Source organism: Nyctibius grandis, chromosome 24 (assembly GCF_013368605.1).
Source record: "Nyctibius grandis isolate bNycGra1 chromosome 24, bNycGra1.pri, whole genome shotgun sequence".
Lineage (NCBI taxonomy): Eukaryota > Metazoa > Chordata > Aves > Nyctibiiformes > Nyctibiidae > Nyctibius > Nyctibius grandis.
In genome coordinates, this window is record NC_090681.1 from 2,278 (window position 1) to 73,697 (window position 71,420).

At 42.2% G+C, this 71,420-nt stretch overlaps 3 protein-coding genes and 1 long non-coding RNA gene across 4 annotated transcripts; 3 read left to right on the top strand and 1 right to left on the bottom strand.

The window, feature by feature from the left end:
- The first annotated feature begins 20,203 nt into the window (after window positions 1-20,203).
- Window positions 20,204-21,766, top strand: GJA9 (gap junction protein alpha 9). The gene has a single exon (XM_068417778.1). The coding sequence runs from the start codon at window positions 20,204-20,206 to the stop codon at window positions 21,764-21,766; it is 1,563 nt and encodes a 520-aa protein (XP_068273879.1).
- A 2,877-nt stretch (window positions 21,767-24,643) lies between these two features.
- On the top strand, window positions 24,644-30,271 carry MYCBP (MYC binding protein). Its single transcript, XM_068417779.1, has 5 exons — window positions 24,644-24,743; window positions 24,960-25,032; window positions 26,819-26,867; window positions 27,624-27,753; window positions 30,178-30,271. Exons 1-5 carry the CDS (start codon window positions 24,729-24,731, stop codon window positions 30,220-30,222), a joined length of 312 nt encoding a protein of 103 aa, XP_068273880.1. The 5' UTR covers window positions 24,644-24,728; the 3' UTR covers window positions 30,223-30,271.
- Window positions 30,272-32,309: 2,038 nt separating this feature from the next.
- RRAGC (Ras related GTP binding C) lies at window positions 32,310-46,346 on the top strand. Its single transcript, XM_068417840.1, has 7 exons — window positions 32,310-32,606; window positions 38,148-38,351; window positions 39,068-39,267; window positions 40,207-40,321; window positions 41,871-42,013; window positions 43,189-43,337; window positions 44,354-46,346. Exons 1-7 carry the CDS (start codon window positions 32,340-32,342, stop codon window positions 44,503-44,505), a joined length of 1,230 nt encoding a protein of 409 aa, XP_068273941.1. The 5' UTR covers window positions 32,310-32,339; the 3' UTR covers window positions 44,506-46,346.
- A 4,441-nt stretch (window positions 46,347-50,787) lies between these two features.
- Window positions 50,788-54,804, bottom strand: LOC137673316 (uncharacterized). The gene is made up of 2 exons (XR_011049716.1): window positions 54,731-54,804; window positions 50,788-54,511 (listed from the first exon to the last, which is right to left on the bottom strand). It is a non-coding gene; the product is annotated as an uncharacterized lncRNA (long non-coding RNA).
- Between the last annotated feature and the right edge of the window lie 16,616 nt (window positions 54,805-71,420).

Below are 71,420 nucleotides of genomic sequence, written 5' to 3' on the forward strand. Positions count from 1 at the left end.
CACCTGCAAAAACAGAAGGCAAATGCTTAACCATGGGGCCATTTAATACCTTGGTATTAGGCACCAACATGGCCCACAACCGCCTCACCTTCTCAGACTGCTCCTTGGCATGTGGCATCGGCTCCCTGGAGCCTGTGGGCAGCACCTGCAAAAACCCAAACAAAAAGGCACGAGCTGAGATACCGGCCAAAACCACGGCCTGCCCGCACCCATCCCTATCTCCTGCTCCTTTACCTTGACCGCTCGCCTATCCTGCCGCTGGAGCTTACGGGGTGCGACGCCCATCCTTACGTGCCACCTGCAAAGCATAACAGACAAGGGAGGCGGGTAAGTTCAGCGACAATACCGCACCTGCGCAAAACAACCGCCGCTTCGGCCCGGCGGCTGCTGCTCACCTGACTCGAGTCACAGCCTCTGGTGCAGATATCCTGCTTCCCTCGTTGCTTCCCACCTTCAACATAAAAAAAATAAACCAAGCCTTATAAGCTAGTCAAATAGCCACCGGACACATCATCCCACCGACACATCGTGCCGACCCACCTTCTTCCGTGGCTCCGTTCGCCTCTCCTCCGTCGCCTTTTGGTGCGCGGCTCGTCCCTCTGCATCTGCAAAAGCCATATCGAACAAGTCGCTCGGTGATCAAGCGATAGCTGAGAAACTCCACACCTCTTCTTTCCGTTTAGGATTACTATCTGCAGAACAACTATCTCCTGCCGTGAAAGCATTACAAACACAGCAAATTTAGGCCCCACACATACAAGCCTTAACACCTTTGAGACTCAAGCTGGTTCGCTACTGCTGAACAGCCCCTCCCACACGGCTCCTATCATCTCCATAAGACACTATGGAAATGGCCATCCACATACCCTGCCGATGGCTGCTCGACCCGAGATGACTGTACAATCTTTATCCCAAAGTTCTAGGCAGACCAACATATTAACCTGAGACTTTTATTGCTATTCCACCTACTCCTGACACTACACCCCCAGGCAGGGCAGCTCCGAGCCACACACACACACACGCAGACTGACGCTACGTGGAACACTACAAAAGACACACCTGAAAGATGAGAGAAAACTCTCGGTGAGAAACATGATGCCCTGAGAGAAGATGCTGAGGGGTAAGAGCACCTGAGGCACTGTGATGAGGATGTGAGGAAGCTCTATGGCAACCCCAAAAAGAGACCAGAAAGTCATGGCCTGTGACAAGAAGTGACTCTCAGAACAGAGAGGATGTATGCGCAAGAAGCCTGGCTTCAAGACCTCACCACATAAGGATGCCGGGAAGAAAGCCCGGTCCGTCCAAACGGACGCCCGGAAAGAGGAGCCGCTCGTGCGGCACGGAATGACGCCACGGAAGAGGACCGTCCGGAAACTTGCAAGATGGAAGACCGAACCGCGCTTTAAGCTTGTTACACAACAAAAGAAGCGCCTGATGGCCACTGTACTCATGAGTACAGGTGTTCAAGACTCTAGGGATGGCAGCGGAGGCTGCCTCCTCGATGGTGTCCTCCTTGAGTACAAACAAGACCTCTAGACACAAACGTCTAAGACACACAAGACACGCCACACAAACTACACACCAAATAGACACAGGCTGGAACTGCCCTGCCTGGCACACGCTATCATTGTGCTGAAAAGTAACCCACTCCCTCAGATAGTCCAAAGGGTACTGTTCCTGGGCAGCCTGCTCTCCTACTCTAACTTTACAACCCCTCCTGGGAATTCCCAACTTGTTCCCCTCCTCCCAGCCCCTCCTTAGCCCTGGTCCCTCAACTTCGCTTTCAGAGGGCTGGGGGTCTCAATCCATCCTCAGCAAACCCTCATTGGCTATCCGGGTCGTTTCAGCAGTCACCACATTCCTCAACGCTATCTGCAAAAAAAAAAAAACCACAAAACAAAACCAACAGTGCCAGCTGGAAGCTTCACACTGGCTAATACTAAACACTTTTGCTGCGATCCCCTCCTCAGAAGCGCCGTGGTCTTCCGCTCATCTGCTCGTCCCAGAGTCGGACGCTGCGGCCGTTGTTGCTTGAAATACCTGAGATACCAAGAGACACAAAATTACTATTATCCTTGTGATACATCACCACCCCCCTGATCCTCCTCATTACCATCGCTTGTGACTTTGTCATACCTCCCATCATCTGCAGAGAGACTAGAACGAAACAGAGTTCATTGACACCGAATCCAAGGGCAAAACCAATCTGAGAATTGCTGATAAACCTGTCTCACTTTCCCAACCATCTCCCAGCACCAAAACTTTAGAAGCCTGTTTTCTTCTCCTAAACTGTTAGGAAGGAAACCTTAACTCCTCCTGATAGCTCCAGCCCTATATTCAAGCCCCTGAACGCCCCCGAGTCGGCCGCTCCTCGGGAGCTGATTTTCCGACCGGTGTTCTGTGAGCTCCTCCTATCTTCTGTTTCCTTACAGACTCGATGCTCTCCTACAGGCCTGCAGAATAAGTAGATTGTCAATGGTTATAATCTACTAAATTATTGACCTGAAAAAAAACAAAAACACAAAAAAACCCCAAACTACAATCAAGCACCCTTTCTACTATATATGCTGTTTAACCTTACCTGGTCCTGAACCTCTTACCTCAAACAGACACTGCTGCTTCTTTCAGTGTCAAAATACACCTGCCCAAATAGCTTAACTATCTCAAAGGCTACAACTGAGCGAAGAAGCAGCTGAGCACTAACACTAGTAAAAGCCAAGAGCAGAATGAGCTCCCTGATGAGAGGCTGTGGCTCATATACCCGGGGCACCGCCCACCACCCTTCCCACAATCCCCTGCAAAGGGGAGGGGGCGAACCCAGAGAAGGTATGAAAGCGGCCGGAGGAGTGATGGCCAGTGTTTGCCTCTGCCTTAAGTTTATGGTGCGCGAGCTTGGAATGGATGAAGCGAGCCTTGCTGGAAATCATGATACCTGTTCTTTCACCACAACTACGTCTATCGTATCGGCGATGCGACCGGGTAGGTAGTTAAGCTCAGATTTTCTGGAGCGTAGGTAGAAAAAGATTGATGATGTACTAAGCTATGTAAGAAAGTAGCTCGTTAGATGCAATAACAATATGAGCATAAAAAATTACATAGTTTATCTTTCTCTGTGTCATCATTTAGACCACACCTGGGACTAAAAAATAAGCGGTTCTTCTATCACCCGATGGCCCTTCCCGGACCGACAAAGGGATTTGGGAAAAGGAGGGAGACTCGTAGGTTACAATTTAAAAACAATATCGATGCTAAGACAAAACACACAAAACTATACTTAGCCCACAGAATGAGGGCAAGTTCCTCTGGAGATAGCCATTGTTAAGAAGAAGGAGAAAAAGGGAGGGGAGCAGAGCAAAAAGAGCCCCACCCCTCCCCAAGGTTCCCCATTTATAGTGAACCTGAGGTTAATGTTATAGAATACACCAGTGCGCCAGCCTGGGGCAGCTGTCCTGAATTTAACTGTTAATGGCCTTGATCCCTGTCCCACAGCTGGCCATAAACTGAAACAAAATGGAACAGAAAAGTAATTCTATAAATTTTATCCGCACAAAACCGGGACGCTCTGAAAAACCTAAAATGCTGTGGGTTTAGACTGCATTTCTAGCGTGCTACCCGACTTCTACCGGAACTACGTTCTGCGTAGGATTGAGTGATAAAGCAGAATTAGATCCCATAAGAACCTCTTCTCAAAAGTATCTCTTGTTGTCAAGTAGATTATTTATTCTAAATCACCCACCGTTCAGTGTCCTCTCCGACCGATTGCCTTGACAAAAGTCGATGAGTTCCAAGGGACAGAAAGCACCAAAAAAAACACAGAAATATAAGAAATGTACCCGAGGCTGTATGAAGGAGTCTAATTAACACTGAAGTAGCTAGAACAAAAATACATTACAAAAACACGACAAAAACCACCGCAGGAGATGTATCGCTAAAAATAGGTAAAGGCTGCTGCCTTCTCTGGAAAACTCAAGAGGCGATCCGAGCCGATGATAGACATCTTCAGGCTACCGGATGCCAAATAGAAATATACTGTAATAGAAACAACAGACAGACTGCTGTGGAGCACAAGGATGGAAAAGGCTCAGACAGAATGAGAGGCATTGTCACAGGGATAAGAGAGGTTCCGAAGGGGCCGGAGAGACCAAAGAGGTCTCGGGGGTGCAATGAGTTCAAAAGGGAATTGAACAAAGAACAGATATCCTCAGGGGACCGGGGACCGAATGGAAGTGCATCGACCGGGTGAGAGGACAGAAAGACCGACCCGAGTAACAGATGCGAGCTCAGAAAGGGTTCTGAGGGGGAAAAAAAGAGTGCAAAGTGCCCTCCCGAGCAAAACTGGGGCTTTGGGGCACGGGGGATTTCTTGTGAGAGCTCGGCAAAGCGGGCGGGCTGTTAGACAAAAAGAGGCGTGATGACCCGAGCAGAGTACAGAGGGTCTGGGGCAGGAGGGGATTGAACGCAGAAATCCGAGATAGCGTAGAGGAACAAACGATTGCTCTGCAACTCAAAATGCTACAAGATGGATGTGGAGCTCAAGGAAGGTCTCGGGAGGCGTCGTGATTGGGAGAGGATGTGTCCCGAGAAAGCCAGAGAGTCAGAAAAAGTACTAGGGACGTGACTATTAAATCCAGAAAGGATCTGAACCGAGTAAACACGGCATCAGAGGGTGAGGGAACAAATAGAGACACGGCTAGAGGAAAGAGATGACGGAATGACTGGGCCGTGTTACAGATGGGGACTCGGGAAATCTTCTGAGGGAATAAGAGGGGTGCGAGGTCTGCTACAAAATGAAAACCGTGCCAAGGACGACGATGATGCTGTGACGGCATCGGGAGGCGTTGTGCGCCGTTAGAGGGTTCCGGATTGGGCCGCAGAGACGGCAGAAGGCTCGGGGGCACGAGGAGGAAGTCTGGAGGGGATTTGAACCGACCACAGGTGTCCTCGGGAGGCCGGGGACCCGACGGCGGCACTCTAGATGGCAGAGAGGACGATGAGAGCGCTCTGAGGCACAAACGAACCCGAGGATGGGTTTCTGAGGGAAGGAGAGAGGTCCGAGTCCGCTATGGAGCTAGAACAGGGCGGTGGTACGCAAAGAAGGTCTCGGGAGGCACGGTCGCTGGGATCGGAGGGGTCGTGAAAGGCTCGGAGGGATAAAAGACACCAAAAGGGAGGTCAAGGACTACCAAAATGCTGTGGAGCACACGGAAAGTCTCAGCAGACATCCTAGATGGCATAGAGAGGACAAAGAACGCTCCTTTTTGGGAACGGGGATCTTGGGAGAGGTGTGATTGCAACAAAATTACTCCAAAGGGGGCTTTCGAAGCTAAAAGCGTGCTGCGGTGAAGATCTAACACCTCGGGAGGCGTCCTGACGGTAGCAGAGGGTTTCTGAGAGGGATGGACGAGAGCAGGCTCGAGGACGTGATGAAAAAGTCCGGACGGGATGTGGACATACTACAAAGGTCCTCAGGGGACCGGGGACAGAACAGAGGTATCCTGGCTAGCATAGAGGACGACATAAGCGTTCCGGAGATGAAAGATGGCATCAGAAAACATTCTGGGCGTTCTAGCGTGAAGCGCGACACGGAGCCGAAAGAGGGTCGTGGGACGCGAGGACGGCCTCGGGAAGCGCGATGACGGGAGAAGGGTGCCGAGAACGACGGACCGAAGAAGGCTCTGGGACGCGACGCGAAACTCGACGAGACGTCCCGGCGACATACGGATGTCCTCGGGGGATGAGCGACTGAATGGAGACGTCTGAGATGACGGTGAATAAGGTCAGACAGCTCTGGGGCACGGAGGAAGCCTGAGGAAGGGTTGCGGACGAATAAGAGGGATACAAAGAGGGCTGCAGCGTTCAAAGGGTGCCGTGGGGCACGAGGATGTCTCTGCGAGAAAGAGAGGGCTCTGGGGGGGCAGAGGGAAGGCTGACGTAGAGACAAAGGAAGGATTGCTGACGTGAAGTACTCGGGAGGGGATCTAAATAGAGTACAGGTGTCCTGGGGAGATACGGATGGACGGGAGGTGAGCGAGGCAGAGGAGAGGATGCGCAGACCGCTTTGACGAAGAGGGATGACCCCGGGAGACGTTCTGACGAACCGAGAGGGGTACCGATTACGCTCCGGAGATATGAGTGTGCCGAGACCTTCTAAAGCCTAGGGATGGACTAAGAGAAGAGGAAAAAAAAAAGGCATAAAGAACACTTACAAAGTGACAGGGTGAGTGACAGACAAGAAAGAATTAAAAAAACAGAGTTAGAAAACTTGATAAAAGCAAACAGGAAATTTAAATAGCAAAAGGGTACGACACAGAGAAGAAAAATATTAAAAAATACCGACAGAAAACTAGATAAAAACAGACATAGAAAAAAATGAAAACATTAAACTAAATAAATGGAGACATAGAAAATTGAAAAATTGAGAGAGGACCCAATAGACAAGCAAGAACTAAAAAATAGGGACAGGACAAAAGCAGACGCAGAAAAAAAAATTAAAACCCATTGTTACAGTTTAAGGCTGGGCCGGCTATTAAACCTGTGGCGAAAGCTCTCTGTTAACCCTCCTCGTCCCCCGGAAGGTGAAGGGAAAAGGGAGAGAGACTTATGGCTTAGAAATTAAAAACGGTTCTCATGAACTATAATAATAAAAGAGAGTATAATAAAAATAATGGAAATAATTAAATAGCTACAAATATATACAAAACCAAGATTGACCTCCCCCAATGCCTGTTACGTCACCGCCAGCGCTTCGGGGCGGGTTCCGGGAAGGCCCGGACTGCACTGGGCGATGGACGGGAACTGGATTCGGGGATGCGTGGATCGGGATCGGGGGTGGCGAGGAAACGGACGGTCCTCTTTGGACACTGGCTGTAAAAGAAGGGGCGAGACCCTCGAGATCCCGCTGGCTTGATATCGAGAATGACGTGTATGGGATGGAATAGGTCGTTGGTCGATTTAGGATAGCCTCTCCTGTCCGCTCCTCCCTGGACAAATGACCCTTTGCTGGCTCTTCGCTTGTAATCGGTGACGAATTTAGCGGTGGCCTTGGTTTCTCTAAGACTAAGTACAGCGAGAGCCTTTCTGTGTAACATCCTCACCGGTGCCTCAGCGATAACTACGTACTTAGAGCGTTATCGCTCCTAGAAGCGGACGCTGCCCGCAAAATGTGCGGTTACTTTTCTGAAAGTGCGGTTGCTTAGAATAAACAGCTGAAAGTAAAAATCGCTGAAAGGAAAATTAATCTGGTTTAGGCCGAACCGGGACACCCGTCAAGATCGAGGAAAAAATTAAAAATCGGGAATGGCAAACTAAACGAACAAAGACGTAGAAATGAAATTTTAAAAGCGACAGGGCACGGCACAGATGAGAATGAAATAAAAAAAAATGAACACTGTGACCTGGATAAAAGTAGATATAGGAAAACATCTAAAAGCGTGTCACGTGGGAAAGACGAGAAATAATAAAAAATAGGGTTAAATATCTTGATATAAGTAAACATACAAAGAAGACTTTAAAAGTGATAATGTAGAGGACAGATAGGAAAAAAGTAAATGACAGAGACAGATCCATACATAATAGTGAACAAAGAAAAAAATATTAAAAAGTTTAAACATTGACAAGAAAAATTTGAAAATAACAAAAACCCTAAATATAGACATAGAAAGAAAATTTTAAAATCAATGGTGCTAAGAAAAAAAAAAGAACAAAAAAAAAAAAGACCCTCACGGCCCAAAAGGGGGCGTAAAAGGAACGTTTTAAAATCGAGGGGGAACAGGGAAATAAAGAAAAAAATTAGAAAATAAGGACTGCGAGCTAAAACAGAAGATGAAAGAAAATTTTTAAAGTGACACCACTAAGGAAAGACAAGAAATAATTAAAATAAGGGTATGGAAATAAAGACAGCAAATGGGATAAAATGAGAAAGAAAATTTTTAAAGCAATAGTGATTAAGGAAATAAGGAAAAAAAATAAAAAATAGCACTGTGAAATAAAATGTAGATGCAGAAAGAAAATCTACAAAGGTATGTTGTAACGGTTCAAGGCTAGTCACGCTATTAAACCGAGGGCGGACGCTAGTAAGCCCTTTCCTGCCCCACCAGGAGGGGAAGAAAAAGATAAAAAGCAGAGACACTTCAAGGTTGGAAAGCTGAAAAAGTTTTAATGAACTATAACAATGAAAAAGAGTATAACAATAATAATGGAAATCATTACATATATACAAATATATGCAAAACCAAGATCAGACTACCCTGACGACGGTTACGTTGCCGCTCTCGCTGCAGGGCAAGTGAAGCGAGTGAAGACTTCTTCAAAGCAATGTGTATTAGGAAATTAAAGGAAATAATTATGAAATAGGGACAGCAAACTAAGATATAGAAAGAAAACTGACAAAGCAAGGGGGCTTAGGAAACCGCGCCGCTGGCTCTGATGTGACACGGCCCTTGCCACCCGCCTCCTGGCAGCCCTCGCTCCTGGCTCTGACACGGCACGGAGCCCCTGCTGCTACCTGCCTCTGACGTGAGCCCCACCTGCCCCGCTGTGCCCCCACGAGCCCCCCTCCTGAGGGCTTTCCCCAGTACCGATGGCCGGTCGATGGCGCGGCCTCGCTCGCCTTCTCCCTTGGTGCGGCCGCAGCCCTGTGACGCTTCGTGACGGCTCCGCTTCTCTCCTAGCTTCTACTGGTCCCTCCAAGGCCACCTGATGCAGGCAGTACAGGCCCCTTCACAGGCACCCACCTCTTTATAGAGGCCAGCAGCCTCAGGTGCCTCGTGTGTGGGCCATCAGCCTCACTGCCTGCACCTGGAGCTCCTCCAGGCCTGGCCCACAGCCAGAGCCCAGCATTAATGCCGTGGCCTGACCTCCAAGGTTCATCAACTCTGCCCCTGGGCTCTGTCATGGCCCCTCATGGACTACAAAGCAAGAACAAGTGCAGCCAGGAGGGTTAAGGTGACAGCTGTGTTTATTCAGTCATGCACATAACGAGTCCAGGCAGCGAGTCTGCTCCGCGGCTCGAGCCCCTGACCCTCCTACGGGATGCCTTGGCAGTCGGTCACAGAGTCGTGCTTGTCGGTTGGACGTGGAACGCGCGGTCGTCGGCTCCTGGAGCGACGGCTTGAGGGGCAGAGATAGAGCCCGCCAAAAACGATGAGCACGGTTCAGGATGCTAGAAGAGAAGAAAAAAATGGCAGCTGGCTGAACAGAACGCTGATAGTGAGAAAGCATGAAGCGGGGAAGAGTACTGCAAAAGACACAGGGAGCCGCACAGAGGTGCGAAAAAAGCGGCGGGGAGAGGAATAGAGGCGGCAGAAAGAGGGAGAGAGAGCTGGACGTAGACCGACCGAGAAGGACGGGGAGCAGGATGGAGATGCAGAAAAAACCTAGGAGGGGTGGCACAACATAGAGAGAAGAAAAAAGAACAGTGGCAGGAAGCCAGACCAAGAGATGGAGGAAGACCAAAAAAGCTACAAAGACCAGGGAAGAAAGACAGAAATGAAACTGCAGGGACAGGGAGCCAGGACCCAGAATGATGGATGGCAAGGGGGGTAAAATGACACAAAACAAACCACAAAGCTACACACTAGGGGGAGAGAGGGAAGAATTAAGAAACAGGGAAATGGACACAGAAAAAGGAGAGCTAGAGAACAAAAAAAATAACAATGCATATAGAAAAAACAGAAAGAGAATTCTAAAATAGGATCAACAGGGAGCCAGAGATGGTAACATGGAGAAAGGACAAAAGTAACGGGCTGCAGGGCAGATGGGAAGGAATTAATGAATAAGGACACAGCTGGCCTGAGACAAAGAAAGGCAAAGGATCCCACGAGCAACAGAGAGATTCAAAAACCAGGGACTGGGAACCAGACAGAGAGAGAAGCAGAAATGAAATGGGAAAAAGCAATGTGCCACAGGGCAGAGAGTGAAAAACTGATAAATAAGAACATGTACCAAGATGGAGTGCAATGAAGAACAGAAAAAAAAAATAGCCCTGAGCTACAGGAAAGAAAGAGAAATTAAAGAACCAGGACTGGCAGCCCGACAAGACAAACAGGGAGGAAATAAAAAATAGTGGCATGGAGCCAGACAGAGAGAGGTGGACAAAGACAAACAAATACCGTGGGGCTACAGGACAGAGAATAGAAAGAGGGAGCTGGACAGACACGGAGACCCAGGGAAAAATCCAGAGGGTCTACAAGGGACATGTGTAGGCATTAAAACCGGGGACAGGGAGATGGACAGACGGGGACCGCGGCGAATACCGCTGGGTGCGGGAAGTGCGGCGACTGAGCTGCGGTACCTGCTTTAGGCCGCCGGCCTTCCCTGAGCATTTAGTAGGCTGAGAAATGACTATGCCCTTCTCCCACATGCAACCCAGGCAGTAATATTCATTGCCTCAGTACCAAAAATCATCTGAGTGTCTTAAGCGTTTCAGTCCTTGTAGTTAACTGCTTTAAAAATCTGTTAGTGGTTTTTGTCTGTGTTCCCCACCTGTGACCTACGGAGGAGAAGCAGGAACATGTTTTCTTTCACGCAGACTAAGCCCCGGGGATCGGCGTATGGGTCTGCACGTGGCGTCGGGGGTGAGAGCGACGGCAGCTGGTCATCAACTGCTGGTGAGAGATTTTAAAAAAAAAAAAAAAAAAAAAAAGAAGAGATAGATGAGATCATGAAGGCAGGAGAGAACAGAGAGAAAGATACTGTGCGTGAGACGGGTAGCTCTGTTTAGTAGGAAACGGGACAGCCAAGCGGACCAAATGCGAGCGGCTGATGTCCGAAGGAGTCGTACGCTGGTGATCCTTGGGCGTTGTTGGCTGCTTTGTGCCTTTCCTCTCCTCTGTGCTATTGGTACTCTGCTCTCCTGCTTCTGCATACCCCCAAGGCTACCTGTGCCAGGCTTGTCTGCCAGCATGCTAACTGACTGGATGTGAACTGGGAAAATCAAATGGGCCCGTTGGTATATTACATGCCTTTCGTGGGTGACCATAGAACCCTGGAAGTTCCATATTTGCTCTGCGCGGGAGCGTAGCTCTGCGCTCGTCGCCGCTCCCGTCGCCGAGCGGCGCGGTTGCCTGTCGGGTCTGTAGCGCGCGATACGCGATAGGCCGAACTGGCGGGCCGATATGCTGGGCGAGTGGCTCGGTTCCTTCGGCTGCCTAATTTGCCTCGTTAAAACCATTGCTTCATTGCTCCCTTTCTTTATTTCAGACCCATCTAACAATCTCCTGGGTGCAAGTCAATTTCAGCTAGCAACACAGCTGAAATACAGTGCTGTTAGAAATCCAGCTGTTGAGCTGCTTAGATGGCAAAAGACTTTTGTAACTTGAACCCCAAAATGTTTTGGCATCGAGGCTGCAAGGAGAGAAACGTGCCTCGAACTGCTGTGCGCGGTGATACGTGGCTGCCTCTGACCGACGCCTTTTTCTGCTGAAGCCGGAGAATGGCTCCTTCGTGAAGAGCCGCTATCGCTGCATGATGTATGTCAGCTTTCCCTGTACCGTGAGGCCAGAGAACAGCATAGTCTGACTGGAGAGTGTTGCAGCCTCTTGTCCCGGCCCCTTGAGAAAATGACTCCCCGTAACAGGAATAAACCGGCTACTGTCCACAGGACAAAGGAAATACTTGGCGTTAACATGTCATAAAGGCACCTACGATGAAACGGTTCCCTCCTTTGTCGCGTGCTGACTGACCTTCTTATGGCGCTCCGCTCGGCCTCTCCTTTGGTATCCGGCTCCCTCCTGTGCATCTACAGCAACAAAATAGAACCAAAGTAACCCAGCTACTGAAAAATACCCTAACAAACAGTTAACGGTCCCTGTTATGACAACTTTGCTCAATCGCTTTGTTGATATGTGCTTTGCGTGCCAATCTGCCGTGCTTGGTCAGCGACATTGGTGAGTACAAGAAATATAAAAAGATGCTTTATTAGCTTACATCCCTCCCTTTTCTTTCCCCCATCCCAATAGACACATCCCGGACTTGCCCTTCCCTCAGCAGGCAAATGTGGGTTTGCCTACCAGACTCTAAAACCCAGGCAGGGCAGCTCCGAGCCACACACACACACAAAGTACAATGCTACACAGAACATGACAAATCATATGCCTCAAAGATGAGAGAAAACTCTCAACAAGAAGCATGACAGCCCGAGAGAAGACGCTGTCAGGCAAGACCCCCTGCAGGACCGTAACGAGGACGTGAGGAGAATCTATGGCGACCCCAGAAAGAGAGTAGAACCTCATGGCCAGTGAAAACAAGTGACTCTCAAAACCGAGAGGATGTATGCACAAGAAGCCTGTCTTCAAGACCTCACCACCTAACGATGCACAGAAGAAAACCCAGTCCGTCCAAATGGACGCCTGGAAAGAGAAGCCGCTCGTGCAGCATGGAATGCCGCCACAAAAGAGGACCGTCCGGAAACTGGCACGATGGAAGACTGAACCACGATTTAAGCTCATTACGCAAGAAAATAAGTGCTTGATTGGCACTACACTGATGAGTACAGGTGTTCAAGACTCCAGGTATGGCAGCTAAGGTGCGTGGCGTGCTCCTTGAGCACAAAAGAAGACATCGAGACCTGAGGAAGTGCTAAGATGCACGAAACACGCCGCACGAACTACACAAACACACGTAGGCTGGAACTGCCCTGGCCTGCGACACGCTATCATTGTGCTGAAAAGGAACCCGCTCCCTGAGCCTGCCTAAAGTGGACTGTTCCTGCACAGCCCTCTCCCCTACACTAACTTTATAACTTGAAAACTGCTTCCTGAAAGTGCCAACCTTGTCTGCTCCTTCCCACCACCGCTCTCCACCACCAGTGCCTCAACTTAGCTTTCAGATGGCCAGGACTCCAATTCCATCTTCAAAAAGAAAAAATACAATCAGCCCACTGCATGAATCCTGCAGTCACACCAGGTTCCTCTTCATCACCTGCAAGAAAAAAAAAAAAATAATTACAATGCACACACAACAAGGCCGTCAGTCAGCATCACATCTGGCACAGACCGTTCCCACAACGTCCCCCATCTCGGACGCACCGTGCCATTCCGTGCCGATTCCAAATTCGGACGCTGCGGCTGTCGTCGCTCGTGGGGCCTAAGATACCAAATGACACAAAATTACTGTGCCACTGGCAAGAAATCACCAGCTCCCTGCTCCTACTCTCTACTACCCAGCTCACCTCAAATGCTCATCCCATTCCAAAGGCTGCGCTGCACAGAACCTGCAAAACCAAGGAGAAACGCTCCACTGAGTGACCACTTAATACTTTGCTATTATACACTGACGCAGCCCACGACTGCCTCACCTTCTCGGACCACTCCTCGACAGGTGGCATCGCTCCCGGGAGCCTGTGGGCAGCACCTGCAAAAACACACACAAAAAGGCACGTGCTGCGTCCCGTTTAAGCACCGCACCCTCAGCAAAAACAGCGGCGAACTAAAACGCAGCCGCGGAGGGAGACTTTTAAAAGCCCAATCAGGGACCCGGCTCCGCCCACACCCGTCCTCACCGCGCCCCACTGGAACCCGGCCCCCACCCCGCCTCTTTTCGGGCTCAGCCCCGCCCTCTCCGGGCCACTCCGCGCCCCCTCCCGGCTTCGGCCCCGCCCCCTCAGGGACACGGCCCCACCTCCTCAGAGACTCAGCTCCGCCCCGGCCTTTCAGGGCCCCGGCCCTGCGCGCTCCCGGCCCCGCCCCGCCCTCTCTGGGACCCGGGCCCGCCCCCTAAGGGGAACCTCCCCGTCCTCCCACCACCGGGGAGCCCAGCGGGCAGGAGACACCCCTGCACCCGCCAAAGGGGCTCGGTCGCCTCACGGGTGCTCCTGGCGCTCACCCGCCGCCAGGAATTGGCCCCAGCACCCCGCCGTGCTGCAGCAGCAGCAGCCCCTCTGCGCACCCGTGCGGTGCCGGCGCTGCAGTACCAGGTTTTGGCCACGAGGCGGCAGCAGCAGAGCGCACACGGCTCCCAGCTGCAGTACTGCACTCCGCCCGCCGGGCGGCAGCACCGCCCCAGGCCTCTTCCCCGGGCTCGGGAAGGTGAGAAACGACCCATCGCTCAGCCCACTTCATACTATCCCCACACGGTAACTACCTACCGGGGAGAAGGCTGGGAGTTCTCTGCCCTTTTCCCACTCGCAGCCCCGGCAGTAATAGCCATTGCCTCTGGACCAAAAAAGCATCCAAGAGATTAGCACGGGGAGGGGGGTGTTGAGTTTTAAATCCTTTCTATAAATAGTGGTTCTCTGCATTTTAAAACCATTATATAGGCATTTACACTTACATATCTATTTACACATACATATATTTACAATGTGTGTGTGTGTATATATATATATATAATGTTTTTTATATGTATTACCTCTTTACACTTACATACCTATTTACACTTACTATATAGGACATGTATTTGGACCAGCTACCTGTTCAGACTTATGTATTTTGACACGTAAACATCTTTTTAGCCTTCTCTATTTAGACTTAAATATCTACTCACAATTATATCTATTTAAACTTTGTCATCTACTTACACTTATAATCTCTTCAGATTACTTAGACTTACTATGTAACACAGTAAGTGTACATAGCTCTATGTATTCACTTTTTTCTATATTAAATTCCTTCATATATATCTTTTTTTTTTGCATTTTAAAGTCCTTTATTTTTTAATTTATATCCACACAAGTTTTTTTTGTGTTTTAAAACCCTATATATCTCTATTTAGAATCCTCTTCTGTTCTAAAATCCTTTATATAATATAGCAGATAGAGGTTTTTATTTTTATATCCTTTTATATATAAATTCTACATATTGAAAATTAATATCCAAACATATTTTTCTCTATTTCAACACCTCACACCCATATTTACAGTTTGTAATATTTTTCAAACACCCCCTCCCATGAATCTTCAGGCATTTTTTAGGCTGTGACACCCTTTTTTTGGGGGACACGCCTGTCCCCCACCCACCTGTTCCTGAGAACGGTCCTGCTGCGGTCACTGACAGTGCCTCAAAACCTGTTTCCTCAGGTCAGTAAATCTCACCCTAAAGACTAACTGGAAAATTCCTCACAGAGTGTCCAGAACAACGGTAAAACATTACAGCTGAGGAAATAGTTTTTATGATTTTTAGCCTATTACCCACATGATTTACCTGTGCAGTCCAAGCTACCTAACCAACTGACATATCGCTCAAATTCCCTGCAAGGAAAAGCGATTACCTTTTCTTTAAAGATGATGAGGCCCAATTGGATGTTTCTCGGTTGTAAGGATGCGATTTAAATGTTTTTGCCTCAGATCTACAAAATTTCTACACAATCATTTTCTAAATAGCAGGCAACTGGTTTTTGAGTGTTCTGTAAATGTCTTGTGATGGAGCATTTGGGGAGTACAAGCTTTACAAGAGGCTCTTTTCAACATAGTGAAGAACTTTTGCAGGGAAAAGGGAAGCCCCAAGTGGAAATACAGCATGCTAAGTTTAAAAATAGCTAATTAGTGACCAAAAAAAATTTTAAAGCTTTTGGATAACTGCCAGGGCATCTCAGAAATTTTGCTTGTGAAAGTGAAAACACAAATCTGCACCTACTGATTTGCGTGTATATCTTAGCAATCAAAAGTGAATCTATAAGCCAGCACAGAAAACAGACAAACGTGAAGAGCATGTGCCTCCGTCTTTATACAGTATTCTCTGCTCTGCTTTCAAACACAGTACCACTGGATTTGGCAGTCCTAAAGACAATATTGAGCAGTATGATAGTTCAAATTTCTCATTATTGCAGTTTATCATTTGTGATCCTAACTTCACTACTGAAAGTAAACTATGGGAGTGAGTCCACATTACCCCGAAAGCCTGTAGGACACATCACTGATGTGTGTGCCTCTAGTTATCTAGTCAGACAAATACAGTAGAAAATAAAAATCAATTGTACACATAAAGTACACATTATTGATGAGTAGGAATGAAAAGGTCTTGATCTTCGGAGAATATTTCCACGAATTGAATGATTTCTGTGGCGTTTGACCCTCAGCTAAGAAATCATAATATACTCGTTAAACTTTGGGGGATGTTTTGCAGCAAACCCACCACTGATGAAAAGTCATCAAGGCAGCTTCTAGACCTGGGGAAAAAAAAACTAATCACTAAGCATTTTGTTACTAAACACTGAATGTTGTTATGACAGTTTGTGAAAATAATCACATCTACAAAATATCTGGACTAAGGTAAAGAGCAGCATCAGCGCTATAAAAGTCATTGGTGCTTGAATTAATTTTCCCTCCCAACTTGTCAAGTTGTCATTTGACCGAAATACCATTTTAAAGGAGATAATGCATCCCAGAACATTATGTGCAGACGGTTAAATGCTCATCTTAACATTTATCTTGTAGAAAACAAGTAGATCCCCAACAAGTAGATCAAATAAAGCTTCAGCATCTTTGCGGGAGGTGGGGCAGGGTGAAGGTCCATGGACCACTTCAACAGACTTGGAATTATTTTCACCAGTAGCAGAAAAACGTTTAGAAACCTACTTTAAGTACTCGATAGACGAGACCTATGTTTAGAAACCTGCTTAAAGTAGCTAATAGAAATAGCTGGCTGTAGACTCATAGCTTGCCAAAATGATCGAATACTTCCAGGCAAGCTGTCATTTAACTATGAAATCGGACGTGACCTATTGACTGGTCCTCAGCATCAAAATTAAAAGATAATGATTAGCTTTTCAGAGTTCTCAGCAGAGGAAGTTTATTTATCCTATACAGGACACTCGGGTCAGCAATACACTTCTGCAGGGCACCGAGGAGAATCATCTAAAAGAGCATTATAGTGCTAGATATACTTCTTAACTCATATTGATCCTAGCAGTGGAGTTACACATTAATACTAGGCATGCCTAACAAGGTCGTATCCTTGGCCATTGTGCTGCTAATGCTGGCTCCAGGACAATCTTTGTACATAAAACAAGCATATTTCTTTCCCTGTCTTTCCTTTTGTAAAACGAGGTCTTCCCTTCCCTCTGCCCAACATTTTTTGCAGGCATTTCCTAAAGTTTAGAGTGATTGAAATGGTGTTCCCCAGCCTACCATCAGTCCCTAAAATGCACTGTAGCAGCATGATCAGCTCAAAAAAAAATTTGAGTAGATTTTAAGCTCTCAATTCTTTTGCATCAGCTCAGTTTACAAGCTGCTATCTATCCCAGAGTGGCAGGTGGACTTTTTAAAGATAGCATTTACTCTTAGAATCTTTATGTAAGCAAAGGAAGAAATTATTTACGATGAGGGTGTGAGACACAGGAACAGGTTGCCAGAGAAGTTGTGAATGCCCCATCACTGGAAGCGTTCAAACTCAGGCTGGACAGGGCTTTGAGCAATCTGATCTAGCAAAAGATGTCCCTGCCCATCGCAGGGGGTTGGGACTAGGCGGTATTTTAAGGTCCCTTCTGACCCAACCCATTCTATGATTCTCTGTACCTTTAGCCTGTGGAACTTCTGCTGCTATTCTCTTCCACTTTCTCCTCCTCCACATTAACCTTTTCTTTTTTAAACTCAGCGAAGGGTAATTTAGGATACAGGGTATTCATTCTGTTCCAGTAGCTCCATCTTTATCCTCCTCTAGGGAGACACAGAGAATGGTACGTTTGTGGAGTACAGGTGCAACCGTGGGTTCCGTTTCTAATTCTGCCACACACTGACATGAGGAGGATGTACAGCGTATATCTTTACTGAATCTTTTACCGTAAGTAAGCAGGTTCTTCAGTAGAACAAACCCATTTATTCACCTGAGTCACAGGGTAACTCATCTGTGGCAATCCATCTGATGTAAAGGAAGGAATAGGAAAGGAAGAATTTAAAAGAAAAAGTTAACAACTGTAGGTTATAACCTGTGAATAATTATATCAATTAATATATATGGCCCTTACATTCCTAAGCACCTAGAAAATACCTGTCCTTTGAGACTAAGCAGTTTGTGTGCTCGTTTATACTGGAAAATATTTCAGCCTGTTCTCTGTATTCTTCCTACTGAGGTAATGTGGAGGCGTAGCTGAAGGACCGAGATGAAAAGGGGACTGGTGTCACCCCGTCTGTTTTTACAAGCTATACATAAGCATCACTATCAAGAAGAATGACTGGCATCTTTAGTACACCCGACACTGAGACTAGAATGATAATGACTTGCTCCTAAAAAGAAATACCAAATTATATGGATGGGGGAAATGGTGTAAAACAGTTGCCATGTTCAGGGGTGTTTTAAAGAAGTCAGTATGACAAACAAGATGGCATAAGGAGAATAAACGAGGGGTGTAGAATCGTAGAATATAAGGACAGACGCTGTCTATGAAGAGGGAGTGAGTTTGGAGGGGTAAAAGTACTACTGTTGGGTTTTTACATCAGGTGTGTGGTGCTAAGGCGTTCCAGGAAAACAGACTGACTGCAGAAATTTACAATGATACTAATCTGGGAGGATTTACCTTCTTAGCTTTATGTAAACTAAAACTTAGTCCAAAAGTTTTCTTTTATTCTGTTTGTCTGAGGCCAAGATCATTCTTAAAACGTGGAAGGTGCTGGAGAAGTGAAAGGGAAGATAATCTGAAGGAAGTTAGAGCTGCAGATTTTTCATTTCCAGATTTTTTTAAATGAGATTCTTTCACCAGTCATAGTTAAATTATGCTTGGAGCAGTAGCAGACTGAACAACAGATTGATTTTCTCCTCCCTTCATCCCTAGCAAATATAAATTCAATGTCCAAAGCTTGCACTCCATCACTTGCTCCTGTAGCGAAATAAACTGCACATAATGTGAAATTTACTCACATGGACGGAAGATGGCAGGGGTTGTAACTTTTTATCGGATGATGCAGATCTTTAGTTTTACACATTTTTGTAAAGAAAGGTATGTTTTATTTTCAATTTGCTGTTTATTTTTCATTTGTTTATCTTTAAAAATGTCTAACTTGCCTATTTGTATACTGATTTGCAAGAGTATTTTCATGTTTAGCAGGCTGCCTTAACATAAAGTTTCCTCTATAGTCATTGGTATTGCAGCCGCAAAACTGCAACTTCCTTTTGATTTCTTAACACTTCTGTTTTACAGGGTGAAAACAAATCCCATCTGAACAGAAAACACTGTGTTAAACCACCTTTATAAAAAAAAATCAGATTATTCTGTTTTCAGTATAACTGAATTCTATGAATTGTACTGTACGTACAATGAAAAGGTAAATCTACAGACGTACGGGTTATCCCGCACATAAAAAGAAAAATATTTTTGTTAGTGTATACAATAACATAAACACTGAAAAGGAATTTAAAATCTTGTCCACAGTGTAGTATCCTGTAACAGAGAAAGAAACAAACATAGGAGAGAAAGGCGAGATATGTGATTACATACATGTATTACCAGTTTATCTGTACTCAGGTAATAAACATTTAAGAAATGCTGGTAGAGAATTTTTGCACAAATCATTTATTTTTCATGGAATCGGGACCAAAGATAGCAACACGACACCTAGGCACTCTGTTCTGTATTTCAAATGCAGGTATCGTTGACCAGAGGAAACTGGACCGATTACGGTGATTCTATTTATTTGTTTATCGTTGACATCCGCAAACAAAAAGCAATTGTCTGCGCCAAGTTATATGCTTAAACATATTTTTTCATTTAACAATGCAATATTAGTGAGATGTTTTATTCCCTCTCGAGTTCCTTTGTATAACCAATTTTTGCTGCAAAACAGTAATTGGACATTACTGTAACTTCAGCTGCGACGTGGGGGTCAGAACACCTGAAAAGGAAGACTGGGAAATATTCCTCTACCTTCATAAGTATCCTAAATGTAAATGTACTGCTCCCACACTGCTATCGGATGATGGTTCAAATGGACCACATAATGCTCTTAAAATCCTGCTACAAGTCAGGCACCTTAGTTTCCACTGATTTGATGCAAACTGAGGGTGCTTAATACCTCATAGTGATGTGCTTATCAGGATGTCTTTTACTGATAAATTAGACACAGGCGGATGATGCACTTCTCCATGTTGTAGATGAGAGAGAATAATACCTAGATTATCAATGAGCAGTGGGTCATGTTGCCATTGTTACAATGTGAGATAAGATGGTTTTTCCCTTTGTCATTTTTTTTGTAATCCGTTAAGGAAGGACTGCAGCTTTTACAATGTTTGATACTTCTTTCTCTCATACATTTTAGTGTTAAGAAGGCAGAATAACCATGGGAGACTGGAATTTCCTCGGAGGCATTTTAGAGGAGGTCCACATTCATTCGACTATTATTGGCAAGATTTGGCTAACAATCCTCTTCATATTTCGAATGCTTGTCCTCGGAGTGGCAACTGAGGATGTTTGGAATGATGAACAATCAGAATTTATATGCAATACTGAGCAACCTGGTTGCAGAAATGTGTGCTATGATGAGGCCTTTCCCATCTCTCTCATAAGATACTGGGTTTTGCAAGTTATATTTGTGTCTTCCCCTTCCTTGGTGTATATGGGTCATGCCTTATACAGACTAAGAGCCTTGGAAAAAGAGAGGCAAAAAAAGAAAGCTCAAGTAAGAGTGGAACTCGAAAGCACTGAATTAGAAATGACTGAAAATCGGAAAAGGCTGGAGAGAGAACTCCGGCAATTGGATCAAAGAAAGTTAAACAAAGCACCCCTGAGAGGCTCTTTGCTCTGCACTTACGTGATACATATTTTCACAAGATCTGCAGTGGAAGTCGGTTTTATGATTGGGCAGTATCTTCTTTATGGCTTTCATCTAGACCCCCTTTATAAATGTCAGAGAGATCCATGTCCAAACACAGTTGACTGCTTTGTATCTAGACCAACAGAAAAGACAGTGTTCATATTATTCATGCAATCAATAGCAACTGTATCATTGCTTTTAAATATCCTAGAAATTATCCACCTAGGGTTCCGAAAAATTAAAATGGGACTCTGCGGGCAGAATAAAAACAAGGACAACCCTGACAATTTCTATCTAAACAAATCTAAGAAATACTCTGTGATACCGCACCCTTCTCTGGGAATATCCACCACTCCTCAAAAAACTCTTCCTTCTGCGCTTAGCGGTTATACCTTTTTAACGGAAAAGCAAACCGACACTGCCATCTACCCGGTTCCAAATGCTTCTCCCATGTTTCAGTCTGTAGAAAATAACCGTACAGAAAGCAGCAACAATTACACCCATCGCAATCAGGAAAATAAATCACCAAAGAAGAGGCCAGCTACAAATGCTTTAGATGATCAGACTCAAAATACTAGCACAAATAACAATGAAGGCTTGCTTGGTGAGCTTGGGACTGAAGTGCACGATGCTCAAAAAGGAGATGAAAGGAAACATTTCCTTGTTGGTACTCAGAATGAAGATATAGCTTCAAGTACGTGCTCGAGAGGCTTTGCTGAAATGCCATCTCAAACTTCACTGCAACCCGATACAACTTTTCCCATTACTGGTATCAGAAGACAACACGCAATCGGTTCGCCTTGGAACTGCTCAGCAATGGTTGAGAGTGCAGGAGCTTCAACAAATACTCTTCCAAAGAACAGCAACAGAAGCCAGAGCAGTTTCAGTGCAAACAAAGCCCAACCTCCTTACAATGCTGATGTAAAAAATTCTAGCCAACCAGACACTCCTGACTTTACAGGGGAGGTGAGCTCAGAATCTAAACAAAGTAGAAACTGCGATAGTCCTAAACCTTTCTCTCTCTCTAGGCAACTGTCTCTGTCAAGTAATGCCAGCAGCAGGCGTGCCCCCACCGATCTTCAAATATAGTGTGAGTGAACCCATGAATTGCACTAGTCAGTGCCGGGGTAATTACTGAACACTGCGACATAAGGAAAACCTATGTGTAAGAGCAGCTAAATCATTCAACTTTAACTAGCAGCTTCACATAGATAGAAAAGTTGTGTAGACCTTTGAATATTAGCTAAGTAGCTTTTAAACAGTCTTTTTACTTCCTTCGTAATGAAAGGGTGGCTTAGACCTCAGTGTATAAACTTCTACACCATCCTTCCAGCTAAGGACAACATACATCATATAAGTCCACATATTAGGAAAAGTCAGGCATAAAATGACAGCTGATACTATTTAAACTGAATAAAAGTAGAAGACAAAATTTACGGTCTAACAATATATTTTACAAAGACCAGTAAATTCAGTTAGGTTAAAGATGGCACTGGCACTCTCAGGAGAAATTATCGGTAAATATGTTTCTGCTTAATCTCTCTGAGAATTCAAACAGACATTTGATAGCTGTCTGAAAGCAGAATGTCAAACATATTCCGCTGTTTGAACTGTGTTAAATACAAAAAGAACAAACCATGATACATGTATCACTAATTCTTTGATTCCATGGTACACTTTTTTTCAGTGTATCACCACTGACTTCCTCAGCAGAAAAATCAGAGTGAATCTCTTATTGTATACTATTACTGTTAAATACACTATTACATTTTTAAAGCATCATGAACTACAAATGAGTTGTGAGCTTTAATTGTGAGATTTTGCATAACACTAATAAGCTAGCCATTTTTTTTAAATCAGAAAACAAGTTACTGAAATTTATTAATCAGAAATTTTGGATTTCACAAACCAGAAGGCTCACTATGGTAAAAAAAAAAAAAAAAAGAAAAAAAAAAGAAAAAAGGGTAGTACCTTCCTACTTTCAGTTACAATGTCAAAAAAACATATAAAAGGTTTATCAAACTGTAAAACTACTCCTTTTCTGGATGCTACAGGGTCTGTCTGTCCCCACAAATTCTGACAAACTTTTAAATCAAAGAATGCTTATAATTGTTTAGGAGGAGCATTTGTTTATGCTTTTTATGGGGGTAATAAAACAAATAAAGGACATTCATCCACTTGATGCTCCAGCCCATATAGTGTAAGGCAAGTTCCATGAAACACCTTGAAATAATAAAGGAGGGAAAGATAAATAAAATGCTGTTTTACATTTGTAATCGAGACTTCTGTGAATGGAATACATTTACTTGGGTCGCACAGCACTGACAGGCTGTAAACACTTGGTGAGGGGTGTCACAGCTGGGATGCATTAGTGTATACGCATGTATTTTTTACTAGTGGATTTGACTTACTGTACGTGTACTAGAAAAATAATTTGTGAGACGTAGCACCACAATGTCACGGCATCATTAAATTCTTAATGTGCATTATCATTATGCTTACAAGCCAGCCATGTTTCAGATTGGCTGAAGGCTGTACAACGTTAGGAAAAAAAGGAGCCAGAAAACCTAAAAAGCTCTTTTGCTTGCAGCAGCAGCATTGATTTGGCCCTGTCCACATAAGAAATACACATGAATACTATTAAAACTATTCACTGTAGATTTCTCTCCAACAGCTATTCTTCTCATCTCTAGTATTGCTCTATGTGTATACATAAATACAGCCCTATGTAATTCTGCTTACACGGTAAAATTGAACGTTGTGTAATAATACAGGAATGTATATAAAGTATAGTGTGATTTAGCTGAGTTAATAATGCTACTGCGGCTTTAATTCTTGCATTTCTTGATGCGTAAATTTCTGTGGGTGATAACTGTGCTAATGCATATTTCGCATTTAATGTCTCTGTAATAAAAAGCCTAGTATTTAATGCACTCTGCTCCCACTGTCTAAGTAATAGAAAATTAACATTTAGATGCTCACATATGGCATATGACATTTACATTTCTGTTGGTTCAACATCAGACACAAAAGAATTTATTTTTCTGCTGCTGAAAGAAGATTTTTATTAACTGCTTTTGTGTGGACATGGGTCAAACATTCTGTTTCAATACAGCCAACAGAAAAGTGTATCTTATTTCCAGTGAAAATTGAAGACATTGCAGACGAGTGTGCAGAAAAGGTGTGGGAAGACCCTAACATCGCAGGTGCAAGACTATTTGGTTGTTTTTTTTAAATTTTTATAATAAACAGATTTATCAGTTAGATACCACAGCGTTTCACAAAAATAAACCGCTATAACCACTTCCGTTTTTTAAAATAGGCTGAGGCAAAAGACTTTCTTTTCGATGCGAAGATTTTACCGCGTATAACTTTGGAGCCCCTTAGGTAGGCAACTCTGCAGCCGCAGCTTGCTGCGACCTTCTCCTCCTGTGATTTTTCAGTCAGTTCGAGTTACTACTCAGGCCACAAGAGCGACCGGTAACGGACCTGGCCGAAAGCCGCCATGCCAGGCGCAGCGGCACTTCCCCGCTCGCAGGCACAGCGAATGCCGGCCGCGGCTCGTACCGCCCGGCTCAGGACCGGGAGCGCTCCACCGCCCCGTGGCCCGGATGCCTCCTTCGTCGGGAGCGCGCCCTCTCGCCGGGGAGCCCCGGGGGCCGCCTGTCGCGGCGCCCGCTGGCCAGCCGGCGGCACGGCACCGGCCGGCAGAGGTGAGCCCCGACACCGCTGGGTCCGAGACGCACTTCCGTACCTGGCGAAGTACGCTGATGTCCTGGCGAAGAGTGCGGGGCAGAGCGGGACAGCGGCCACAGCTGCCAGGGGAGGGGGCACAGCGCCGGCTCTGGCGTTTCTTTGGGCGACGAGAGGGACCCCCGCAAGAGAACGAGGGCAGCGAGCCGCTCCGGCGACCGCGGCAGAGGCCCGCCCCGCAGGGCGAGGCCGAGCGCCCTGCTGCTGTCCCGTCGCTGTGGTAACCGCTGGGAAGCCCTCGCGCCGTACAAGAGCAGGGCGCAGGCGCGAGGCTGGGTGCAGGCGCGGTGAGGGTTAGATGGCGCATTACAAGGTAGGAGGGAGCGAGGTGGCGGTGGCGCGGGGGTGGCGCGGTTTACCGCGCCGTCTGTGCGGAGGGGCAGGCCGCGGACTGGCACCGGCTTGGCCCTTCGTGCCGCTTCCGCGGCGGAGGCGGGGGGTGGCCTGGTCCAAGGAGCCGCCTCCGTAGCTCGGGGAGTGGGGGGGGCGCCGCCGCCGCCGATCTGACCGTGTGGGCGTCCTCCCTCAGGCCGCGGACTCCAAGCGGGAGCAGTTCCGCCGGTATCTGGAGAAGTCGGGGGTGCTGGACACGCTCACCAAGGGTAAGTCCCCGGTCCGCGTCGTGCCGCCCGGGGGGCCCGTGGGCGGCTCTTGGGGCGCTTCTGCGGGCGGGCGCCGTTTCCCTTGGGGCGTCCCACTGCCGCGGCGCAGCTGCAGCCCTGCACGGCTGTGGTGTGGCCGCCCCTCGGGCTGCCTCGGTGCTCTCCGCCGGCGCCCCACCTCGCCTCGGCACGCTGGTCGCGCTTTCTCCTCAGTCTGCATGGCGGCCGGCAGCAGAACTCGCCCGGAAAACTTGGTGTGGCAGTCGAAATCGAGTCCGAGCTGGGCAGCGAGGCAGTGCGCGCTCGGGGAGGGAAGAGGACCTCAGGGAACGCGGCCTGTGAACCGCAACGCGTTAACTCCTTTCTTGCAGTTTGCACGTTCATTGCGTGTGGGTCGATTGTAGAGACCCGTGTGAGACAGGAAGGCCGTTCCCTTCCCTTACGTGGTGTGTCGGCCAAAGTGCTTTTCTCTATGCTTGCTTTTGGAAACAGCTGAATTTCGGGGGGGGCTGTTATTCTACCAGAGCTGTCCAGAGAAAGTAAATGCTTGAGACAAAATAACAGCAAATGTGCTCTTAAAAACACTCTATTTGAAAAGACCCTTTCTTGAGTAGTGCTTGGTGCTCCTCCTAAAACTACTGAACCTGTAAGTTTTGTGAGAGTGACTATCCATAGCAGCATGGGGAAAATGATTATGCTAAACTTGATGCATACTTTGGCTTTCTGTATGGCTTAGTATCTTTTAAATCATTCTGAAGACTTTTTGGAGCCTACCAATAGTATGTAGAGAAAATCTGTTAATATTCGTGCTTGAAAAATATGCTGTTTAAAGAAGGAGGAGCAGATCTAGGATGTCAAGCGAATAGATGCCACAGTAAGACTCTCGGCCTGGCATGTGGGTACCATTTGAGTTCTTTCTATTGCATTACTAAGCATCCTATGGGATGGCAAAACAAGTCTTCCAAGCAGTGTGGCATCCTAATTTTGTTTTTAACTTAGGTGTTTACCTTAAAACCAACTTGGCTGTGCAGTTTGGACGTCTGAAACTGGGAGAAGGGCATCTAAGTATTCATGAAAGCAGACTTCTATAGCCATGTGTATGCCCCTGTGAGGAGGGAGGAGTGGTTATGTTTGGGAGCTTTCTGAGTATTCATGTGACCGAGTTCTCCAGATATGGAGTTGATATGTATATGGCTAGTTTTATTTAAGCTATCAGGGTACTGCCGCTTGTGCCTGACCTTTCTGGCACTCTATTGGCCGCTAGAGCCCCCACCCATAAAGATTTTCAGTGTCGTCTGCTCTGACGGTAGCCATTTAATTTTGTAACTGCGGGTGTTTAAGGGAGGTTTGCTTTTACGCTGAAAGTTATGGAAGCGCTGATGTCCTGCGGTTCAAAGATGTAGCTTAAGTGGAAGTAATGGTTTATGAAGGGAGAGTCTCAAAATAGTTACAATTTGAATTTTGCTGATGAAAGCCAATACTATGGTTGCATGTGGAATATGTAAAAATTTGTCCAGCCTGTTTTGTGTTCCATGCTAGAATAGCCAAAGACTATGGTTAGGGGATCAACAAAACTTCTGTCTGGCTGTTACCGGGTCGATGCTCTGTTCCCTCCTGTACAGCAGACCTATTCTTTATGTCAAAGTATATAGGTGAAAATCTTGTTAAACAGAAAAACGTGTTATAAATGTGGCATGCAACTTGTATGCCTTCTGACTGTTGGTGCGTGTTTTAAAAAGTGAGTTGCATGAACTTCGTGCAATTGTTGAATACTTTCTATTTGCAGTGTTGGTAGCCTTATATGAAGAGCCGGAGAAACCAAATAGTGCACTGGAGTATCCTTTTTCTCTTCTGTGAATTGTTCATAGAGACTTGACACAGAACAGCAGTACTGCTTCTGACTCGTAGGTGAACTGGGGAGGCTCATTTAGAAGACTTACATTTAGAACATGGCTTTTATGGATGCATTTTAGCTAATAAGTGCATTCTTAACAAGCTAACAAAGTCTGACAGGATGCAAGAGAACTGTGCGTATCAGTATGCGAGCAATTACGAAGTTAAGTTATAGGCCATTACAGGATGTTGTAGGTTTGCAGCATTAGATTTGAGTACTTACAGTATCTGTGGTTTCTGAAGTTGGCTTCGTCACACTTCCTTTTTTTTTTTTTTTTTTTTTTTTTTAATACAAGTGGGGAAAAGAAATTAACGTCTTTTGGTTCTGCTGTTTTTAAGCAGACTCACTTTTTTGGCTATTGCTTCTATTTTTTGGTTATTTCTTCTAACTCTTCAAAACTTCTGCATTGAAGAGATGAAAAGCAGAGGAGGGTGTACTAAAACATGAAAATTTGTCCTGTGTGTACTGATGTCTTGTTGTCTTTTTTCTTTTTTTTTTTAAGGAATATACTAATGAACTTGAAAAGCTTTCTTATTTTTGTAACTTCATCCTGTACGATGACAAGCACTGTAGTAATCTTAAGTGGTTTAATGCAATTTTGGTCACATGTATTGCAGCACTAACTTGATCATAAGTGTTAAAACTGAAATGTGATTATGCTGTCTAACTGAAGAAATACTTAACATCTAAATATCAGCTTTCTGAAGCATCATCTGGGAGCTTCAGCTCCTGAGAATCCAGAAATAGAGGCACTTCGCTTGGAAGTGGCAGAGATGAAAGAAAGATACGAAGCTGTGTTGGAAGAAAATAAAAAACTGAAAACCAAGGTAAAAGGCTACTTACTGTTCCTTAGTAGTTCCATATTACACAACAAGAATAATACTTAGAATACAGCTGACTTTCTTCCATTAGAGGAACTAATAAATGTTGTGGCACTGTTTAGCCTCATGGCTGAGGAATGCTGATAGAAGTCATCGTAGTAAAGAATTTTTTTTTTTTGATGGGACACTTCTTATATTCTGTAACAGAATAGTATTGCTAAACTAGGGATTATTTATTTAGTGAAAGTATACGTTATCGAGGCTAATCCCATGTCTTCATTCAGTCCCGTCTGGATGTGTTTAAATTGTCTGATATTATGTAGCTGATGCTTCCACTAGAGTTTTGAAAAAGAAAAAAGCTAATGTATCTATTATAAAGGCTTTCAAAAGGCAAACTGAAGGAGGAATATTATATATTAGTTTGTGTGACCTGGCACAAACTTGCACGTGGCAGGATGTTACCAGTGGAGGCACTTGTATCCATGTGGAACAGTAATTTGCACTTTTCAGCTAAAACTACCATGGTATTCCTCTATCCGCAACAACAGCGGATCTGAAGTGCTAGCTAAGGCAGAGGCATTCTTTATTGTGTCCTACAGGCTGTCTGAAACAGCTCTAAGATGTGAAAAACTTCCCCTTACCAGAAGGCACTGACTCTAAATGTAACTACACGGAAGAAGGAAACCTTTGAGAACCTTAACAAGCTAGTAGCTTATGTGCCACTACAAGTTTCCATGCATTTGTGGGAAGAGAATGGCTGCTGTTTATATGTGAACATCCCTATGGGTTTTTTACTGGGAGACAACCACCCCACCTTAGTTCTGGTGGGAGGGATTCTTGGGTATTACCCCTTTGTATTTCTTGTCTGGAATGCCCTCTTGCTGTCCTAGTAATTCTCCTCCTCCTCTGTTACCCACTGTGAGTCCTTACAGCTACATTTGTTATTTCTTACTAGGAAATATGGCAAAGAGCAGAATTTTAGGGGGAGTAGCAATAGACCAGCAGTTCACTCGGGGTAGCCCACTTAAAAATGCAACCGATAGTAAGTAGACATGAAAGCAAAGTAACATGGGTCTTTGTTTAAATCTTTTAAAGAAGTTGAAACTTGTTCCAGGAAAGTAAGCCTTTTCATAATCATGGGTTTATTTGTGCTTTCACCTTCTTCAGACTTCAAATGATAATTCTTACTTGACATGTTTTCCAGTATTAATATTTTTTTTGTTTTTTCCCTTTCTTTCCCCAAATGATAACACTTTATGTGTTTTCCAGTATGAATGTTTTTGTGTTTTCCCTTTCTTTCCCCTACCATCTTCTGCTCGTCATTCTGACATACCATAGAAGTTCACAGGGACATAATGCTGGGAGAACACTACTCTTTAGTGCCTTTTTTTTTTTTTTTTTTAAGCAGTCCTCTGGCAGATAATACATGCCTTTAACTGTGCATTTATTGGTAACTTGAATCATGTCCAAATAGGTGGTGGTCTTCTGTTGCATGCATCTGTGAAGATCTGTTCTTGTCTTTACATTTACTGGTCAGAATGTCAGGTATTTTGGGTGGGGCAGGGGGCAGGAACTGAATAGTTAGGCCCTTCGTGGAAAACAAAAGAGACTTTGGATTGTGTACTGGCCATCTTTCATGGTAAAATCTGAAAGAACAACAAAATGCTATTTTAGTGGTTCTCTTAGCAGCATAGTGATTGCTGTAATTTAGTGGTGGTATGAGAAACACATGGGTATTTTAATTTTTTTATGTACTTTATTTTTACTCTGCAATTTGCAGGAGAGGGGAAGAATCTTAATTGAGGAAACTGGACTGGCATATTTCAGAGACCCAGTCCTAATGCTTGAATAGTTTTTGAAGCTTGAGCTTGTCTTTAATGTAACTGAGGTCAAGTGAACACCTTCATATGTTTCCTTGGAAATAACTTTACAAGTAAAGGTCATACTTTAGTGCACAGTTGCCTAGGCCATGCTCTCCAGAAAGCATAATGAAAGCTAGAATGATTACAGGAAATGTTAGCTTGGGTACTGTTGTTATGAGAATGACTGTTTCATTTAATCATATTTCAGTGAAATCCAAGCTTGTCAGGCACTGATCATCATCAGCTGCTATTTGAGATGAAAAGTACTTAAAGAGACCTAGAACAAGAAACAGGGAAAAATTAAGGGCAGGACCTATGTCCTTGAAAGTTCATTTTAAAAGCCCCCTTGTTATAGCTGCATGATTATACAATGTGACAAACTGATGTTTTGAGGGAAGGGTTACTTTGTTGCCTGACTTGAAAATGGACTTGCATAAATATCAGTGATGGATTAAAACGCCCAGAGTAAACAGAACACTTCCAGACCAAACGTTTCCCTACTTTTCTTAATGTAGAAAGTGTCTCTGAAATGTTGCAGCTAACTAAATTCCTCTCTTTAAATCCACAGCTGGCTCAGTATGAACCATCTCAAGACGAGAAGCATGGTGAATAACAGTAGTTTCTCCTTTAATGCCTTGACTTAATAAAGGGCTTCCTGAGAACTGCAGTCCTTTTTTTTTTTTTTTGTGTGTGTGTGAACTCTGCATGATTGTTACCTCATCATCTTAAAGAAAAAAATGCAGTATCATGAGTGTACAGCTATTTTTGTGCAGCTGCATCAGCAACTGATGAGTTTAAGCATACTGGCCAACTTTCTTGCTTTCTGTGCTTAAGGAAAGGTGATAGTTATGATTAACTTGGAGATGACTGTGCCTGCCAACTTTATGTAAATTTCCCATTGTGTCAGTGGTTCTGTTAAGCTGCTGATTGCTCTCTTGGTTTTCTTTTAAGTAGAGGGGGTGACATGACACAGATGGACCAGCTGTAAACTAAAGCAAGACCTCCAAGGTATGTTCTGAGTTGGTACTCAGCACTGAGGTTAGGCTTCTGCTGAAGCTGATAGGGTAACTGTCTACTCAGAGGTGCACAAAAGGAGTGAGTTTAGTTATCTTAAGTGATGGACATAGCACAATGTTGGAGATGCAGTACCTACTGAACTTGCACTTTTTAATTTGCATGAGGTGTAGCTATTTCCATGCAGTTCATGTCTCCGATGCTGTTTTGGAAACCAGGCCTTGGAGAGTTGATCCAGAATCCACTTGGGCAGTTCTGAACAGAATACAAAGTTCTTATTTGTAATGGATGTCCTGTGTAATCACAGTGGCACATGTAAGAGTACAATGCAGAGAGCTCTGCTTTCTGATATATCTGACAGGGAAAAGAAAGGTCTAGGCAGGGCAGAAAATCCAAGAGACGTGTGTGTGACTTGCGATTTCTAATTTCACCTTTATGTTCTGTGGCCCCTGTTTCCCTGAATTGGCTTCACAATTCTTCTGAAATGCAAAGTTGTCCTTTACAAAAGAAAAGATACATTTTAAAGAGCTGCATTTGTCTCCTATCCTAAAACTAGGTACTCTAAAGGCAACTGATGACAGGAAAAATAAAGGAAAGGGGGGGGGGGGGGGGAAGTGCAGTAGCTGTCTTATATATTAGATCTACTGGCTATTAGTTTAACAACTTTGTTTCTAGGATGGGTTTTGCAGCTTGTCTTACAAGTGTAGTAGGATGGATCAGAACTCTTGCTAAAGGCAATGGATGAACTGAAATCAAGGGCTAACGAGTGTAATGGCTGCTTACCTTACTATTGTACCTATTCTTGATCTAAAGAGACCTCAAGAGAGCTAAATGAGGGGAAAATACTGTGTTAAATCTTTAAAACAACAAAAAAACCCACTCTAAACAAACAAATTAAAAAAATCCAAACAAAAAATGCCCCACCCTCTGCAACAAAGGAGAGAAAAAAAGCTCAGTTGTAAGTTAGAACATACAGGTAGCATTAAGTTGTGGCATGTGGAAGTAGGGAGAGGATAATGCTGTAGACAATGCATCATACAGCTGAACACGTGCTGCAAGTAACGTGACTGGAGGAACACAGAAATAAACACTGTTCGGGACACATGTTGCCAAAGAAGCAGCAGGCACGTAAGGTGTTTAGTCGAGGTCATCACTCAGGATTGTAATGAAATAACAAGTATTTGTCAGAACTTCAATCGAGCTGCTTGCCTGTACAAATGATGTCAGTAGAAAATTAATGACTATTTAATGAACATGAAGAACCTTGCTTCACAGATAACGATCGCATAGAAAGGCGGGTTGCCTCTTAGCCAAAGCTCCCGTGCCTCCGTTTAGTATTTTTGCGCCGCAGCTGAGGCGCGCCCCCAGGGGCGGTACCTGTGGCCGCTTTCCGCCGCAGGGGCCGGGCGCGGGGCCCCGCGCTCGCGGCGTCTCCCCCGCGGGGCGGTGGGGCCCGTCCTCCGCTCCGGCGGCGCCCGGCGCTGCCCCGCCCGCTGCTCGCCTTGCCCATCCCCTCACGTGCGGCAGCGCCGTCAGGTGACTCGCGTCGTCTGACCGGAGCCCTCCTACCTCGCTGCCTTCCTGAGCCAATCGGCGCCGCGGAGCGTGGTGCCGGCCAATCCGGGGCAGGCTGTGTGGCGTCGGGTTGGGTTGGGCGAGCAGAAGGAGGGCCTGGGACGGGCGCTGGTGGCTGGAGGGCGGCAGGCCCGGGCGGACATGGCGTTGCAGTTCGGCGGGGCGGGCGCGGCGGGCACGGCTGAGGAGCCGGCATTGGTGGGGGGTAGCTTCGGGGCCGCGGACTCGTTCCCCAAGGACTTCGGCTATGGGGAGGAGGAGGAGGAGGCGGAGCTGGAGGGAGGCCCAGGGCCCGGCGGGCCCGGCGGCGGCGCGGGCGGGCCCGGCGGTGGCGCGGGCGGGGCGGACTCCAAGCCGCGGATCCTGCTTATGGGGCTGCGGCGCAGCGGGAAGTCCTCGATCCAGAAGGTGAGGGGCAGCTGGTGGCTCCCCGCCCCCGCCTGCCGCGCTGCCTCCCCGGCGCCGAACCCTTTCTCCTTTCCGTGTTGCTGTTTAGGCAGTTTCTGCATTTTAACGTGGGCGGGTGTGGCGAGGTGGGACGGAAGGGAGGCTTCTGTTTAAAGACGCTTCCTTCCCAGAACGGACTCCGATCCTCTGCCCTAGAGAGGAAAGTTGGGTAGCATAGGATGTGTCGTTTGTAGTGCTTCACTTTAACGCTTCAGAAATGAGAAGCGAAGATACTGGTGTGAAATTTATCATGAGGTGTTTTCATACGGATGTGAAAGCACCGTGAGCGGTACAGGTGTGTGGTGTTTAGCTAGCACTTCCGCTTGGAAGAAGACTTGGACTGTTGTTCTGCCTTTTGTTCCTTTGAAAGAGACTTCTGCTTTTGTATGAGCAGAAGGGCAGCCTCTAGTTTCTTTTAGTACCCTAGACCGAGCAAATGAGAGTCACTGGTTGAGAAGGAAATAAAACAGTTTCGGTGCCTTAGGCTTGTTGGTAGCTTCATGAAGTCGCTAGCGTTTCTTAATAAAAATAAGACAAAACTGACTAATTTCATTTGCCATGTAGCTCAAGAGAAGTGTAGTGCTAAGAATGATCTTTGTTCCTCAGTGCAAGTTTTGTATTTGCAGTCCCTGTTATGAAGTTTTTAGGTGATACTTTTATGGGAGTGCCTTACTAGTGAAATGCGGTGATTCTCAAGCTCTAGACTTAGGGGCCTCAAACTTTCTTCAAATGCAAGTGTGGAATCCCGCAGAGATTTCTGTAAAGGTTCTATGCGGAGAAGCCTGTTTTTGATATTGCAGTATAGCAGGTATGAATCTGCTTCTTTTAGCTATCTTATGCAGACTGCTTGGTAATCCATAGACTGTACTAGACAAATGGGTTCTAAACTGTAGTCTGAAGACTCCTATCTTTTGCTGTAGGCTTGCCTTTCTTTCAACAAGGTTTGCAAAAGGTACTGTATCTGTTAGTGAGAATTTTTTTCCATTGTGCTGTTTCGAAATACAGTGGCAGATTGGGCTGTCATTGCTTTTCAGTCTTTCCAGTTATTCCCCATTATTTAGGCCTTATGCCCCCACTGTATGTGCAAATGCAGTGATTGCACTGAAAGTCTTTTCCTAAGTCTTCAGTTGTGTGAACGGCACTCATTGTAGATTGTCATTAAAGACCTTATTGTATTATCCACAGTTGAAAAAAGTGAACCCTAAAAGCTAGAAGGAAGCAGTAACTCTAAAGTACAGCTAGATTTTAAGACTTTACAAGTCACTGTATAGATGTAGCTTTTGGACTTTTTTTTTTTATTGACTAAGGTTGGTAACATCAGTTCTCTAAGGACCCATTCAAGTAGTCACACAGGAAAGGAACAGTGTGATATTGGGTATGCAATAAGAGGACATAGAATTTGTCTTTTGCCGATCGGTTGGCTCTGACTTGGGAATTAGAAGCTGTGGTTCTGTTACCTGGGACCTCATTGTGCTGCTGCCTGAGCGAACTAACTGTGGCAATAATTTGAGACACCCTTGGAGTATCAAGTTTCTCTTCAACAGCATCCCTGCTCTTAGATCTGTCTAGTCCAAAAATGGTCATAACCAGACCGGACCCTTTTGTCTGGGCACTAGTTGTTGATCACCTTACCAGGGAGCAGGGGTATGCGTGATAAACGCTGTATCAGGGAAAGTATTGGCTTTGTGGGAATCTAGAAATTTGTGTGAAAAACATGAATTATTAAACCATTCCAGCCTTCTACTGAGAGCAACATTAACAGGAGGCCTTTCGCTAAAGAAAAAAAATGATGGTGCTGAGGAGGAACTCTTTTTTTCCTTTGGATACTTGGATTTTCCATACTGGTATAACCTGTGAATGTTCAGTAGCAAATTGAGGTTACAAGATTTTGGGAATGTGATGATTACTTCAGTTTGTAGAACAAATGTGCAGACTTATGACTTGGGTAACTGGACTTACTGTACTGTCCTTATGTAATAGGAACCTTGAAAGAATTCAAGGAGAGTACCTGATTTTGGTTTTTTTTGGGTGTGTGGGGGTGTTGGTTGGTTGTTCTTTCTTTTATCATGGTCACCAGACTTGCTGCTCTGCTTTCGTAAGATTAGGATAAATATGTTACTATGAATTTGTGTGTGTGTGTAGTAGAACCTAAAGCTGCAGCTTGTTTGGAGCTGCTGTAAACCTTTCATTTATATCAATTTTTCGTTAAAGGTGTTAAATAAATGAATTGAATTGGGGGCGTAGGGAGTCAGAACCAGCTGTCTGTTGTGCTTCTGTAGCAAGCTCTAATACTTAGAAAATCTTACAGCAAGATCTAATGTAGTGCTCCTAATAACTAGTGAATTTCTTTAAAAACTTTGTCCTGTCTTCCTTTCGCTGTACTTACCCTCTTCCTTTGTCACTCCATACCCCCCAAATCTCTCCTCTGGAAAAAAAGACAGCTGCTACTTCTGAGACCATCTCATTCATTATAGCAGCCTGAGAAATCCACAAAATTAAATCAAGGATTCTGGAAAGCATGCAAATGACAAAATGGTTGTATGTCTTACTGCTGTTAGAGAATCCTTTGGAAGTTGCTTTTTATTGTTACCTGTGAAGCAGCTCTTTGCTTCCTATTAGTAGATTCTCAACACAATCTTGCAATACCATACCTTTTCTCTTTCTTTTCAGGGATCTCCTTCCATCTGCCTGTGCAAATTCCTTTCTGGACAACAGGGCAATAGAAATAGTCTAATATTACCTCAAGAAAAAAAGGGGTTTACTATGACTGGAAAAAAAAAAAAAGGAGTTTGAAAACCCATTCTGCATTTGGACTTATAGGTAAAGGTGCCTATTTTTATGTGCAGAATGATCGTGTGCTGCAGTGGGGAGAGTGGTTGTTTATGAAGGGCGAATTGCCTGCTTCGGCCGTACAGACTTCATTGAGGCATGCTTCGTGATGGCTTGGGACAACTCCCAGTGAAAGGTTCTCCCCTTCGGGTTACTTGCACCGTGAAGATTCTTAGAAAAGTTCTGGCTCTGGTTATTGTTTCTCTTCTGAGGAAGAGGATGTAGATTTCTCAGATATAAACCAGTTATTCATGTTTGCAGACAAAGTGTCTTTCTCAGCAACTTGCAATTCCTGTGTTAGATATTTTTCTTGCAGTTCATAGGTGTTGCTACAATGTACCTGATAAGGTGTCTTGCAGTGGCAGGTTATATTTGGTCATAAGGTTTTGTAATAGGGATGTTGTGGAAGTCATGCTTGTCACTTGATGTATAGGATTATTGTTTGGTGGTCTGGGAAATTTTTGTTTGTATGGATCAGGCCAACATTTCAGCTGGAAGTGAAATTCTGAATATGGCTGTTCTCCGATTTGTAAGGGAAAAAAAAAAAACCAAAAACAACCAAAAATACCCCCCCAAAACAAACACATGCTTCCCTGGGGAGTCCATTCAAAGTTTAAGGTAGTGGGAATGAACATGTTGGACAAATTCAGCTCATGGATCAAAGGAAAAGTATCTACTTGAACATTGAGACAGAAATTGTGATTTTTTTTAAAAAAAAACAACAAAAAACAAAACAAAGAAAAGGACAGTCCAAAAACATGGAGGCAGTTCAGAAATACTGCATCAGGAGTGAGGCTTAAGTGCTGCAATTCAAAAATAAAACCAAGTGCTGCTGTAGAGAAGTTATTATAGAGAAAAGGTTGACATATCAGGAAATAAAAAACATCCTGAAAACTCGGGAGATCATGGCAGGTCAGATGTGAATGGGAAATTCAGAGAGAGGAAAAAAAAGTGTGAAAGAGCATACTGCTAAGAGTGCTCAAGCTGACAGTGAAAAGTTCTTAAAATACAGTAAAAGCAGGAAGTCTGCCAGGAGGTCAATGAGACCGTTGGATGGTGATGGTGTAGAAGGAACACTTGGGAATGATAAAAGTCATAGCGAGGAAACTCAGCAGATTCTTAGAATTTTACTAGTTTTGTCTGCTCTGCCTGCATATGCAGGCATCCGTGTTAGCTGTGTGCTTCCAATCAGATGCTTCCACAGCCTTTTTATTTGCTTTATCAAGGCTGTGTAAAGTGAGTAAGAATGGGGGTAGATGCTAGGCTGTAGAAATGGAATTTGATCAAAACTATGTCCCGGGTACCCTATTAGTGTAAAAAACAGATGGGGAACATAAGTCCGATGAAACGTGCTGCTTTGGGAAGGAGGGGAAAGGGGGATGATGGCGTTACTTCTGAGAGACTCATCTGCTTTAAACTGCATTCACTAATTCTGTCCTGCTCCCTGTGGAAGATGCTGAGTTCCAAAGAAGGAATGCTGACTTCAGAATGCTTTAAAACTGTGCTGCAAACCCAGAGGAATTTATAGTCCTTAAAGTAAAGCCGCTACATATATAGAACTGTTCTTTTCCATACAAATGTCCTGCTGTTTAAAACCTCATTTAGATCCTGGCTTCCTCAAACGTTTGCTTTGAGGAACTGATTTTTTTTTCCCTTGGTCTTAAAAATCTAGAACTGACATACTACTTTGAACCTCACTAAACAATCCATTAACTACGCTGAGTGTGGAGTTGTTTGTCTCGCAGTTTTTTGGACAGAGATTGTTGCACTAGGTCTCTTTAATGAATGACTTCTGTAACTGTGTGAAACATTAAAAAAAAACCCAAAACATTACCAAGTGCTGTATAGGAAGCTTTTTTTTTTTTTTGCAGTCCTGGTGTTTGACCACCTTATGTTTGTAGTAACTTTTGTAATATATGGTTGAGTTGCTTTAGTGCAATGTGACTGCTTTTGCTACAGGCTGCTTTGTTGTGGGGTTACATGCTACTTCTATTTGTTCAGGGAAGGGCTAAAACCCCAGCAGGGCTTTTTGAGTACTAGCAATGAGTTTGTTTTTCATCACTGCAGCTAAACCATTTACCAACTAGTGTGAAAGCTTTCATCATTTCTTTAGAGTACTTTAGAGGGTCAGCAAACATAATTCAGTTGTTAATAGACAGCAAACTACCTAGCTAGTTGGGTTTCTAAAACTGAGATGTTATTTTTGTACACTTTTGTTGTAGTTCAGAAACAGTCTGATTATATTGTGTCGTAACACTTGACAGCAGACTAAAAGCAAAGTTTCCTTCAGAAATTTCTAAAACTGGAAAAGAATAGTTCTTAAAAGCTTTCAGTTGCTTAAATAACATGGTGGTTTTACACTAGATCTGAATCGGCTAATATAGCAGAATTTGAAAATACTGTGTTGGACTTGCAAGGAAGAAAGGGTAACTGGGATGTCTGTGTCTTTAGGCAGTAGTGTTATTTAGACTTGTGAAAATGTTTAACTGTATTCGGTTGCTTGGTTCTGGTTGAGGTTATTTCCTTAGCTGATGCAGGAAGCTGTCTATTTACCAAAAGGAAACTATACACTTTAGAATGGACAAACCTATTTGTAAGATTGAAGTCTCAGAACTTTTACCAATCTTTTCTAATAAGATGAAGTCAAGGCTATTATTTGTGTTCTTTTAACAGGTGGTGTTTCACAAAATGTCTCCCAATGAGACTCTGTTCTTGGAAAGTACCAACAAGATCTACAAAGACGATATTTCCAACAGTTCATTTGTGAATTTCCAAATATGGGATTTTCCTGGACAGATGGACTTTTTTGATCCAACGTTTGATTATGAGATGATCTTCAGAGGAACAGGTGCTCTAATATATGTAATTGATGCCCAGGTAAATACAAATCACTAAGAATCACAGGAAGTTTTCTTTTTGCTTTGTGTGCAAGAGGAATGATCAAGAAGCTAATAATTCATATTTTTAGATAAGTTCGTAAAACATCTGTTATGTATGAAAGGATGCCGTGGCAATCTAACTTCTGGTGTGTGGTTTTTAGTTTTTTGAAGTGACTGGAACATGCACTCCTGGTGGAGAGAGTGGAAAGGGGTGCATACTCTGAACTTACATTTTCTACAGTAATAGCGAGAACCTGCTGTGCTAGATGGTCTGAATTATCCCTTCCCTCTGCTGTTGACTGTTGTGGAGTTCATTTAATAACAGCACACTTCTGACTTCAGTTTCAAGTACTGGTACTGTTGGGTATCTGGTGGCTTCTGATGAACTTGGGAATTGCACTGTGGGAGATTACCTGGTTATTTGGACAGCCTTGGAGATCGCTGCCGCCTTTTGCCGAAGTGTAACCTGCCTTTTGCTCTGAAGCCTAGCTTTGTGTAGCTGAGCCTTGTATAGCTAATGCAGCTTAATTTACGTAACAGAATCTAAGCTTACTTGGATTTCTGTCACTCCAAGGTATTCTCTTCTCCCATACTTCTGTTTAGTTACAGAAGTGAAGTGAAGTTCTTGCACTGAAATGTTTTGTCCTTGTGCAGAATGGAATAGTTATCAGAGATAAAGCCTTGTCATTCATTCCTGCCAAAACTGATTTACAGGATGACTACATGGAAGCTTTAACAAGACTCCACATTACAGTTTCAAAAGCCTACAAGGTCAACCCGGAAATGAACTTCGAAGTTTTTATTCATAAAGTTGATGGTTTATCGGATGACCATAAAATAGAAACTCAGAGGGATATTCATCAGCGGGCTAATGATGACCTTACGGATGCTGGGCTTGAAAAACTTCACCTTAGGTGAGCTGAAAATTCTGGCATATGTGATTCTGCTGTTGTTGATGTGCATACAGACTAATGGCTTTTAGATGTAATAGTGGACGGACCAGAGGAAGGCCTTGTTAAGTTTCTTAACGTTGCACAAACTCTTGTTATAAAATACACCACTGAATTTATGGCCAAGCCTCAGCTGGTAGGCTGACTAAAATAAGGCAGGCTACTGTATCAGATTCCAATCAACAGATTTATTCATAAACTCGCTGATAATTCAAGGTCCTTTTGCATGCTTTTCATTCAGCATAACAGGCCGAATTTGTATATGTGGCCTGGAGGGGCAGGGGCAGGGGAAGGAGAGGGGAAGCTGCCTTCTAGTCCTGCTAGCACTGACATTTCAGCATGATTGGTTTTAAAAGCTTAGTCTCTTTACTTGATAGTTGGCTCGCTTTTTAGGTGTCTCCTACTGACACCTTTAAAACGAGCTATCTTTTCTCTGTTTTTACTGCTATTTTGGTTCTCGTGGAGCCTTTAAGTATTGCCAGTGTCTCTCGGTGTTAGTGTGAACAAAGTGGAAGGCCAGGAATAGGACTTGAAGAAATCTAGATGAGCATTTAATGCCTTTGTGCTAAGCATTCTGTAGGCTGTGTTGTGAATCACGGAATGGTTTGGGTTGGAAGGGGCCTTAAAGATCATCCAGTTCCAACCCCACTGCCATTGGCATGTTCAAATTTTTCTCTCTATTCTCCCATCTCCCAGAGACAGGGGAAGTCTGTTTCATGTTTACTCCAGTCGCTCAGAAATTAGGTTCAGGCAGTGGCGAGGTATATTTGTGATAAAGGCATCCCAGCTAAATCATCAGGCCTGAATGTTAGAAAACATATCTTTAACATTTCTATTGCAATTCTGAAATACTCTTGAATCTTTGTTCTTTTTTCTTCCTTTTTCCCTCCCTCCTCACCTCAGCTTTTATTTGACCAGTATCTATGACCATTCAATATTTGAAGCCTTCAGTAAAGTGGTACAGAAGCTCATTCCGCAACTGCCAACACTGGAAAATCTACTAAATATCTTTATATCAGTAAGTGTTAATGTAACAGAACTTTGAGTGAAATACGTGGAATGGTAAAGGAAGTCCTTCTGCTAAGGAACGCTGGCTAGATCTGCCCTTGGGAGATTCAGGTGGCGCTCAGTGTTGGTGTATTCTGCTGGCCCGGTTGTCTGCATTAGAAGCTCTTTACGACAGCTAAATTGTACTGGTGCGTGCTTTGTGCATGTTTCTCTAAATACTGACAAAGCATAGTTTGGCTGGTCATAACTGTTGGTACAGAAGTTTCCTGCCAGCACGATATACTGATTAGTCTGCTAAGGCACTTAGTAGTCTAATGTAGGTGTACTGGCAAGAGACTAAGAGACTTTTTTCGTAATATGAACTTGGCCTTGAACTAAACTGTCTTATTTCATGTGGCCTGTGAGACTTCTGCCCTTATTCTTTTAGTGTTTGCATTTCTTATTGAATTTATGACACAGAAATTTGCTGCTGTATACTTTAAATCAAATAAAATATCACCCTAGAGACAAGGCTGAAAGTAGCCTGTCTCATTTAAGCTATGTCTGTGAGGCTGTTGCAGGCATGTGGACAACATGGAAGAAAACAGCTGCAATTGAGAGGAGCTGTGCAGGTCAGACATGTCGCCCAATGCTACTGTATAATGCTTGTTTCCTGTGTTGGTAGAGGACTGTCTGTAATAAACTGGCCCAGTGGGTAAAGGGCACGTTAATGCTCACCTTGCTCAGCGCCTTGAGGGTATGGAGCGTGGCCCTGATGCCAAAAGGATCATTTGGATGTCCTCAGGACACTGCCTTGAGTATTCAGACTAGCTAAGATGAAGCGATAAGGAATGCTTCTGGTGCATAAATAGAAATTAAGCTTTGCCTGAAATCCGTAGTGTATATGTGGTAACTGGCTTAGGAGCAGAAGGCTTCTGAGCTTAGTATGAGCACGTGCACTCTGCCAAAGTGCTCATCTGCAAGTGGCACGGTACAATTGGCTTGGAGCTTTTCCATGCCCCTAACTGCCATAATGTGGTACTCTTCTTGGAGTTGTAAGTTTAGAAGCTGACTGTATTTGCTCTGCATGTTAAACTACACGGCAACAGCCCCACACAGAAACTGAACTGCCGAGATACTACAAGCGTAAAATTTAAGTGTCAGCATACTACTATGAAGTAAGTCGTCTCTGAGCCTGGTCCCTTAGGTGGATGTGAATGTCTGGCTCTTCTGGAGTTAATAGAAACACAGAAAATGAAAACTACTGAATTTGAGTTCTGGAAACATAATAAAATGTAACCTTAATTATGATCTGGTAAATAATAAACTAAAAAGAATTCTGACAGAGTCCCCAGCTTTATTTTTGTCAGCTAGAAGGTGATGTTGATATGTACTATGGCAAGAAGGGTATTGTATTTATAAACTATACGCTCTAAATCTTGATTCTGTCTTAAGCTTCTAAATTGGTTATGTTTAAACCATTTCCTGCTATTAAGAATGTGAAAGTGTATGAATTCTACTTGAGATTTTAAAAATGCAGTTGTTTTAAAAATTCATCCTAATTCTTTCTCTTTCTGAAGAATTCAGGCATTGAAAAAGCTTTTCTCTTCGATGTAGTCAGCAAAATCTACATTGCAACAGACAGTTCCCCTGTGGACATGCAGTCATATGAGTTGTGCTGTGACATGATTGATGTAGTGATAGATGTTTCCTGTATATATGGGTAAGTGATGAATACTCTTAGGAAAAAAGTCCTTAAAAGTTGTAGAATAGGTTTCAAACTCTGCAAGTAGTGCTGGCTTTGTCATCCAGCAAGATGCTATCTGTTGGTCTGTAGAGCACATTGGTTCTCTAAGTAGAATAAAGCCAAATGATTTGGCAGCTGGATCGAGCATTTGTACTCATTTCCCTCCTCTCGTGGCCTTAGATAGCCATCTGACATTTGTAGAAGTTGTTTCATGTAAAATATGAATACTGCTGTGTCTTGTTTGGCATGGTGGGTGCGAGTATGTAAATACCTGCAGATAACTGGGGTCAGTATGTGCCATAGCTTGTAAGTGTAACTTGCAGTCATGTTGCTTTGAGACTTGCTGCTATCTGAACAGAACAGCTTTTGCGAGGTCAACTCGGCTCACTGACTTTCTCTGAGGGATGCATGTAGTGCTTGTTTCTCACAATTTACTGCTGAATTATACTTCACAACTGATTTTTGAAGTAGCTCTGGAGAAGCGGTAACTTATTTTAGAACTGTGGTTGTAGCCTGGAAAATACAGTGCTGTCAAGGAATACTGCAACGTTTAAAGGTCTGTCTCCTGATGGATCAGCCCAGGGTTGTGTAACTGTTTGGTTTGGGTTTTTTTCAGGAGTGCTTAGAAGTAGCTTGCGATATATCTTTTGCTTCTATAGTAATTTAACTAACACTAATAACTTGCAGATAGAAAGCAGCATCCTAATCTTTTCTTGTAAATACAGGCTGTACATTTGTACGTAGAAGTCCTGTATTAGAATCTTCAATCACTTGATACCTTACTGTGACACTGTAAACTCAGTGAGATAGTGAGTAGTAGTGACTCTCTGGTTTGAAGGTGAACTGTGCTATAACTAATCTACTTTAGTTTGGTATCAAAAGAATGCGTGCTGGTAGCTTGCTCTTAACTGCTCATCTACAATAGATAGTATCTAGTGAAGGCCTCCACTCCGTTTAGTTCTAGCTTTCCTGAGAAACTTAAGGTGTGATAATGGTCTTATGATAGTATTAAGACCTGCACTGCAGGTTCTTCACTTGCTAACCATTCAGTATGCGTATTATTTTTCTAACTGCATTTAACAGGTATTTGTCTTGAAGTTACACGTGCATGCTTACTAGATTATGTCTTGGGTTAACTCGTTCTTTCTTAGGTTAAAGGAAGATGGCACTGGAAGTGCTTATGATAAAGAGTCAATGGCAATTATAAAGCTCAATAACACAACAGTCCTGTACTTAAAGGAAGTAACAAAGTTTTTGGCATTAGTTTGCATTCTTAGAGAAGAGAGTTTTGAGCGCAAAGGTAAGGACTTACCCCATTGAACGGCTTTTATCTAATCTTTTTTATCAACTGTAAAATATTAATAAGACTTTACAAGTCACCTTGATTTTTCTGTAACTAAATTTGTTTAATTTCTTCTGGGAGGAATTTTTTCCTTTCCTAGAGATAGGTATAAAGAGGTCTTATTTTTATTCTTGTGAATCATTGCTTTAATTGCTGTCCTCCTGCTGAAATGACTTGTGTAGCTAATGTGGCCTGTGTCGCTACCATCTGCTATAGTGGAATCGGTAGAACAGAGTAATGCTTATTATGTTCTGCTTGACAGCTGTTATATTGTGAATGGCCATATTCTCTATCACGTGTCGCACTGATGTAATTTTTTTAATGTATGACTACACAAATCTACAGTGGTAGGCTAGTACAGTATGTGGTAGGAACTTAGAATGAAGCGTTTAATACATTGCAGGTCTAACCAACTATATAGTTGCTTGGACCTGTAGAAGATGATGGTATGAATGGTCTTGCATAAGTTATGGGGTAGAAATGACAGGGTAGGCTGTAATTTCAAATTATTTGACTTCAATGGTGACAGTACTTGGCATTTTAAAAAGAGAAAAAGCAGATGTGTTCTTTTAATAATGCTGCTGTATTTGATCTCAAAGTTTTTCTCACCACAGTTAGGATATATATCAATGACATAAGGTGAAAGATAACATTCAAGTAATGGTTGTGCTGCACTAGCACATTTTGGGCGAGGGTGTGGAGTCTTGTGTTGTCCCCTCACCTACTGTTTCATTATGAATATACACCTTGCATTCCAAATGAATACCTTTTTTTTTCTAAATACTGAGACAGTCTAAATACTGGCATCAGTAAACTTTGTTAAATCTTCTGAATCCAAATTCATACTAAAATAAGTAGTAAAACAGCTGTTGGTTAAGTGAAACATTTTATATTGATTTTGAAGCTCTGTTGATTACATAAATGTGCCAAGCTGAGCAGAGTTTTTCCTCTCCCCTCCCCCTCCTTCTTGACAGGTCTGATAGACTACAATTTTCATTGCTTCCGCAAAGCCATTCATGAAGTCTTTGAAGTAGGTGTTGCCTCCCACAGAATCTGCAACCATCAATCAAGCACCTCAAATATGAAAGCAGTGACTCACAATGGCACACCTAGGAATGCAGTCTAGAGGAAAACTAAAGATGTTGGATAGACTTGTCAGCTCTTCACTCCAAAGTTTTGTGGAACAAGAGAAGAGTAGTCTGAAAGCCTGAAGTATGTTTCACAGGAGAAGAGTGGCGCTAACTGTGGAACAGCAGCTTGTAACTCATATTGGACAACTGAAACTACTGTAAAAATACTTTGAGGCCAGTGGAGTTAGAAATCCCAGTTTGAAACCAGCTTTATTGAAAGTGCAATGGTTTTTCAGCTTGGAGTCCTATTTTAACAGTCTGTCTCTGACTGATTGCCCGGTCAAAACTTACAAATGATTGAGTTGAGTTTTGTGTGAAACACTGAATAGTCACTTGCTCAGCTTTTATTTTTAAATCTGTAGAATATCTACTTTTGTTTCAGATTACCCTTTTGTCATGCAAAAAAAGAAAAGGTGGTGTTATTTAGGCTTGTGAAACTCGGGCTTTTTGTTTGGTGAGGCTGGTCTCACAAATCATTCCATAAAGTAGTTCTTACTTTTGCCAGTGTGTTCAGTATTCTCGTGAATTCTGTACTTGTTAAGTGGATGCAAGGTAGAGCTCTGTTCTAGTGATTCTGTGTTTGTTTGGAGAGCTGACCTGGAACTTCGTTTTAAGAGATTGTGATACTTTGCTTTCAGACCATGCTTCTTGGTATGCCCCCTTTGATGGAAGGGAAGTAGTGAAACCAGAAATAAACTACCTGTTCTCTTTTGCAAAAAAATGGATGTCATAAATCTGTGTGATTAATTCTATTCACAACACAACTGCATGGCTAACTAAACTGAAGTGTCTGCCACATGTTGGAATAAAGCAACCACTTTCAGCTATTCCCAAGCGAAGAAAAGACAAAGTAACTGACTTTTGAGGGTGGATCTCTTTCTACCCTCTGACTGATAATCAAGACAATTCCTAGGAAGATGTTTGAGGGTGTTATCCTTGCGTGGCAATTAAATATCAGTGTGCCACAACCCACTAATAATACTGAATGTTGAAAGTGCGTTGATTCTGTACTGTGGTAAACACCTTGATGCCACGCAATCTAGAATAGTGGTTTTTTCCTGATTTTGTGAATGCTGGCTTTCATACTATGGGAGGTATATCTGAATTGTTTTAATCTAATTTATGGGTATTATTACTGCAGATGCCATACTGTACATCAGCCTTGCTATGCAGTAAGCTCAGCTACTGGCCTGTAAAGATCTTGCCTCTTTTTACTTGTCCCTATGCGTGTATAGATGTTGCGAAGCCACTGGACCGACTATACAACTGCCACTATAAAAGTTTCTGCAAGAAGATCTGTAACTGTAAGCGATCTCTGCAACTGATGTATTTATGTGGTCAGAAATAACCACGGGATTGCTTCTGTGCTTATAGAATGGATTTTCATGGAACTATGTAAAAATTAATATACATGCATTAACGTTAGGGTGTATGCATATACTGTGTAAATGTTTTCCCTTTGTTTTAAAGGTGTTGTATGATACTAAATACATAAAGGATCTGCTCCAAAAGTTACCAGTCAGCAGGAGACTTGGGAATTCAAGTGCTCTAGTTCAGTTCTCTCAATAGCAGTTGTAGTTCTGAACCTAGGCCCCTTTTTAGTAATGGAACTGCAGGGGTTTTTTAAGAAAGTGCTGTGGGCTTGTAAGATTGGATTTTGTAGCTTGCAAGCTCTATCACAGTGTTCTGGTACTCGAGAGGAGAAGTAATTGTTAAGATCACAGGAAGGAAGAAATCATTCCCATTTGTGCAGTGAGTTTTTCATGTTCTAAGTACATATGTATGTTCCTCCCTTTGCCTTCACTCTCTACATGATTTTGTGCTAATAAAATGAGAAAAGGTCAAATTGTAACACTTGTTTCTGTTGGAGGATGAGACACTTCAGCAAGTCTATAAAGGCCTATATAGTTGAGCAAATTTTAAAAAGCCATTGTCTTCACAGTATTTTTGAAAAAGTTAAATACCACCTTCCCATGTGAGGCTTTAAAAATTTTAGTCAACCTTAGCTTTCCTCTCAATTAAAAGCTGACTCCAAAGTGAATACTCAGTTTTCAGAAGACAACTCTAGACTTTAAAGGCATATAAAGATGAAGTGACTTGTTCTCTTCTTTTGATTAAGTGAGCCTTAGGCTACGTTCTGAAATTCTGCCTTCTGGTGTGCATGTTGTGGTGTTTTTTTGGTTTTCTTTTTCTCAGCATTACCTTACTCTTGAATGATGGCATCTCAAAACAGAATACTGATTATTTTCACTACTACCTGAACAATATTAGCTTTAAAAGTTAAATTGGTCTGTAGTAAGGAGCACGATATTTCTTTAGTTTACTAGGACTAGTGTTACCGTCCTTTGTTGCATTTAAGAGGGCTAATTTGGCAGAAGCTAAACCCCTTTGTTTTTGTTGGTTTTGTTTTGTTTGGCCCATACTTTGTGTTCCAATGGATAGAGTATAGTTCCATTGTGATTTAATCCTAATGCAATGATTGGGTATATAGTGTATACTGAAGCACTGTGAATCGTCAAAACAAAAGCTGTGATTTTACTGTCAGTGGGGTTATAAGTGAAATTAACCAGGTGCCTCTAAGATTGGAATTTTCTTTTGAATTCAGTTGCATTTCCCAAATTACCTTTTGAATTTCAGTGGGCAAAGTGCCTCCTTCACCCTCTCTTATTATTGCCACTACAGTAGACTGTATCCACAGTTGAGCCTGAATTCAGCTAAGGGCAAGAGAGGTGTTACTTTGGGTTGCACGTACTGCATTCACAATTAATTGGTTGTCTTTTTCATTAACTCTTTCGCATTGGGGTAATATATCAGATATGAGCCATTGTTTAGTTCCCAGCGCTGACAGAGAAGATTGTAGTGGATGTTGCAGTGTGTATAAATTACCTCTTGTTGAGCTTATTTTGTTTGCTAAAACTTCAGAGTCCATGCTGTTCAATACTTCTAACCCTGTTCCCAGGACGCCAGTCACATCTCTCTTTGGTCACTGTGGAGAGGTGAGGGTGTGTCCATGCAACCATGCTGACCACCCTGTGTAAGATGTACTCAGGAATGGTAAGCAGGTAGGTTTAATTGTAGAGATGTTAATTTGCATTGATAATTCTACTCGTTTGAGGGACCATGACAGATTGAACAGCATCTGCTGTTGACCTCTGTTTTTTACTACATATGGTCCAAATTTGGATGTTTGTGGAGTCAACCTCTCCTTGGGACCATGGCCACTCTGGGTCCCTTTGGCTACAAATCAATGGAAACCAGATGGTTAGGGTAAAGAACACCACCACAAACTCAATTTGTTGATTCATCATCCTGAAATTTGGGTCTCCAGACACCTATAGTAGGTTGGCATAGGCTAGTCCATCCATCCACGTATACTTCATTCAGGATCGCTGTGCATACAAAAGAAAGGAAACATGCTTGGTTGAGCATACAACCAGCAGGGTTATTTTAAAAAGAGGGTGTGATCCACCAGGTAGTGATCCGGTGCATTTTTCCTGAGCAATCTTTAGCCTCCCATGCATAAAGATTTTTGGGGGTAGTTAGTACCATTGGTACTGTTCCAATCTGGGGCATTTTTACCAGCACGGGTTGTCCAGTATAAAATCCCATAGGATATTCCCCTGGCTTGGTATGAACCTTTGGGGCAAGTTAATTAGCAAATACACTGAATGCTTTCGTTGTAGGGCAGCCATCTCCACCCCGTCTGTTGTTCAGTTGGTAGATGGTGTTAGCATTCAACTGTTGATAATCTGCTGTGAAATGCCACTGTCCAGTAGGTTTCTTCACTGGCTCTACTGGTAATTACAAGGCGAATGAGTTCTTTTAATGATACCTTTGCTTTTCCAATTCTGTTGCCACCCCATCAATCCCTGTAAGGGCTGCCGACGGCAATGGATATCGCCTAACATTAGTAATTTTAAAAGGGGGTAAGGGATAGATATTTGTAATAAACTCAGTCTCGCTATGTCTTAACTCCTTTTCTTGTCCTGCAAAATTCCATACAATACCATGGGGGAGTTTCCAAGTTCATCCACATAATAAATCAAACCCCAAAATGTTATTGTGGGCTGCGCCAACTAAGACTTCTGCCTGGGTTAATCAATGTTCCCCTGATAACCAGAGAGTGATTTTTGGGGTAGGGCATTCCCTTACCTCACTGTCGATCCTGGTGAATTTAACTCTCTGTCGGCTAGGTTTTATACCAAGGGTTTCTGCTATTTCTTTGGAAATTACTGACATTTGAGCCCCAGTATCAATAAGAAAGTCTATTAATATCATCCAGGCTCCCATGGGATTTGCAATGATAGGATCAGAGCATTTACCAGAGAGCCATTAAACTGCTAATATCTGCCAGCCAGGGTGGCTCACTGCCCTCCCCAGAGATGGGAGGTTTTTTTGGCTGGTATTCTGCCAAGTCAATTAAATCATGCTCCAGTGCAGAAGGTGCAGTTTTTTTCATGTCTGAGGTTTCTCAGCTGAACAATTTCCTCCAAGCAAGTTAATTTTCTTATTAATGGACTGAATCAATATTTGGAGATCATTAGTGGACATACCATGCAGAACTTCCAAGCTGTCCCCAAATCCAAGGCTTTATGCCACAGTCCACCCCATCCCCAGTTAAATTTAGATTTCCCTTCAGGTGGGGGTTTCAGAGTATGGATTTGACAAACTTGCTGTGTGTGATCATCAGGCTTCCACCTGCTGAACTGACCCAGCCCATTTGGCATATGTATTTAACTATTTCTTGTAAAAACTCGCTTCAAGTGGTTATGGGAGTGGCTGCTCAATCTCGTCTGCGACTACTGTTGTGGTCATGAGCAGTTTGTATGCGATCTTGGATATTTGCTACAACCATTTTAAGACTGTTGGGAAGGCCACGAATAAGAGGGGTTAATTGTGCCGGGTCGATGGGACCTAGCATCGGGGATTTCCTTAACTCGTCTCTCTCAATACAGTGCTTGTATGCAGGCAGCCTTTCGTGCTGACGCTGCAAAACCGGAGCAGCCGCTCGTTTTAATTTCTCGTGTGTTTCCTCTCTCCTGGGGATCTATACCACCTGCCCAGTATGCAGCCCGTGTGGTTAAGGAGTAACTACGATCCCCCGGCATGGTAGTCAGAAATACCCTGGGACCCCAGTAGTCCCCTCTTTGTCCTCACTCAGCATAATTCAGTCTCCTCCCATAAGAGACACTCGCCACGCATATTCAACCTCAGATTTCTGCCGTCGTGCGTATTTCTCCTGTAGTTCCACTAACTCTGCTGGAAACCAGGGAATTGTGTGCACAGTAGTGTGGACCTCTTCATCACTGTCAACAGCGGTCTCAGTTTTAATCACAGGATATAATGGGACCGGCTGGGATTTGGGATCGGGGGTTTCTGCGATCTCATCCTCATCGCTAACAAACCAGATATCCCTGTCCCAAGTTTCAGGGTTTGCACAACGTATTAATTTATGAATCTGCCTGACTGAATCAGGGAGTTGCACTTTTATCTAGCAGCAGGTTTAAATTTTCTAGCATTTGCTTAAGATGATCATTTTCACTTTTAAGATGATCATTTTCACTTTTAAGATGATCATTTTCACTTTTAAGATGATCGTTTTTACTCATGAGTTTATCAATTCAGGCTCCTAATTTTCCTCCTGTCTCTCTCAAAAGCCAATGACGATTTCAATACCTCATTTTCTCTATTTCACAGCCCGATATTCTGTATCTACAACTTGTTTGGGAGCAGGGGATTCCTTCGCTTCTTGCTGAGCAAACAGGCCTCTAGTACTGCACAAATAACATCTTTACCTTTTCCCGCTCTAGTTTTCTGTGCTTCCTAATGTTGTTTAATGCGTTCTATCACTTTCTTTTCATCTTTCCAAAACTCTCAGGCCCACTCCTTTCCAGCTTGGGAAGGGGCACATTTGTACTTTTGCAGCAGGTTAACCATGGCAATCCTGTCCGTGATACCAGTTTTCTGTTGCGTTTAAGAGGGCTAATTTGGCAGAAGCTAAACCCCATTGCGTTCCAGCTTGTCCTCAGATACTAGAGGGGCTGGGGGCAGCTGAGCTTAGCCGCTGAGTGATGCCCAATTTGACACCTTAAATTTTGGCTGAAATGGGCCAAAGTTGGCACTATCAGTCTGGCTGTGTTCAACAGCTAATACATTGAACTAACCCAGGTCCAGATGCACTAATAGTGCAGGGCCTGGTCACGGCTGATGAACTAACACGGTTCCAGGTTACGCCATAGATCTGCGAGCATCCACCAAAATAAAATCCTTGCGACTGGTTCCACAGGTAAGGTAATTTATTTAAGCAACAGATACAGATTCTTTTAGATTGCCGGTGATGAATACACTGCAAAGCCCGCTTAGGTACCTATGAACATATATATGTTGCAAGATGACTATATAGCGCTACTAATATGATTATAAATACAAGCCTGATTTCTAAGTTTCCTGGGGAAGCACCTGGTATAACCAAGTGTACAGTCTTACCCAAAGGTGTCCCTAGGGGTGTGGAAGAGAGGTTCAGCCCATCGACTGATCCCAGAAGTCTGTAGTGATGTCTCCCTGACTTCTTAGCAATGGTATCTTCCCCCTCTTGCCTCTTTCTTAAAGGCATTTTATATTATTTTCTAGGTTTAGGTGAAACTTGACTTACTCTAGTTATACATACCTTTATTATTGATTGGTGCAAAATTCTCTCGCTTCGATTTTAAAGGTATAGACTGAGAAAAATTCAGAGAGCATGCTCAGGGGCAGAGGGAGGTGGGTAGCTTTTGGGATGGAGGTGTGTTTTGGTATTATAATTAATGAGTAAATTTCATCCACGGGACACAATTTTGCCACAATCGCTGGCTCAGCGATCAGCATTCTGAGTGGAACGGGGTATTATTTCTTATTTGACAATAGCTATGTGATTTATCAGCCACAAGGTACCACAGAGTTCCCACACCTGCCTCGTTTACACAGAGCCTGGCCACGGTTATCTCCACACAGTTCCACCCTCCATCCTCTCAGCACACCAAGCTCCCTTGGTGTGCGAACGTCTAAGAATGCAGGCCAGGTTGCCTGGGGAACCATCACGTTACATGCCAACCACGTCCCACCCTAGATGCTTTCTTAGTTCTATCAGATGTGGGTATAACTTTACTCTCAATAAGTGTGCCTCCAATAATTAGTTTCAATAAGTTGCCCCCTGGTAGTTACTCCACATCCTTCCTAACGTTAATCAATTTAAGTCAGATGCTGCTATTCAAGTAGAGTGTTACTTAACCTGTTGCTGCTTTAGCAAGGCAGTTTTCAGCTTGTGCTTAAATCTTAATGCTGCCAGGGAGGGAGGGGGAAGGATAGAAATATATGCTTTATTTTATCCCTTGTGTCCCTTTCCTGTGCTGACCTGCTGCAGGGAGAGATCCTGTTAGAGTTAAGGGACAGCAATATCACAGTCTCTCCAATAAAAGGACTGAAACTGTAAAGGAGACCATCAACTAATGCTTCACTTTTCTGCCTTTTTTTTTTTTTTCCTCTAGACCTGTAGTGATACAGATGCTCTGCAGTCTTTTTTTGCAAACAACTGAGGATATGTGTTTCTAAGGAGAAAAAAGGTGCAGACAGGGGAAGGCGCGGGGGGGGGGCAGAGAGTGACTAGCCTGGAGGGAGAAGGAATAAAATCTCTTTCTGTTGAACACTAAGGCAATCCCTTGCAAGATACCTTTCAAAGCTTTGCGGTGCCTGGTGCCAGATGGTTGCTAATCACTGGTTAGGTTTCCAGTTGACAATCATGCCAGCTGTAGCACAGGAAAGGAAAGGAAGGAAAGGCCAAGCCTGGGAAGAGGGGGCAGAGCAATAAAAGATGGCGTCTATTTGCTGTCCTGAAGATTTAAATCCACCTATCGTTTGGGTGGAAGAGTGAGGGGGTCCTCTCTCCCTCCCTTCCTCTCAGACCTCCCCAAAACTCACGCGTGGCTGAATCACTCACTCATATCGAACGGACAGCAGCTGTAAGCGTGGGGCTGCACGGAGCCGGGCCTTGCCTTCACGCAGCAGGAAGGGAAGAGCAGGGAGAGCTCTCGTCGAGTGGCGGTCTGCGGGGAGCGGCCCTCTCTCCGAGGCGCCTCGTCCCCGCGCTGAGAAAAGTCGCCGAGGCGCCAATGGCGGGCGCTGTCAGAGCCCCCGCCCGGGAGCTGCGCCTGGGCCGGAGCAGGGGGCCGGGGCCGGGGCCGGGGCCACGGCCACGCCGGCCTGACGCGTCTGGCGGGTGGGGCCGAAGCAAGGGTCGCGCGCGCGGTGGCTGCCCCAGGCAGCAGGGGGCACCTCAACAGCGCGAGGGCAAGAGTCGCTCGGCTTCCGGGCGCGGCGGGGGTTTCCCGCCCGCTTCCGTTATTGTCCGCGGTGGCGCGGGGCGGCTTTGTGGCGGGAAGGAGCCCTGGCGCGCGGTGCGCGCGCACGGTGGTGCGCCGAGGGCGACCCGCGCGCCGTTACTCACCTGAGGGGAAACTCGCTCCCGCAGGTGCCGTCCGCGGGGCCGTGGCGTGTCGGCGCCTGGCCCGGCGCGGGTCGGTGCGCGCCGAGGTGCCGAAGGCTGGGAATGATCCGTCCGGTGACGGGCGTTGGGAGCTGCTGCTCGGTCCGGGTATGTACCGCCTGATACCTGTGTGTATGTGGCCTTTTCTCGTTTGCGAAAGAGTTTGTGTTTTCTCTATTTTTTTTAGCTTTGAGTACCTACTCGCGGTAGATGGCACTCTTGTAATATGTCTACAAGATGAATTTTAAAAAATGTTTCCTTTCCTAAAGCCATCTTCACTTTCTACCTCAAGTAGGTCTTACTTGGGACATACATCCACTTGCTGGTGCACAGTAGGACAAATTCAGAGGTATTTGTAGTTTTTCCTTGAAGACTGAGTTAACTTTTAGAATAGAGCAGCTGAGGAAAACTGTCGTCTTTAAACTCTTCTGGTTTGTTAAATGCCGTTGCTGTATCCCAGGTAAAGCGTTTTCTTTTTATTTTTTCTTGCTTTACATTTCCACTGACTCCTGCTCCTGTGTATGTGGGCATCTTCTCCCTTCTTTTCCTTTCCCCACTATGCTTTACCTTCCCGGGACTGATTTCTACCCTGGGAGTTGGAAATGGGTAGCAGGAGAGAAGTATCTTTTAAAAAGGAGTTCTAGAGGTACCTTTTCTGAATGCTGGAGTTTTGAGTCAACTTAGATGTGGTAAAATTCTCTGGATAAATAGGATTTTGTTCTCCTGTCTGTTCATTCAAGTGCAGAGTAAATGTTTTTTTCCCAAGATCCACCTTAGATAACGTCACTTTTTTGAACAATCGGCTAGGTAATTCAGAACTAATTATCCTGATTTACCTCTCGGACACCTGGTGAGGCAAGTGAAGAAGAGCAGTCGAGGACCATTCAGAAGGAAAAGGACCAATTAAAGCTGTGTTTAAACAAGAGGTTAGAAAAATTGCTGGAGGCTACAGCTGAAGCATTTAAAGAGTGGAGTGCTTGCAAGATCCAGACTAAAGAATCTGAATTTTAACTCTTCTGGAAACTGTTTTCTTTTCACGGAGAAATAGACAATATTCCAAATGCGGGAACAGAGCTCAGCTTCAGGAGATAAACTTTTTTTTTTTTTTACCTAGAACTCATGCAGCCTTTTTGATAGAGTTTTCATATTTATTTCTAGCAACTACAAATGTCTAAAGTTACACACTTTGCTTTCGTCTGTGGGTGAATTAACTCTTCCTCTGAAGTCTGTTGAAATCCTACGGTAGGACTTCCTTTGATGAAAAAGTGGCAAATGTGTAAATTAGGCGGCTGTTGGTTCTTTAATGTTCCATTTTCTTTCCAGCCTTGAAAGGAGAAGCTATTCCAGTCTGTGCACATCTCGCTTCTGACTTTGATTTTTGCAATAGAGTTATTGTTGATGTGTCCATCCCCATCCCCCTCTCTCTTCTTCCTCCCTCCCCCAGTGTCTTTCAGGCTGTTAACTGCTTATTCTTTATCTGAAATCTGTAAGAGAAAAGCAACGAGGAAATATTTGCATTTATAAGCCTATATAACTGTGAATGTTTTAAGAGACTGGTCACTTTTATTACCATTGACAGCAAGGAAAAATCTCATTTCCCCATAAGCACATTCACTCTGCAAAAATTCTGTGAGCCTCCACGTGTCACAGTTCTAATCCAAAAGCTTTTGTCACACATCACATACCTGTTAGCTGGTACTTACTGCGATAAAAACATGCTCCCAGACTGATAGTAGTCGTTGTTCAGAGCCGCCTTCTGAGCTGTTGCAGTCAGGTTTCGAAATGTAATTTGAAGATCAGCCAGGTGCTAGGCCAGTGTTTGACCTGGAAGGCGATCTGTTTTGCAGTCTTCCCTCTCCTCCGCGCCTCCCCCCCCTTATTTTTTTTTAATAGACTTGATGATATTTGATACAAATACTGATGTTAACGGCTTTTGGAAAATGATACTGTATAGAGCAGGCGTTATATTACAATTCTGAACTACAGAGTGATAAACAGAAATGTTACCTTTGTGCGGGATGATCTGTATGTTAAACAGACAATTATCTTAGGACAGTGTCTTGGTCTGAGCTTGTAATTTTGGTTGATGGTACACTATTTTTAAAATACTATTCAAAGACTGATAAGAGATTAAGAAAAAAACCCAAACAACAGAAGAACCCCTAAAATAGTCCCGTTTAAAATGAAATAATTTATTTTTTAAAAAAAATATTAATGGGTAACATCTATCTTTCTCATGTCATTCAAGTACAAGGTATACCCTTTATCAGACTGTCTGCTGAAGGCATGACTCTGTAGCAACCTTCCATTAGCTGACAGATCAAAAACCTACCTTTTATGGTTCCTGAGGGAGTTTAACTTCTTCCTATTAAAAATGAATAATAAAATCTAAAGCTTTCATCATAATGGGGTTAGGAGGAGTTGTTTGGCTTTTTATAGCTATACCAAGGATCGAAAAGCCGGTTGAAACCATTGCAAAATTAGGGAAGAGGTCATCATTAGAAGACCAGTGTAAAGAATCTTTTAAAGAACATTTTTGGATTTAATTCAAAGATTATTTCTTGCTGGTGTCTGTAAGCCGGCCATGCTCACTTCATGTTGGATATGAGACAAAGGGAAGGTGTGAAATGTCTGAGGCTCATCTAGAAATTGAGGGGATGAGCTACTTCAGTGTGAACAGTCTTCTGTAGACTTTTTCCTCGGTCAGTATACAGTAGAATTAAATGTTCCTCCATACCCCACGCACCCCCCCCAGTTCCTGAGTCACAGCTCAAGACCTTTACTCCATATTGTGGAAATGGCAAGAGATGTGAGAGAACTTTGTATGCTTTTGTCCCTATACAATGAAAAATATGTCAGGTGCCCATAATAGGCTTAAGAGACAGCCTGCAGTGGTCACAGGGGGCTTGGTATGTTAAGAGCAATTAGATCTCTAGCCAGTCAGTGTAGGAGAAGGAAATGATGAGTACAGTAATGTAGTTAAGAAGCTAGACAGAACTGACATTTTGATCTCTAATTATGGATCAGTGCTTTTAATTTTTTAGGCTTCTGTGCCATATAGAGAAAAACATTTTGCTTCTATAAAAATATGTACTTTCTGGATAAATTATCATCCTAAAAGGAGAAAATTGTCACTTTCGGGGTTCAGGGGTATCGATTAAGTGAGTTATGTTGAAATTCCAAGTGAAAATAAACGCCCTGGTGGGTAGCAGTAATGTGGATCCTTTTCACTTAGATTCACTTCTATTTGTCCGTCTTTTTTTCCAGTTTACAGAGAGTGAATTGGTCATTCAGTGTTCCCTCGTGATCTAAAGATAGTTTATTTTGCTTGCCCTCTAGATGGCTGTCTTGTCCTCTTTTAAAAGAATCATAGAATCATCGAATGGTTTGGGTTGGAAGGGACCTTAAAGATCATGTAGTTCCAACCCCCCTGCCACGGGCAGGGTCACCTTCCACCAGACCAGGTTGCTCCAAGCCCCATCCAACCTGGCCTTGAACACTGCCAGGGAGGGGGCAGCCACAGCTTCTCTGGGCAACCTGGGCCAGTGTCTCACCACTCACAGTAAATCTGTCAAACAAAGAGTAGATCTGTAAGGGAGAAAGTTTATTTAAACAGTCACAGTTTTTACATGTTTGTGTATTTGCAATGTACTTAAGCGATAATGAGAAAAAATGTTAATATGTGACCATATCATTGAAAACCTGCTGTGAAAAATTGTGAGCTGATACGTCTTCTGCTACTGGGCACGGGGAGAATAAGTATTAACTTGTTTTAGAGAATTGAAAATATTTCCTAATACAGTTTTCATTATATCAAAAACCTGCTAATGTATTGTGGGAAGAAAAATTCTCTCATGGTTCTAACGGGCACAGCTGTAGTAGTATTTTTCCATCTACTTAATTCTATAGGAATTTTGCTTAATTAATTTATCTTAAAAACTTCTTTAAGTCTTTTGAACTATAGCCACAAGTGTGTGAGGAGTATAGTAAAGATGCTGAGGGAATGTTCTTGCGGTATTTCTAACGTGTTAGAGCACAGGACATACAAGAAGGGGTGGGTGTGGGTGTGTTCTGTTTTTTTTTCTCCACCCCCCAATCCCCCCACCCCCCAAAGAATTCTGGCTTCATCTTGCAAATTTGTATTTAGATGAACTAAGTCTTCAGAAGAAACTTGTTTACAGGATTGTCTTTAAATGGACTATTGTGAATTAATTTTTAAAATCAGTAAGTGTTTTGTACACTTTACATGAAGGAGAGCCAGCAATGCAAAAGCCTGTTTATTTTGGAAGCATTGTTTCAAAAAAAACCCCACCAAAACAAAGCAAAAAACGAACCAACTCACCAGAGGAAACCCCTGAAAAACCCCGAATGAAATACTGATCATATGTCTGTTTTGGCTAGTTTAATCATTTCTAAAACATTAGAAGAGCTTTATGGATATTAATGAGTGTTTATGACCCTTTGTATGGGAAGTTAACGTTTGGTTTCTATGCATTTCTAGGAGGACAATATGTATAGTTGAGTGCCATGCCGCACTCATTGCTCAAACCTTTGCTTTATTGCATAATTGTAAGTTAAAGTAACTTGGTAGAATTGTGATTTGTTTGGGTTTTTTTGCATATGCCTTTTGAAGTGTGCACGGGAGCCCTCTTGCAATTACACGTGTAGCTTATGGCTGACATTCTAAATAGCGACTCCTGAATCTAACTTTGTGGGAAGTATAGGATGACTGAGCTTATGTATTCTTATTCCAATGCATTTTTTGAATACCCAAGTCATTACTTGCAAGTCAGACATTTAACCGTGTTTTAGGCTTTGTAACTTCTTGTAAATCATACAATAATTGCCAAACAATAGTTTAATAAAACCAAATCTTCAGGAATCGCCCATCAGCTGTGTGGAGTGAAACTTCCTGGGTTTTGTTCTTCACTGGTAATAAAACTAAAATTTTTGTTTCTTGAAGTCCTTCATTTATTTTGTTAAATACAGCTGCTTAATGCAGGAAGGAGTGAGTTTCATGTTTGCTATTCAGTTAGCATTTATCTTGATTTGTAAGTAAATCGACATAGAACATGAACTTGGTATTTGCTGTATTTAAGTACACAGAGGCAGAAGGTTCTGTTCTACAGTTTTCTGAATTGTGATGAAGGCATTACATTTTTTACAGTGTTTCCTTTGTTTCTAAATGTCTTTACATATATATTTTTTCCTGCTTCTGAACTACTGAAAATTGAGTTTTCTCAATAAGTGGCACACTGAACACGCAGTGCGCTCCTTTTGACTGCAGCACTGATCTTGGGGTGTTTAGAAACAGTTGTCTAGTTAATTGCTTTTAAAGACAATTGTTAAGGATGATAACTTATATGATTTAGCATTGATTAAAGTAACTGCTTTCTGGAAAAGGCTCTTGTCTAGTAAGTTAATGCTTCTGAAGGGGAGATGTTAAGATTATTAAGCATCATTCTAATGTCGTGAAGAAAAATGCCAGTTTCCGTAAGTGACAATTAGCACAGTCTGATAGTAACTTTGGTTAGAAGGTGACTAGCTTAATCTACCTCTCCTGCGTACAACAGGTCATAACGTGACAGATAAGCAGTTATGCTTGCTCCATGATTAAGTATGAATCATGTTTGAAAATCATGATGTAAAGCATTCAGTGATCTTATCAGTCATTCATAATAACTCCTATGTCATGCAGACTTTTTATGAAAAAGAGCAAAGTAATTGGTATCCGTCACATGCACTGTGTTAAGATCACAATTTCCATGACAGCGCTGTGCTTTGATAGAGTCTGTCAACTTAGCTTAGCCTGTAAAGGCTCACAGCATATCAGTCTTGAAGAATACATTAATCTATTAGTGAATAAGTTAACTGTAATTTTACATGGAATTGTACCACAGAACTGTCTTAGGGACAAAAAACTTAAGTATAGAGGAAATCCAGTGCAAGTAGGTCACACAGCATCTCAAGTAGTAGGATGAGGATAAATGGTCAGTTCACTTAAAATCAAAAGCCAAATCAGAGTCTTCTGAGGCTAAGAAAAAGCCATCATGACGTTTACATTTGACTTTATTATTTTTTTTTTAATAGAATTTTCAAGGCTACCTAATTTAAATATATTTCCAAGCAAGTAGATGGCTTGGTAAGATTCTTAAAAAGCTTCAAAACCTGCATTTGTTTCGACTTTCAGAAATGCTTTGTCACCTGAACTATTTGTTATTTTAAAAAAAAAAATCAGAAAACTCAAGGAGCAGGAGAAATATTAAGGTCTATTCATTGTGCAGCTATGTTTGTATAAGAATGATGCATCACCACGAGTAGTGACAGTGAAAGCAGTTCCCTGAAATCTGTCAAAAGTAAATGAATAGAAGAGTTGTTGGGGGAGTTTTCATCTTTGGAAAACCTGTTTTCAAGACAACAGAAAGGTGATTTTTCACTTCAGTGTCTGCATTAGAGTCCTTCAGTCAAAAGTTGGATAATCTTTTTTTTTTCTTCTGTGTTGCATTCTTTCTATTTTTTTTTAATAGTGCCTTTTTCAAATGATACTTGTTCAAAATGTCAAAATGCCAAGTAAGAGCATATCCTATTCTCAAACTTCATTGAAAATACCACAAAGACAGTGGGAATTTAAATGAAGCTCTGAATTTCAGGGTCTGGCTGTGCTCCTTGCAGACCAACGTGCTCTCACACATGTGGGATGGAAGACTTACCAAGCTGATCACATCTTTTTCAGCTAACATTTTTCCTGTATTTCTTCCTTTTAATGCTATATAGATAACATGAGAAAAGTCATACTGAAAATATCAACGTCGTAACACTGTCAGTGTAGGATAGGCACACTCAGCATTGATTGACTTTCTCAGAGCCTCATTGTTTCAAGGCTTTTTCCTCACATGCATTTGATTTTGCTTTCTTACATTTTCTGTGAAGCTTACTCCCTTTAGCCCACTGCCCTGTGCTGCTAATGTGAAAGTATGCTTTTATATTTAAGTGAAGAAAAAAGGGAAATGTCGTGGGCACAGGTATATCTACAGTTTAACGGCTTCTGTGACTGCAGCTTATGTAGATACAGCTGAGCTATCTTTAAACTAGTTCACTTGAACACCGCTAACATTGTGACAGCAGAGTGGAGTTTCAGTATATGCTAGAGAAGTGGAGAAAATATTCATGTGTTTGGAACATGCTAAGATCCATCTGAACTATGCAGTTAAAAGTCAGCCTAAGTAAGCTTGATTGATTTGAAGGTAGCTATGTCTCAAGGAAAGATGCATGATTGAAATACCTGAGGTTTCCAATCATGTAAAATTAGGGGAGATGTGAGGTTGTGCTGTCATACTCAGTGTTTCTGTAGTGCTGCTGTTCTCCGATTACACAAAAATACTGCTCGTTTGAGATTGTCGCTAATTTAAGCTTTTTTATTTTTAACACACTCCTCTCATTTTTTATTCTTTCCAATAACAGTGCTGTTAGGGTCTGTGTACAAGAAAATATGCAAATTCTAATGCGTGCCTGCCTTTAATTTTTTTTTTTCTTCTTAGCTGGCAAGTCAAAGAAAAGGCTTGCAGCGTTTGCCATTATTGTAAGGGAGTTGAGTGTGTTTTGCCTTATTCTTGCCTAATTGACAGGGCACAAAAAAATGCAAATACAAAAAAGAAAAATCAAAGATAGGCACCGTATGTGAATGTTCCACATGTATAATTCTGAAAAATGTTGTTTTCAGAAAATTTTCTTATAAAGTAAAAGCTGGAGGTAAACTTGGAGAGCTTCACTGGCTTTTTTTCAGATTAGTTGTGTACTTTGCGTAGATGTTTGACTCTGAAATGGATCAGAACATGTGTACCTTATGGGTCTTCATAGTCAATCAGTTAGTTTGGTTTTCAGGTTATTCTAATCCTGTGCAGAAGCTACTGCCTGTAACTTTTGAGAAAATAGGAAGTGGTTACTGCAATTTTATTGAAGTTCCCATCTTTTACTCCCACTGGATTTCTTTTTTAGTGTCTGATACAGTAATAATAGGGTGTGTATATGTATGTACATAGCTGTGTAGAGGATTATTTGTAGCTCCTCTCTCCATTCAGTTTTAAGTGTACAGATAGAGTATCTGTAAGGCAACTTCGACGTTCCTGACATGATAGAGCAGTCACGCTATCCATTTTCTATCTGCTCTGGAATCACTTCTACATTTCCCTGTATCTTTTGAGGATTCAGTCGAGCAGAACTGTACATGCATATTCTGAGTCTTTTTTTTTTACCATCGTGCTTCCTCCCTAGAAAAGTAATGATAAAGTTTGCTAGCACTCAAGTAGATTGAGGCCTTATGTAAGAATATTAAAATAACAAAATGTTTCTAGCTACACGAAAAATGAACGAGTAGTAGCAACACCACACGACACTGCATGTAATTCGGGTATGTCCTGAAACAGTGGGGTGTTTTATTGGAGTGGCATAATAGCATGCAAAATTTCAAGTCTGGTGGCAAGTTTGTCCAGTACATTTGTTGAACTGGATGTTGCCAGATGTTTAGTAAATAGCAAATTAGTACCGATCTGTGTGTGTGGAAGATGTAACTGATGTAATTACATTTTGGCTTAAGTAACATTCATCAAATTCTAAAGGAATTGGCCTTCCAAAGAGTGCATAAGAATGTAGGTAGGGGATATCTTTTTATCCTAGCTGCTAGGATGGAGCTAAATAAGTGAGTCACCTTTTTTGTTTGTTTTATTTTTAATTCTGCATAATACCATTAATGAAAGAGAAATGTGTAAAATATTTTACCTTTGTAACCTCTGATTGGAAGGAGGATATCTATGTCTATTAGGATGTGATAGAAGACTGTATCGTATCTTATTCTTCTGCATAATACTCTGCCTTATCTTAAGTTTTATAACTACCTCACACCAGAATGTTATTAAACATGAGCATATGGCTTCTGTCTTGGTGGCAGCACTAAGTACTCTCACTGAAACGCAGCAAGCATTTGGAGGAAGGAAAAGGGATACAAAAGAACAAATTTTTTTTTAAAAAAAAAAAAGGCTGTAAAATGATAATGAGGGAGCATGCAGTCCCTCTCAGCAAGCAGCTCACCAGAGCAGAAGTGTGGCCTCAGTCACCGCACTGTGACTCATTATTAGAATCCTTTGCCTAAAGGCTTGGAGCAGTGATGCAGGAGAACTTCATGCTGAGAAGCTGATAGCTCGTTGGAGTGACTGTGAGACTAATCAGGCAGCCGCGGCTGCTGAAGGCTTGCGCTTGTTTCCTGACAGACTTATTCAGAATCAAATATTAAGACTATTGGGTTTCATGCATTTCTGTGAGGGCACAAAGCATCCCAGCTTATTCGGTATGAAATGTTGTTGTTGTTACGATAATAAAAATTATCATTATTACCAGCCTCAGTTCTCTGGGGAATAAGAAAATGCCCTTCTGGAACTGTTGCAAATCTGACATTTTGTTTTGTAAAATATTTCTCTGACTTGGACAGGGCAGGATGTTAATTTTCAACATTAGAATAATATTTTCCTATGAGCCTAGGAAAGGCATTACTAGAATGAATATTCTTCTGGTGCTGCTCTCCGTCATTATAGTGACAGCATGGGAATTATAATATTAGCCTAATTCTAAAAATTTTCTACCTTGTGCTCATTTTCTACTCCTGATTGGTTCAGCATTTTTGTGTAATGTGACTGCCACATAACTCCTTTTGTAATGATAAAGGTATTCATCCTTGGTCACCTCATAACATTGCAGATTCTTTATCGTATTATCTAAAAGCCTGTGGAAGTTTGAACAGCATTCAAGTTTCTTTATGTTCTTAACAGTGTTGTGGGTTCTTAGTTATACATCTGTATCTGTAACTGTTCATAAGGAGAGCAAAATTTGATGTTAAATGGAAGCATGGGAGGCCTACAGGGAAGAGAAGACCAAAGCTTGAGAAAGCCAAAAAAGCTAGGTTACACAGTAGGCTGTTCTTTCAGCGTTGTAGTTCTCATCTCTTATGTCTTATGGCACAACATAATATGCTGTCCTTTTTCCAGTGATGATTACCTCACATTTCTTTATTTTGACATGGGGACTCCAGTCTTAAGTCTTATATTGTACCACATAGAGAAAATACCCAGTGCCCAAAATTGAGATCTGCAACAGCCTGCTTAACAAATTGCTTTAAACAGCAGATAGAAAATGCCAAAGAAAACGATGGGCTTAAGATTCTGCTTTGTTAAGGATTCAGATGCCTGACTTCATTGAATAACCAAGGCAGGTTAGTCTTTTTTTCATACAGAATAAGCAAGGAGAAAATTCACTTATACCCAGTGTTGATAGGCAGGAATTAAAGTGCCTTAGGTATTTGCCCAGTGAAAACTTAGATACACAGGGAATTCAGGTACCCTTCAGAGGTGACTGGCAACCGAGTAGAGCATTTGGGAATTAGGCTCATAGATCACACTTGTAAATTTATTGCTGAATGGTTCTTTTGAGTTTTATAGTTCATTTTTTTAAGATCTAAGAGGAGAAAGTGTGGAAAACTTTCCTAAAGTCAAGGATTTTGACTTTAAATACATTAAGTAATTATCTCTGCTTCAGAAGTAGTGAAGCTGCTGGTTGGTACAGAGCAAATGGTATGTTGGCAGCACCAGGTAGAAGCAATTATTGGAACATTTTGTTCATCACTGAATAGTTGCAAATAGAGCCCTAAATAAAATTAAATAAGGAACATAAATACAGTTTAAAGCCTAGGCTTAATGCAAATATAAAGAAACTGTGTAATTCTCTATAACTTGGGAATACAATATTTATCAAGTGTGGTGTTTTCTAGGTAAATAATATGGGGCTGCTGTCAGACCTTGCATGGCAGTGACAATCATCTGGTCTAATTTTTGTATCTTGATAATATTTTGGTTACTTGATAGGGTCTAATCACCACTAACCACAGCCAATAACGTAAGTGACAAATTTTGCTCTTTCTTGTCTGCACGTTGTTCCCAGATACATCTTGATTGATTTGTTTGTTTGGTTTGTTTTTAATTCTCTGATCACTAAGTGAACAGTATAGGCAATGTAACTATTACCTGTGCTGCAGTCTTCCTTTTTAATGTTGTTTGTTTCCTGGAGGATTACACTGCATGCTTTTCTTTGTTACTGGCTTCTTACAGCAGGAGATATGGCAAATGCACTATTTTCTGCCATCTCTTCACTGTATTACCTCACTGACTTTTCTACTCAGTCTTTCTAAAGAATTCCTTGTTTCACCTCTTAAAAATAAACTTTACAGTGCGTCTCTTAAGCCTCTAAATGGCCAGGGCATTAGTTCGGGTTTTTTGGCTTTCTTTCTGTTTATTGCTTTGGACAAATAATTTCAGTGAAAATACGAATGCTTTAGTGAACTGCAATACACTGAAATAACATTATCTCTTAATTTCAAATATATTCTGAATACAGGTAGAATGTGAGACTTGTTTAACATAATATTCCAGTTTAGTTATTGTATAACAGAATGAGAAATCCCAGAGGAATTTTGTTAGCAAGGTAAAATAGAATCACATACACTCCTTATTATTACAAAAGTTTCCTTCATCACATTGTTTAAACTTTTCAATGCACTGTAATGCTTATTAGTGATTTTTCATTTTCAGCTGTCAGATAATTCCTTTTGCTAACTCTGGATAAATAGTACTCTCAATGCTTTTTGTTTTAGTTATAGATGATTTATATATGACCAGACAGCTGATATAATAAAGAAGTATTGTGTTTTCCACTGTGTTGGACTTAGAGGTTCAAATACGTTAATGCAATTGATTTGATTGTAATATTTTATAAAAGTTTCTTCGACTAAAATACTGTTAGTAATTCTTGTTGTCAAAGGTTATGAAAGGAAATTTAAATGTACTTTGAGCTGTAAGGACAGCAGATGGTCAGGATCTAAACTAGAGGAAATAGTCTCAAGGTCTCTTTTTGTTTCTGTTTTCCAATGAAAACTGTACATTAACAAAAGCCCTTATAATTAGAGGCACTGAAATGTATCTTCTCTTAAATGGGCAAGTGTGAGGAAATAAAAAAAATTCCAAGATTTGGAATATCAGTTTGCTATGCAATTTTTAGTGATGGTTCCCCTTTTTGGCTATGTTTTCCTTTTATTTCTTTTGTTTATCAATTTGAAATTTGATTTGTGTTTGAGTCGGAAGTATTCTAAGAGAGAAGTGGGTAAGGATCTTGAATAGACCTATCAAATTGTCATGAGCTTTTAAAAACAAATACTAAATAAATCTAATTTTTTGTTGTTTGCAGATTTTTTGTTGTTGGTGGTGTTGTTGGGTGGAGGGGAAGTATTGAACCTGGGGCTGGTTGGGATCTGTATCCTTTGGCATGGAAAAGCCATCTAGTATTCAAAGGGGAAGATAATGAATGAAGAATCTACTGTTTAAACTTACGAATGAACTCAGAAGAATTTTCAAGTCTAGCATGAGTCTTTAAGATTTGAACTTTATCAGTTACTTTGGTTTTTTTGGAATTGAAGCAAAGGTTATAAAGAAAGTGGTGTAGCTAGCTATTGAGATGTTGTAGTCAGGCTAAGTGGTATTGGATAAAGGAGTTAATAGAATTTAAGATAAGAACAAAATCTTACCAATTCTGAACTACTTAATTTTTTAAAACTTGAAATTTAATAACTTTTTAGGAAACCTAAAGTTGGAGAACAATGGAAATGGGACAGGCTCATACTGTATTTCAACCACTAATGCCTTCTTGAACCCATTAACTTTTCTAAAAATGCACTGTGCTCAGATAAATTGGATTGTCTGGAGAGGAAAATGTTTGAAAATATCAAAAGACTGTGAACAATCCACTGTTCAAACTGGGTCACTAAGAAGTGGTGTTGTGGGGTGTTTGGTTTTTTTCACCCTATGTCTAGTTTGTACATGTTTAGCTCTGTTTTCTTGCTTTTCAGACCAGTACTCAAAAGCCTGCAGAATATTTGTCATTTTCTTTCTGTGATGATCCTTATACGTGATGATGAAGTTAGTTCTCAGTCTTTTCCATAAACAAAAAATACTGAGTTCTGCAAGTCTCTTGTAATGGAGAGGTTATTTCTTTAAGTCTTTGTTATCCCTTTTAAATGGGAACACCCAAAGAACTTGCATTACACTTGCTTTGATGAATTGATGCAAACTGCAATAATGGAATAATTTCCCCCTTGTCTTCTCTAGTCTTATATGCACCCAGTTATTGCTTTCATCCATTTTTCCACAACATCACAGCGGAAGCTTAAACTGGAGTGCTTCCCCAAGTCCTTCTCAGAAGCGTTCTTCTCCCAAGATCTTGTCCCCTAATCTGTACCTGTGGCTTGAATCCCTTTTTGATATCCACATTTTTGCATTTTGTTGTATTAGAATATGGTAGAATACAATATATTAGAATATAGCAGTAGTAGTTTGTTAAAAATCCACACCACTTTATGCCTGAACAAATATCATCATCGTTAATGACTTTGCCAATACTAAAAATGATGGAGAGAGAGAGAGAGGACTTAAGCCTGCAGAGAGGTGTTTTTGTTTAAATAGGTCTGTGCATAAGACTTTTCCAAAAGCAGAAGGGCTTGAACAAAAATTGTGAAATTTTCTGATTTCATAAAGCATGTCTGGAGCCTCTTGGATTTATAGAATTTTAAGTACTGAAGGCATTATGATTTCTTTTATATCATAAACAGTGTATAATAAACATTCTCGATCAATGTTGGGTTACTGCACTGGGTTTGGCTAAGTAGAATTTCTAGAGGGATGTCAAGTGTATACTTGAAAATATAAAGAGAGAGAGGGAATATGCTTTTCCTGCAGCAATATGTTTCAGTTATTGATCCTTTTCCTTTAGTGAGCATGGCCAATGTTGCATGGAATTTTAATAAAAGTACCCATAATTCCAAGATCAAAAATGCAGGCAAACAGAAGATGAGTCAGAAATGACAGATGATAATTTCTAGTCATTAGAAAAGGAAGGGGTGATCCTTCTTGTCTGGTCTGCTCCCCTTAACCTTAGTGACTGTTCTAAATAATTTCCATTAAGAGAAGTTGCCTCTTTTCAAAGTAAGCCTGTTGAGATAAGATAATTAACATTTTCGTAAATTACAATGGGCAGCTTACTATGTGAAAATTTGAGTAACTTGGCTTATATTCAGATTCTTTTCCTTCCCCTTGTTTAAAACTTAGGAGACTAGTATTTCCATGCTTCTCTAGCTTCAAAATGTTTACAGAAAATGAGTGACCGCTGCATTTGAATGCAGAGCGTGTCCTTCGTGCCAGCTTCTTCCTGTAATGTTCAGTGACTAAAATAGAATTCTGGTGGAACACTGAGTCACGAGGGCTGACCCAGCAGAGCGCCGAGTATGTGACACATAATGAAAGGTTGAACTGTCTGTCTCTGAGGTGGCGTAGCAGATCAAATCACAGAGGATCAGGCAGAGATATGTTGCCTTGCTCTGAGTGACAGAAGTTAATAATTAGTGACAATGATTGACAGATACACTCCATCTGCCGCTCTGACGCCCAGGAGCAGTTATTCCACAACTGTCTGCAGGCACAATGAACTCCTCTGGGAGAGAAAGATGGTCCGTGATTGACAGCTGCCTCCGAGAGAGACAGGCCACTGACAGTAAAGTCACTGTCAGCAAAAGTGTTGAAGTCCCCCCCAGTTCCCTGGAAGTTTCACTAAGCTGTATACATTTATTCTCTTTCATTTATCATGTCAAGTGGGGTTTTAAATATATTACTCGCCAGCCGTTTTCTTAACCATAGGTTTTTTTTTCCAGTGGTAGTGTAGAGATCCATATACAGTGAGACAACTTCGCCTATCTTTGGCTGAATGAAATACTGTACACCAGCATACTGACATACTTATATCTAATTAATCTGTCTGTTGGGAAAAAAAGAAATCTTGCATTACTTTCTCTGTATACTGATATTTTGCATGTTCATGTAATAAAATGTTACGTTTTTATTATTTCCAAATGCAGAAAAAGTATTTGGAGAGACTTTCTGATTTAACTGAAGTCACGTGGTACTATCCCTTCAGATTTCCAATATTATAGTAGAAATATAGGTGGTTTTTGACAGAAATCGAAATCTGTAGTTCCTAGATTTTAATAACATGTGCCGCAAACTGATAACTATGATTTGTAACGTAAAATTGTACTTAAACAATAAAGTCAAACCAAATTTATTCTGAATTCTGTAAGGTAGAAGCATGTAAAAAAATGTATTGTAGCATGCTTAACATATGTATTTCATCACTTTACCTAATTATAGATTACTTGTTCTATGAAAATAAGTGCAAACAGCATTAAACTTTTGTGGGTCTCATTTCTTAGCATAATACCAGCAGCCTTCAATATTTGAGAAGATTTAAGAGTATAATACTTTTTTTAGTGTTTTTTTTTGTTTGTTTTGTTTTCTTTTAAATTACATTAGTATATCCAGAATATGTTTAGCCAAATCCTATGTAAGATTGCAGTTGTGGAACGTTAGATACCAAGCTGTTTCCATTTAGCAGGAAGTAGGTCTTACCCTACCATGTGTGCAAAAAGAAATTCTGTGATGCATTCATAGTTGCTTACTTCCTTCCTTCTAGCATGTGAGACCACAGAATAGAGTTGCTGCTCCAACAAATTCCCACAGATGCTCCAGTAGTTCTTTATGGTGTATGTTTGTTTTACTTTGAGGACATTATTTTTGCACTGGTTTGTGAAGCTCTAAGGTGCAGTCTTGTTTTGTTAATCAATTATTATACACTAAGCAGAGGAGATCTACGTTGAATTTTGTTCCCGTTTCCTTTCTTGCTTTGAATCCCTCTCCACAATTTTTTGTAGCTATACATTTTGGATTGCCTGGCTAGATAAAAGCTATCAAATGTAGAAAGAACAACATACTGGAAGAGGCTTCCTCTTTGCTTCCTTTCAGAGTAACACTTATTATGGTCTGTGGTGATAGATACAATGCTTAAATTTTGGGTTGGCTTTTTTTAAAAAATTTAATAAATTTGTATGTTGTTTTTAAGCAATCAGCTAATCCTCACACAGAGGCTGTGTGTTGTGATAGCTGAAGAAATCTAAATGGATTCAGTCACAATAGAAAGTTTGTCTGTAGAGAGGCCTAGTTAGCTTCCATCTTTCTGTTACTGTTCTCTTGCTATATCTTGGTGCTAAAATCTCTGCTGCTGCTCCTGTGAGGCCAGGAAGGAAGTATATGGTATGCTAAAAATACGTACTAGGTTTGGTGAAGCAGTTATATAGAAGAGCCCCCACACAGCAGAGTTTGAGGTAAAGGGTTCCAAGATCACTGTGCTCCCCATTGGTGGGTATTAGATTGTTCTAGATATAAGCATCTTCAAATTGTGTTTTAGCATAGTTTCTAACAACATACATGTGGAGATATTAATGTTTTTGAATACAGTTACAGTATTGACGAATGCCAGTTATAACAAGGAAAGGAGTTTTGTTTATACCTGATTTTATTGGTTGCAATTTCCCTCTAAAAAGTCTTTTCTACCACTGTTTTCTCCAGTTGTGATTCCTTTTCACAAAACGAACTGTAGTCTTGACTGACCTTTTTACTGTGTGGTTCTTTAAAGCCTAAAGCTTAGGAAATTCGTATTTGACACACACTCTGTCTCTTGAAAAGTAAGATTAGGGTTTTGAGGGTTCAAATGTTAGTCAAGTTGCACCTTAGCTTGACATGGTTTTGAACTATATGTTTCAAAGAAGCCAAGTTAAAATGACTTTTGAATTGTCCTATGTGTGTAAATGAAGAGTTTGAAAGAATCAAACTTTCTGACATTTCTGCATAGTTATGGAAGCGATCTGTTATACAGTGACACTTATTTGGTCTGTTTATAACAACACAAAGCTACTTTTGTAGTTAAAATGCAAGCGAATTAAAGGCCAAACTAAATAACATGCCTAACTTCTATAATTTTTTTTTTATCTAAAATCTTCTGGTTTGTCTCTTATCCGATTTTGCATTTATTTTCAAAAATTTTGTTCATCTTTTTCTTTTATTAACTTTTATGATTGTGTCAGATTCATCACCATATTCGAAAATCATTTCACGTAGGTTTTTCATTTTCTAACCTGTTGCAACAGGGAAGAAATACTTACAAATTGAAAGTTAACTGTCATTTGGAGTAAAATTGTCCAAATTGTTCATCTGAGTCTTCAGATTTGGAGGGCTGTAAACCTTAGAACAATTTGGTTATGAGAACAGGTATCATTGCCTTCCTGTCTTGTTGCAGGAGCTTTTAGTATTCTCTGGCTTTCTTCAAGAGAAAGAGAGAAGAGATTCTATGGTTGATCATAGAGGTATAGTTAGAAGGTAGACTGAGTTGGAGAATGGGAAAAAGTTTTTAACCCACAGCTGTACATGACTATGACTATATGTAGCACAATATGTTAGGTAAATAGGTGAAATCCTGTCACTTAAGACAATTAAAACAAATCTGCATGAAGAATTCAGGAATTCGGCAGTTGTGAGACAACACAATTGTCAACAGGCAAAACAAAGATATTTATAGTGTCTTCTAAATCTAACCCCAGAATCTTGTACAGTGAGTTATAATTTGTAATTACTAGATTAGATTTTATTAATTAGAACAATCGCAAATCTATAGAATCTTTATGTATTTTGCGTATTGGCTCTATCTTGCCTTTAAGGAAAGAGATTACCCTGCAATCAGTACTATTCTATCCATTCCTTTCAAAATCCCAGAAGATTTTTTTGCTCTATGGAGTGACAGTGTTTCCTGAACTCCTAGGGAACACAGCAACTGCTCTACTTTTTCTGAGAGATGAAATGTTTCCTTCCGAGTATAGACTTTGTCAGCCTGAAAAATGGTAGTGAAGAATGGTATCAACCCCTCTCAAGAACACATAGATTAGAGCTGTGAACTCCTGGTACAGGGCTGTAGAAGAGTAAGTCTGTTAGCTAGTAAGAACCATCCTTTGTTTATGTAATGTTTTTTGTGTTATCATCAGGTGGTAACTCTACAATTTGTGTTGCTAAAAAATAAACAATTCTGACTTAGATATCTTTTAAAACAAATTCTGTACTTAGAAATCCCATAACCAGAATGTCAAAGAATAAACGGACACTAATTGGGACTGTAAAATAACTTACTTTATTTTCAGGATTGAATTTAAGCCTAATGGCAGCATTCTAGCAAACCAAGTATTCTGGATAGCAAATGGAAAAAAAGACTCAGCTTTATTTCTGTTTTCTTCATTTGCATTAGTTTCCTAATACCTCAATCAGTAAACACGCCACGTTTCCTAACAATATGCCGAAGAAAAGCAGGCCAATCAGTTTGCCAGAGAATGGAAAAATGAAAGAAAACCCATCTGTCTGTGAATGTTCTAAA

Coding starts and splice junctions, on each gene's coding strand:
- GJA9 (XM_068417778.1), top strand. CDS start 20,204: ATGGGAGACTGGAATTTCCTCGGAGGCATTTTAGAGGAGGTCCACATT.
- RRAGC (XM_068417840.1), top strand. CDS start 32,340: ATGGCGTTGCAGTTCGGCGGGGCGGGCGCGGCGGGCACGGCTGAGGAG. Junction 38,352..39,067: donor TATATGTAATTGATGCCCAG/GTAAATACAAAT, acceptor ACTGATTTACAG/GATGACTACATGGAAGCTTT. Junction 42,014..43,188: donor GATGTTTCCTGTATATATGG/GTAAGTGATGAA, acceptor GTTCTTTCTTAG/GTTAAAGGAAGATGGCACTG.
- MYCBP (XM_068417779.1), top strand. Junction 26,868..27,623: donor AAACCAAATAGTGCACTGGA/GTATCCTTTTTC, acceptor TCTAAATATCAG/CTTTCTGAAGCATCATCTGG. Junction 27,754..30,177: donor ATAAAAAACTGAAAACCAAG/GTAAAAGGCTAC, acceptor TTAAATCCACAG/CTGGCTCAGTATGAACCATC.